Raw genomic sequence first — 71,327 nt, forward strand, 5'->3', positions numbered from 1 at the left:
TATTTGCTATTATATGATTTATTTAGTTTTTTACATTCATTGTACATTGTATAAGTAATTAAGCATATTTTCTGTGGTGCTTATTTCAATATCCCTTGGCTTCCTCTTATTTGTCGCAGCATCTATAAGTCGGGTCAGGACAGGTGCCGGGCTGACTGAAAGGCAAGAAGGAATAATGCCAATTAAATTATTAAACAATTTGTGCCAGTGATTGTCTTATTAGCGTCCCGTCATTTTTCGGTAGGAGATGAAGCTGGTACCAAAAAGATCTGTCCTAGAGAAAAATAAGTGCTTACCATTGTTCTTTATTCGACGGGCATGGATTGTCACTGCAATAACAGTTTCTGTTGCAATATCCTGATACCATGCCAACTAATACCATTAGTAGAGCAGTCACGATCAGTAGCTTAATCATTTTGATTTCTGTATATATTTCATGACGAAAAGGCCACGCTTTTATAGCACATTCAACAAGCGGAATCTTATCGAATTATGTTAATCACAGATTATTTTATCTGGTTTTCACATCCACTTCAATTCGTTTTTAGCGCATTTCCACAATAAAAAAAATGCGCTATTGTGGCTACTTTGTCCGTCCGTCCGCTCGTTTTGAGACGCTACTAGTTTTTTATATTTTATCTTAAGAGGTATTGTTCTACTTTTTTCGCTATTTGGTTCGTTATGGTGTCGAGGCTTGCACCAAGGAAGGAATATTTTCTGCGTTTATTGCTAAAAAAGTTATTGTAAAAAAACCAACAAACCGTTTTTTATATGTTCCATAATTTTACACTTTACACTGTCTGTCGTCTGTCTGTTGGTCTGTCCGTCTGTTCCTTTGTCTGTCTGTCCCTCTATCTGTCCATATGAACGATAACTTTGTTTAGAAATGTCCGATCGCTTTTACATCTCCGTTAGTTATGAACTGAATATGAAATTCAATATGGGCATTGCTTTAGTCATATAATACGAAATTCCAAAAGTTGAGCCGAATCGATTCAAAATTCACAGTGCCCTCTTCGCATCTCGCATTGCAAACTTTTTTATTTATGGAAGCATTTAAATGAAATTTGATACATAGGCGCTTGGAACAAAGGAAAATCTAACATTAGTTTCAAAATTTAGGTTTACGCATGCGCAGTTCCAACGTTCATATTTAGAAAACCATTGAAATGAATTTCTTCTTATAAACTGAAATTGAAGTAGCACGTCAAAAATGGATTGCCCATGTGCAACGCTATCTTTCATATTTGTGGCCGGATTTTTACGATTTTAAAAGAAGTTGCATCTTACAAATGGGAAATGAATGCAAGTAGAAATGCGCTTTATGTAAATCGTTTACGATTACTTTTTAGCGTAACACAACGAAGTTGAGGTAAAGCTTATGCGCTCGTGTTTCCGTCCGTCCGTTCCATCGAGATCTCGGCCCCTGGGCCACCTACAGACTTCGGGCTTTCGCTAATTGATAGCTGTTATGGTCTATATTTGCCCAATTCGATCAGTTTCATTTAACTCCACATTTTGCCCAGACTGCGCAATGCCAACTTTCTTATTTATGGAGATATTGCTTTGAAATTTTAACCACAGACGCTTCTAGTAAAGGCAAACATTTCGCACATAGTTTCTCGGACGTGCTTCAATATGCAGATTCGACATTTTGTGTGCTTTTGGTGACGATGCGTCGTTTCAATACTTTGTGTTACGCGGCAATACCCACGAGTGGGTTTTGGAACATTTTTAACTTGTTCTCGTTACTTTCCTAAGCATTACCCACATTCCTGTTGTCTGCAACTGCAGAAGTTTGAAATTAAGTTGTAAGGATAACAAGCCAACGTCGTCAATATGGTACACGAAGTATTTACTTTTACGGTTATGTAATTCAAAATAAGCTGCTATCACGATCATGGCAACAAAACACTTGAAACAAAAATAGTTATCTGTAATTGTTGTATAATTCCATTTAAGCACAAATCAACATGCTGCGTATATTTTTATATGTACCATTATACCGATTTTGTGCTTCAATGGTAGAGCGTTGGGCTATAAATCCGGAGGTACGTGTTTCAAATGGTGTTAACTGAAGATTTATAACCCCTCATGACCCCTTACATTAAAACGTAGTTCCTTTTATCTTAGTTGGTATTGTCATATCCAATGTTTAATTGTCAGCTCGTAATAACAAAATACACTCCAAAACGTGTAAAAATTTTAAACCAAACGAAAATATTAATCTCAAGGCAAGGCACTTGACTGATAGTGGGAGCGGCTCGTGATAAATATTGGTATTATTCGGCATTTCGGATTAAAATTGTGCCACTTGGAACACATGTTCCTTAGACCTATTGGAGTGATTTGAGTCGCAGAGCCCGAAGTTCCGTTCCTTAGGATTGAAAATGGCGCCAATTTTTAAAATTTCAGGAAATATATGTTTTTAGATCGATTTTTACGTTTGGGGTGACGTTTACGAGGTTTCCGACGGTGAATATGACAAAAATAATATCCAAAGCTAATTTCCGTGTGGGAAGCATGTTTCATTTATCATATATAGGCCAATTGTATGATATCTTTTACGTCCGACAAGATTCAAAGGTTTTGACCGATTTTCGTAGTTGAGGTGGCGTTTCTGAGATTCTTTTGGGTGAAGATTACCAAAAAAGACCCATTAAAGGCATTTTTTATGAAATTTTTTGTACTTTAAATAAACAGATCGAGGTTAACTAAGTGCAAAACTGAGACTTATTCATTGAATCCTGTTTTTAACTAAAAATAAGGTGCTCATGCTTACGAAACAGCCTTCCCTGCACCCTACAGTGTTCTAACTGTCAAGAACACTGCAAAAATCGGAGCCGAGTATACGAGTACATGCTTATTTTATAAACATGACTGTCAGAGTTTTATTTTTAATGATCTTAACTAAATTTTTTTTATATCTCGACTGCAACAGGAGATTTGAACGATGATGAGGCATTCCCCTTTGATGACTTATGACTTTTTACTTGTAAATACGTTTCAATAATCAACAATTTTTAGTTAAAAACCGAATTCAATGAATAAGTTTCACCTTTGCACTTAGTTTACCTCGACCTGTTTATTCAAAATACTTAAAAATTCATAAAAAATAACTATTTGTGTATTAAGAGCGCAAAATGATATATTGTCGATTGAAAGAGACATTTGCCGCCCTAATCTCTTGAAATCAACAATCAATTTGCGCTCGAATTACACACAAGATTTTTTTCTACAATCGAGCAGTTCACATATTTCCAAAAATTAAAATTTTTCACTCAAATATAGATTATTATTTTAATCTTATGCCCAAATGAAAGATATCATTTACTCGTTGTCATTGGATACTCTGAGCAATGCATTTTTGATTTATAGTTTATAATTTGGAGAGCGAGCGTTTTTTTTTATTTTGTCGCGACAAATTGACATTCTTTAATGGGTCTTTTTTGGTCATCTTCACCCAAAAGAATCTCAAAAACGCCACCTCAACCACGAAAATCGGTCAAACTTTCCAAGAAACTTTCGAATCCTGTCGGACGTTAAAGATATCATACAATCATGCTTCCCACACAGAAATTATCTTCGGATATTGTTTTTGTCGTTTTCACCCTCGGAAACCTCGTAAACGTCACCCTAAACGTAAAAATCGCTCTAAAAATAGATATTTCCTGAAATTCGCCTCAATTTTGAAAATTGGCGCCATTTTCAATCCTAAGGGACGGAACTTCCGGCTCTGCGACTCAAATCACTCCAATAGGTCTAGGGAACATGTGTTCCAAGTGGCACAATTTTAATACGAAATGCCGTTTGTTCTCACGGGCCGCTCCCACTATAATGTATTTAACACTTTACTGATTTATGTGTAAAATGCGCTGGTATCAACAAGCCATCGGCTGTCACGTTGTGAAACTTTTAATGATAAAGATGCGAAATGCGAACACATACATTTTTAGCGTTTTTCCACAAAAAAAAAGCGCTATTGTGGCCACTTTGTCCGTCCGTCCGTCCGCTCGTTCGTTGAGACGCTACTAGTTCGTTATCTTAAGAGGTATTGTTCTACTTTTTTCGCTATTTGGTTCGTTATGGTGTCGAGGCTTGCAACAAGGAAGGAATTTTTTCTGCGTTTATTGCTAAAAAAGTTATTGTAAAAAAACCAAAAAACCGTTTTTTACATGTTCCATAATTTTACACTTTTGCCGTTTATGAACGATCCTAGAGATCGTTTATAATTTTGTATTGCTGTCTGTCGTCTGTCCGTCTGTTCCTTTGTTTGTCTGTCCCTTTATCTGTCCGTGTGAACGATAACTTTGTTTAGAAATGTGAAATGTCCGATCGCTTTTACATCTCCGTTAGTTATTAACTGAATTGCATGAAATTTAATATGGGCATAGCTTTAGCCATATAATACGCAATGCCAAAAGTTCAGTTGAATCGTTTCAAAATTCACAGTGCCCCCTTCACATCTCGAATTGCAAACTTTTTTATTTATGGAAGCATTTAAATGAAATTTTATACATAGGCGCTTGTAACAAAGGAAAATCATATTTAGAAAAGCATTGAAATGAAATTCTTCTTATAAACTGAAATTGAAGTAGCACGTCAAAAATGGATTGCACATACTCAACGCTATCTTTCATATTTGTGGCCGTATTTTTTAGATTTTTACGATTTTAACAGAAGTTGCAACTTACAAATGGGAAATGAATGCAAGTGGAAATGCGCTTTTTTGTAAATCGTTTACGATTACTTTTTCACTTGTTTTACTTTACACAGAGCGCAACATGTGATTAGGTATCTAAACAAATAACTGATGGATTTTTAAAAGAAAACCAAAGGTCCTAAACACCTAAATAGTTATGTTCGATGAATAAAATAAAGAAAAACGCAAGTTTCGGAACTTTTGAAGAAGTACCTTTCACAATACATTTTGCAGTTATCCAGGGATGGACCGCTAGATCTGGTGATGCGAGCTTCGGCTTCAAGATCAATTCAAATACAAAAGTGATTGAGCGTTTACTTTCTGTTTTAAAATTCGTAGCAGACACAAATGGCCAAGATAGTAAAGAAGTAATTTAAAAATCTTTGCTGTTTTTCACTCTTAGAGTGACCACGAGACGGCGCCCGTTCCTGTGTTCCTTTTTGTGCCTTGAGAGGGTGATTCAATTTTCGTTTTCTTTTATATTTTGAAGTATGTACTTGAGTGACCTTTTAAGGTACCTACCTGGTATGGAATATTCACGGTAAAAAGGTATCTAAGTCTTCCTTCAGAAATGATGAGAGGAAAACGTAATGCAGGGCGAAGCAGAATGGAATATCCCCCAGTCAACGAAAATTCAATAGTACATGTTCTTTTGTGAAGTTCTCGTAAATTTGAGCACTTACTTTTCTTGCTGGGAGGGGGGGGGGGCTCCTGGCTCCTCATACCTTCAGGTGTTACAATCTTCTCAGAACATGCACAGCCCTCAGCACTTACATAATCATTTCTGAGGTAGCCTCCCATTGGTCTAAGGTAAAGCTTAGACCATATAGGGGTAAAGTTCAAGGTTAGTTGCTAGATGTTTGGAAAGTACCGCAAATTGTCCGTCATTTTGAGGCGAAAAGTGGTGAGAAATTTAAATTTACGAAAGATTTTTAGTAGGTCAGCTCACGGCCAACTCCTGGCCCGCCGTTAGGTCTTGGTGAAATGCAAAGTAAAGATTTAAATTCGGATTTGAAATTAAAAAAGTTTATGTTTGTAATACTGCACTCATAGCCACACCACGACTGCTTTTAACATCATTATTATTAATGCTCTTAGATTTTGCAGAATTAAAGGTTTATCTTCATCTATCTTTCGCTTTTTTGAAATAATCAAATCCGGGAAAGATTCCCTGATTTTAGTGGATTCCTCCCATCTTTTCTGGCCTTTTCGAACTGCGTTTTCGAAAAATGTTTCTACAAAATTCAATTAATTATTATTGTTTTCTTGAGATATAACGTACTCATAACATAACATACTTAGCAACACGTTTATTGGAAGATCGGGGGTGGTTAATGAGTTTTACCCTCTAATTTTTTCGTTCCACATTTGATACAGCACGTGGTATACGAAATAAAAGAGAATTTTTGTTATTACTACTACATCCGGTAACCGAACACCATGGGATTTTGTCTCTAAGTGAAACTAGTAACTATTATAGGGCACAACATTCATTTAGTTTTCTACAAAGTTTTCAATTTTAAATTGTTTTCGTCCATGGCCCATCGAATTGACGTAAATAATCTGTCAGTCAGCCATTTTGGGTCGCTTTTGTTGTTATCTCTTTCTAACACATTGGTACAATGGATTGCGGTACATTCGAACATCTAGTAACTTTATGTGCGGGTTTGCATGTGCATTATGTCAGTATCTTTATTAAAGTTAAATGTTGATTTATGGCTTATTGTGCTTTATATTGACAATCTTCCCAAAACGTGTACAGCCCTCAGTACTTAAATAATCGTTTCTGAAGTAAAAAATGTATTTCACTCAGCAAACAGATGGAGGAAGGTTGACCTTATGTGGGATCTTAAACTATACTATATTTAAATTTTTTGAATGGATAGGGTTCAATGCAAATCTTATGTACGAGTGATGTTTGTGGCATTTGGGTACATCACTCGAAGTCTTTGGCTTGGTTGGTTTCTTGTTCTGCATCAACTTATTGGTGTCATCTGTGTCTGTGTATTCACTTCCTTGATTTTATATCCTCCATAGGTTTCTTTTCAAGCCGCATCTGTTTCCATCTTCTCTTCTTGTTTCTAGGCTTTTTCGGTTGATTTTTGGAAATTTATGAGAATTGCAGCTTTCCTTGTCTCCTTCAATCATTCTGGATTCTTCGGCATCTTTGGAGCTTCTAGGAGTTCTTCGGCTTCTTCAGTTTCACTGATCACAGGTTCCATGAGCTTGGTCGGTATTTTCTACATCGTAAACGATATCATGCGTCGTGCATTCTAATCCACTCGTAATAACAAAATACATTTCAAAAGGTGTGAAGATTTTAAAAACAAACGAAAATACCAATCTCAAGGCAAGGCACTTTGTTAGCCATAGACAGATGAAGCTACCTCTATTTGTTATCTGATTCTCTTTTCTGGTAAACGGTTAGGGCGTCGCCATTTTTAGTTTTTCAGTCTTCTTGGTATCAGCCGTGAATGCAAGTCCAGCATGTTAGAACCTGGGAAAAGATTGTCATTGAGACTCACTCCATGGTTCTTTACGAGGTTCTTTATTTGTGGCCGCATCCAAAACCCTCTGATTTTATTTAGCTTTTTGGGCTTGAGGACTCCATGATCTGCTCCACACACTTATATTCTTTTCAATTTGGTCGGTTATCCTTGGCACTTACTCCAAATGCATTCCTTCTCAGCCATGAACAAGGGGATCTTATTTGTGCTTGTCTGGCTACGGTTTGGACCATCAACTGTCCTTTCTACCTTATTCTTATGTAGCCATTAATGGAATTTATAAATTCCAAAAATGACTCCTGTAGGCGAGGATAGCGATCGTGAGAAAATGCAACAATTAATTTATCTTTCTTTAACTCGAATTAATGATAGTAGCTTAATCTATCATAATACTATGCGATCAAAAATGAGTTGCGGTTGAGTCACCTTTGGAATTTTTGTTTACATGGGAAATACTTACTTAACTTGAACTTCAAAGGCGACTCAACAGCAACTCATTTTTGATCGCCCGTTATAAAACGACACACATACAATTAGAAACAACCAAACAGGAAAAAATGGACCAACACAACTGATTTTCATACAATAATTTAAAAAAGAAACCTGTACTAAATCCCACTAGATGGCACTTGCAACCTGAAAAATGTAATTTGTCACCCTGTATCTTTTTTAACCTGTGTGGCGCAGTAGTGTGGAAGTGCGACTGTGTCACTAAGGGTCCCTGGTTCAAATTCGTGGTCGGGCATGGATATTTGTAAATGTATAGTGGGTTGGGGTGGTAGAGCAGCCTTGGCTGAAACCCCGCCCATTTAAAAATAAACTCAAAAATAAATAAATATGAGAGACTTCATTTTTTCCAGATGAAGCTGGAACCGCACAGCTGCTAGGAATTGGATCTTTGGCAGAAATCGATGGCGATGCAGAGGATCACTTTTCGGAATCTGATGATTCTGACAAAGAAGATGATGAAATCAAACCTGATGACAATCTAATTCTAGCGGGGAGAGTAGAAGAGGATGCAAGTACATTAGAAATTTATGGTAAATAAATTACAGAAATGTACAAAATAGTTTCTAAACTCTTATCCCACAAATTTGGGAAAATCTTTTTTTGTGTATTTTTGTTTTTAACATGTTGGCCGCCATATATACAGCCGGCTGACATAGGAGATGTTATTTTTCCAAGCCAGCCGGCTACACGGCGTGTGACAGCGCAAGCGTGGCAGTCGACTGCCGTAGGAGACAGTATCTCACCCCGCCGGCGATCTGGCGGTTAACGTGTTAACGCATGTTGTCCAATCAGTCTCATTGTCAGACTGATTCTATAATGTTAAATGGGCAAGTTGACATTTTGGCTTCATTCTAGTATACAATCCGACAGAAGAATCCCTTTACGTTCATCACGACTTTAGTCTATCAGCATATCCCTTATGCTTGGAGTGGTTAGACTACGAACCAGGTCATTCTGCAGGGAACTACTGTGCTATAGGGTCCATGAATTCTATTATCGATATTTGGGATTTAGACATAATTAATTGCATAGAACCCGCTTACAAGCTGGGAAGGAAACCTAGTAGAAAAAAAGGTTTAAGTAGGATAGGCCACTCAGACGCGGTATTGAGCTTGGCTTGGAATAGTAATTTTCATCATGTGCTTGCTAGCGGCTCAGTTGACAGGAGTATTTTGCTGTGGGATTTGGATTCCGGAGAACCTGCAACCACTATCAACGCTTTTACGGATAAAGTGCAGTGTTTGGAATGGAAACCAGATGAATCACAAACATTACTCGCAGGCAAGGTTTTTTTTACAGTGACAGTGCAAAGTTTTATCTCTGTTTTTAGGCGGTTGTGATAACACGGTCAAATTATTTGATTGCAGCAATCCAGAAAATTACAAAACATGGCAAACTAGCGGTGAAGTTGAATCGCTTGCTTGGAATCCAATAGAGTCTTCCTCATTCTGTGTTGGAACAAATACTGGAGTAATTCATTGCTTTGATTATAGACAAGGTGGGCTATGAAAACTGAAAGGAACTATACGTGTAATTGAATTTTTGATAGAATCTCCTATTTGGACTATACCGGACGCGCACGAAAAGGAGGTTACCGGCTTGAATATTAGTGATCGATATGCAGGGTTTCTCGTAACCGCATCTGCTGATGGATTGGTAAAGGTGTGGGATTATACAGCAAGTAATCAACCCCGTATGATTTCCGACAAAGATTTTGGCATGAATTTGGTTCACTGTTTGGCATTGTGTCCAGATTGGCCATTTGTGATCGCTGCGGGTGGTGATAATAAAATGAATAATTTTTCGGTATACGATTTACAAAATTCTGACGCTGGTGAGTTTTTGTATGGTTTGGAATAAGGCTAATCTTCATTGACCCGAAAAAAATTACCTTTCCCTACAGAGGCTATTTTTCAGGTAGGGGGGTTGTATGGACGTGTAATTTACTGTGATTACTACTGATGGTAGGGTTGACCCTCGGGTTTAAAGCAAATGCGACTGCGACAAAAATGGACTCGATCCTGTAGCCAATAGCATTGAATAAGGAATCTTCGTTTTTTTACAAAAAAGCACGCGGCTTGCCTAAATTAACCAGAGACTCAAACTTTACTGGGTTCATAAACACGCGTGACAAAAAAAACCAGTTACAAAAACCTTAAATCTAAAATGAAACCCCTAACGTTTAATTGAGGGATTTATGCGTTGGGCATTCAGTCAGTAATGTATTGTATTGAATACAGAGTTTAAGTACGTAAATACAGGGGCTTTCAATGAATGATATGTTTGATTGCTATAATTTGGTAGTACTCAATAATATGATTTATATGGTGCATTACACACTGTAATGTACCTATTATTAATTGCCGTTTATATTTTAAGGTATTTTCTGGGGTTAACGAAGATAATACGGTTATTCTTTTTTATAAATTTATGTTAATTATTCAACTGAGTTATTATTCAACTGAGTTTAATAATTTTTTTTTTCAGTTCGAAACACATTTCAGTCTAGAGAGGTGACTCAAACGCCATGTGGAGCAACAGATGAACCAATGACATGAATTTGTGTATAAATAAGTACCTAATATATTTTGTTTATTGAAATGGTGGTCACAATTCATTTAGCAAATGTCCCCTACTCTCAATTTTAACTCTCGATCTGTGCAAAGTGTTTCCAAGTATAAATCTTTAATGAAGGGTTTAAATTATTTTTTCTATTTCGGTGTTACAATGAGAATTTTGTGCAACTGTTTTCGGCAAAAACAGTGTTTCAATGAGTTCCATTGTAACATTGTTTTTGGTAAAATTATGTACGTAAAATTTATGTGTTTTCCTTGATTTTTGGTACATGAAGAACTTAATACATTCCAAATCAGCAGTTCACACATCCACCATAAATAAATTTATCTACGAATAAAAAATTACCATTCACTGAATTTAAAGTTTCCAATTGTCAGTGTTGTGTTTATCTACGCTGCCAACTTAAAATTTGTCAACGTAAATGGTGTTGCCAACTTAAGACATATTAATTCTAAAGTTTCCTGTAGTTTTTGTAATACTTTTTAATTAAATTAAAGCTCCGAAATAGAAAAAATAGTATGAAAAACACGTGTTACAATGCTTTGTCGTATTACAATAGGTCACATTGTAACACTTGTCTTCCAATATACTATTATATTTGTTGCTTTTTTTGCAAGAGGTTGGTGACAAAGATCCCGACAGATGAATTCAGTTTTGCGAAACAAAACTGCCGGTACTGGACTGATGAGACACTTTGGGCGGGTTTACTAGCAGACCGAATTTTTTACAGAGGTAATGTAACTGGCGAGGTTTACATGGAGATACCTAAGAATTCGATAGAGCCATCAGTTGTCCATGAAATTGAAAATCAAAGGGATTTAGAATGAAATTTAAATGTTAATAAATCTTAAGTTACAAGATAGTAGACACTCCAAAGTTTTAAGGTCTACCAGCCCGACACTTCGTGTTCAAGTTATAATCTCAATGATATGAGGTCAAAAAAAGAGGATTGGGTAGAAATTTAAGTTCCTTTCATTCCAGTATCATTAGAGGATAAAACCAGTTTTTCCCCCGGCCCCCACCCGATTTTGATTAAGGGAGAAAGATGGTAGTTGGTGGAAAACAGTTACTTTGGTTGAGACCTTTAATTAGAATACCACCAAGATAAATCTAATTTCTAACACCTTCTCCTCCAACAGTTACTATAACTGATATCGAAAAATGAGCTGCAGTGGACACGTATAGTTTGTAGAATCCAATTCCTTTTAATGAAACCTTTCATTAGAATATAAGGGTTAGACGTGCTCCCCCCTTCCTCTCCAACTTTTTTCAGTTTTACTTGACATGGGGAGCAAAAAACGTTTTTCCCATGTTAATTCCCTATGTTAGGTTTTGGAATATTCACCCGCTATATTACTTTCTCATTACCGTATCCGCATCTTTAAAACATTATTTTTTGCGTGCCATTTTAAACAAACCAGTGGGCTCTGAAATACCAGTAGTTACCTACACAAGAAGTAATTGACATTTTACGGTTTTATCACACAATTCGAATGATTTCTACATGTAAACAATATAGAAAAATGCAAATTAGAGAATGCGCATAAAACAGAAAGGATGAAAGATTCCATAAAGAAATTTAAAATGGTATCGGCCCAGTGAAAACTGAAGAAGATATAAACCAGAAACTAAAATAAAATTATAGTATATTTAGCATCTAGTTGCACACTGTGTTGCCTATGTACATGCCGAAAAATTTTGAACATATAAATACCTTTTCTGAGTTTCATAGACTTCCGCTACGAGACTTTAGCCACAACCAAAAATATTTTGTGTTTCTAACCTAACCTCAAATTATCTTTTAGAAACAATCTCATTAGAGACCGAAGTGTGTTATTGAAACGAAAAAAACCTAATGTTTTAGGTGTCTTTTTCAGCTCGTGCAATTCAGTTCTTAACAGCACTAAACACATAACTTTAAAAGTGTCTAATATTACTTCTTGGTGACCTAATTTTAGTCATACAAACAAAATTATGACTACCATTAATAGCGCAACGGAATTGATTGAGTCGGATAGTGAGGATGATTTTAAATCCAAACAAGTAACTCCCCGGCCTCACAAAGAAGAGATCAAAAGTAAACTTACGAATTGTGAATTTGAGGAAGATGTTCCGTCAGATTTCTTTGACGACTTTTCGAATGATGACTTTATGGATGGCCTGGATATGGTCGAATCTTGTGACGATGACTGTCAGGACGATGAGGGTCTGAGAATTATAAAACAAAAGAAATTAGCGAGCAGGATCGGATTCCGAAAGGGAAGTCGGCCACATTTTAAGCGACACAGATCGCACAGTTTTTCATTATCATCAAGTGAAAGTTATGGAGAACGAAGTCGATCCTTAGAACGTTATTCGAGTGAACGCTGGTCTAGGGAAAGATATAGAGGGTATCCCGGGTTTAGAAGGGGAGGCTATATTGGACCTAGAAGGGGAGGTTTTATACCTAATTTCAGAGGGAGATATACATGGTATAAAAGAGGTTATGTGTTACCTTATGGTTATAGGGGCCCAAGAACAAGAGGATATACACGAGGGTATGCCTGGCCGAGACGAGGAGGTTATACAGGACCAAAATCAGAAGATTATATAGAACCAAGATCGGAGGATTACTCTGAGTCAGAATCAGAAGGTTACGGTGAACTAAATTTGGAGGGTTACACTGAGCCAAAATCAGAAGATTACGTAGAGTTGGTATCGGACGATTATGCTGGGTCAGAATCAGATGGCTACACTAGGCCCAAATCAGGAGATTACACTGAGTCCAGGTCAGAAGAGTACACAGAGCCAAAATCAGAAAGACATACGGAGTCAAAAACGGAACGCTACTCGAGGTCTAAATCGGGCGGTTACACTGGGTCAAAATCAAAAGAATATACAAAGTCAGATTCGGGGCATACTGCGTCAAAATCAGAAGATTACTCGGAACCAAAATCAGAAGGTTACACAAAGTCAAAATCAGATCACACTGGGTCAAAATCAAAAGGGTATACGGAATCGAAACCAGATGATTACTCGGGCCCAAAATCAGAAGGTTACACAAAGGTAAAATCAGGCCATACTGGCGCAAAATCGGAAGGGTATACTGGGTCAAAATCAAAAGGGCATACAGAATCAAAATCAGAACATTACCCGGAGCCAAAATCAGAGGGTTACACAAAGTCAAGATCAGGTTACACTGGGCCGAAATCCGAAGAGTACACTGGGCCCAAATCAGAAGGGCATACTAGGTCAAAATCAAAAGGGTCAAAATTAGAGGATTGCACTGAGACGAAATCAGCAAGTTACACAAAGTCATCAAGGTACACTGAGTCAAAAACAGAAGGGTACACTGGGCCAAAATCAAAAGAGTATACCATGTCAAAATCAGAAGGTTACCCAAAGTCAAAATCAGGGTACACTGGACCGAAATCCGAAGGGTACACTGGGCCGAAATCCGAAGGGTACACTGGGCCGAAATCAGAAGGGTACACTGGGCCAAAGCCAAAAGGGCATTCTAGGCCAAAATCAGACTACACTGGGTCAGAATCAGAAGATCGCAGGAGGCGTAAGTCAGAAAGTTACACTGAATCAAAATCGAAAGATTATACAAAATTGAATTTGGAAGGGTACACAAAGTCAAGGTCAGGTTACACTGGACCAAAGTCAGAAGGGTACCATGGACCAAAATCAAGAGGGTATTCAGGGCCAAAATCAGAAAGTTACACAAGGTCAAAATCAGGTTACACTGGGCCGAAGTCAGAAGGGTACACTGGGCCAAACTCAAAAGGATATACTGGCCCAAAATCAGAAGGTTACACAAGGTCTAAATCAGGAAGTCACACAGGGTCAAAAGTGGGTGGTTATAGTGGACCTAATACAGAAAAAAATATGTTTTTGAAAAATCTGTCTGATATTGACTCTGAAATCGATGACTTTGAAATAGACAAAAGTGAAAATGTAGAAAAGGTTGATTCATATACTTTCACAAGGCACGAATATAAAAAGTCATCTTCTTCGCCTAAACATCGCAATAGACATAGTCGAAGTCCAATTCATGTCAAGACAAGATCACCGCTTACTGTTAGGTACATGTCTTCTCCAGAATTGAAAAGAAGTCATAGTCCTGAGCGCAGGAAGCTGCATCGAAGCAGCAAGTACAGCCATGATTTAAAACGTAGAAAACGTTCTAGGAGTCGTAGCCTTAAGCTAAAGCCGGAATTGACTTCTAAGAGACATAGAGAGAGAGCTCGTGAGAAATCTTCCAAGGAGTCTTTGTCTCATCGCTTACAGAGTCAGTCGAGACGTGTTGACTTTTTAGAGGAATTGGCAACTAAGTTGGAAAAAATGGAGAAAAATAAATACTACAAAAAAGTGCTACAAATAATAGGAGAAGGAGAACCTTCTGCTGACTCGGACACTGCTAGTCATAGGAAGCCTTCCCCTCCAGCTCCCAAACATCAGCACTCAGTTCCTCCTGCACGCTCACACTCTAATTATAACCCAACTCCTCCAAACCATCCACACTCCTCTAATTATCATCCATCTCATTCCGGTTTCCCTCCCAACCAGTCACACGAACATTTTCGCCCCACACCTGATTTTGGTCCCAATCACTCACACTCGCATACTTATCACCACTCATTTCCTTCTGGACCTTCACCAAATGCAACCCAGATGCACATTCCTGTAGTGGAACCGGGCCCATATTTTCCTCAACGCAGGGAGCCTTCTCCTCAGTTTGATAATAATTTCTTCGAGAATCAGCAGTTTGCTACGAATTATCCTTCTGCACCATTCCCAGGCCCTACACATAATCAGCATAATCCTTATGACGATCACAGACGTGAAGCTCCACGTATGCAAACCGAACTACCAAGTACTTCAACCGGTCGGAGTCGTGCAAATGAGTTTAGTCGAGAATTTGGCAACACCAAAACGTCCAGTAATCTAAGATTTGATCTTCAAAAGGAAAAAGAAGAATTTTTCAAAGTAACGTTCCCCGTTCGATTGTCATTAAGTAACGTTTTTATTGTTTTAGATATTTGAAAATAAGAACGCCGGTGAGCAGGTCTATCAAAATGCTCCAGAAGAATATGCGGGTAAGTTTATTTAAATTTTTTATATAAATTTTTATATCTAAATTCTACAGAACACATGAATGTACCGAGAGAGAGAAGAGGTAAGTGTTTTACGTAGTAATCATGGCGTACGAATGGAGTAGCTATATATCTGCATTTGAATATAGTGGAGTTTTACATAGCATTTAAGGGCGTTCTATTTTAGTTAGTCGATGATAAAATTTGTATAGTGTGGGTAAAACCGGAAAGAAGGGATTGGTTGGAAATGTAATCCCAAAATTGACTGTAGAGTTAATATGGTGTGTTCCACTGCTACACTTTTTTATTATGAGCTAGAGCTTGGTTAAATTAACAAATGTAAATTTTGTTTGCAATAGTTGAATCAGAAAAACAATTGAGCATAGGGTTACTGAGATACTCAACAATATAACATTTTTTAATGCGACGAACTGGATATGCTGGACCACTACACTTTTCAAAGTCATTTTGCAAAAGGTTAATGAAAACAGCAACATTGCTTTCCCAATTGGTTTCCTTTCTGGATTTGAAGCGGGGGGTGAACATACGTCCGCGCGCACATAGGCCTCCTTTTTTGGGCTCGTTGTACTGCCATCATGATTATAGTTGCCCGCTCCAACATCACACGAGCTATCTCACAATTTGAGGACACATGTAGGAAAACGGCTCTAGTGTTGCGCCCATGCTTGGTCAGGATTCACTTCTTTAATTTGGACGAGTAGGTGACACTCGTAAAGAATGCGGGTACCGTTTCCTCGCCCGTATTGTATCTTAGTCAAGCTGGTGCGATGTCTCAGGGGCGACCCTAATACCAATGACCTTGACATTCAAATTCGAAGGACCACCCTAGAGTACGCTCAGGGCATGGAAGCAATGAGCACCTTTAGCTCTCATTACATATTCTAAAACGGTAACAATATAAATTGATTTGTATACTCATAATATACAGGGTAAGTAAAAAATCCACGGAACGTTATAGCTTAGTCTCGAGACCTCATATTGACTTCGGGTTTTCGCTATATGAAAGCTTAGGCGTTCCAGATGTGCAGCTATCAAAAATTAACTTTGATATCCTTCACCAAAATCGTTATTTATTTTTTAATTTTTTTGGCCTTTATTTTAAGTGGACGGGGTTTCAGTCAAGGCTGTTCTACCTACCCAACCCACTATACATTTACAAATATCCACGTCCGAACCTGGATTCGAACCAGGGATCCTTAGTACCGCAGTCGAGCTTCAATCTTAAGCATCCATTTTCTTGGGAAAAAGACTAAACTCAAGAAGTGATCCATGTGCAGTTTTAGCGCCGAAAATATTTTTATGCAGAAGATGTTAAAATCGTTATTTATGCACCCATTTTCTTAGAAAAAAGGCCATGTTTTATTGTTCGATGCGCAAGAAGTAATCCATGTGTATTTTTGGTCACCAGCACATTTTTGGTTAAAAAATATTAAAATAAAAATATCGACTTCAAAGGTAGTCTGTTCATCTGTCTATGTGAGTGGGTTGCACTGGCAATACCCACATGGTAGTCTTCTTTTTTCGACTTCCAATTTAGTCGGACGATGATACAATTTGTAGTGTTTCTTATTTTAATTTTTGTATCACTTTTCGCATAAAACAAAAACCTTAGTTACATTTCTTATGTAGTTCTTTATTCTGCGTCCGATAACAATGAAATATACAGGGTGTCGCATTTAAAAACAAAACTTCCTGGAAAATAGGAAATTTTTCCAATAGGTATTCTTGCATGATTATGCTGTTGTGCCATACATCATTTTATTCGGAATAACAAATGCTACTTGATACAGTATGAACTTTTTTACGGACCATATAAAAAAATAAAGTTCATGATTCCTTCAAAACGAAACGTTGTATTGAAAGTCTCTCAACGCTGTTTTGTAGTGGCAATGAGAAAGTGTTTTTTTTAATTTTTAACGCATTTTTAAGAATTAAAAAAATGTGCTATTGTTTGCGTTTTGTACGTCCATCCGTCCGGACCCACTTCTACCGTTTTGAACTACTTCTAGAGAAATGGTCCTTGAGTCCTGGAAATGGGGAGGGGGGGGGGGTAAACACATGTTCTGCCCTTCATGGTAGTCTAATGAAAGGTCTCATGGAAATAAATTGGTTTGTATAAACTATAACTTTCCCGTGCGACTATTTTTCGAGATCAGTGAGCGACGGGGCCTGAGGGGAGGGGGGGGGGCTTAAAAATTAATGTTTTCTCATTGTATTCTAATTAAAGGTCTCTTAAATTCATAAATCAATGATTTTATATTTAAAGAATTTATTTTATCTTTAAGTTACCCCAACTAATTTTTTTAAATACAAAAATTATTCTAAAATAAAATAAAAAATTAAACTCTATGGGGTCTTCTCGTCTTTTATTTACATTAATAATAATTTATGTTTTTTTTAACATGATTATATCAACTTTTCTATTTAATTTTACAAAGAAACCGTTTTCTACTAACTACTGCCCTTCTTTCTGTCCTCTTTATCTTTCATGGTACTCTAATGAAAGGTCTCAACGAAAGGAATTAATTTCTACCAACCATAGCCCTCCTCCTCGATCTCTTATCGTGATCGGGTATATTCCCTTATACCTCAAGAACGGATTGTCGGAAGAGAGTACTCACAAAGGGCGATTGAGACGTCTGCAAGAAATATATCTATTGGTAATGTCAAAACAAAAGCTATTTCAGTTAAAAAAAATGCACTTTATCTGCGCAAGAGTTGTGCACAATTTATACTTGTTTTGTATCTATTCAAATAACAGTAGGAAAAAATAAAAACAAAATCGGAAAATTTCGCTTTTCTGGCATATCTTCGGAAGTAATTGGAATTTTCTGTTTTTTTCTTTACAGCATGATAATGTCTCTTTAACTGCGCAACTTGTATGTAATTTGACCATCTTCGTATCTTCTATTGTTTCCGAGATCCCAATGATAGACATTCTTATCTTGGACCATTGAACTAGATACTCATAACTGGAATGGTATCGCCCGTAAACAGTTGTTGCAAGGGCGCCGTGCCGAAAGAGATGGGTAGAGGTAGGTATACCTCATTGTGTTTCACTCACATGGCGTTTATGCGTTTTACAAAACAACGTACCAGACAAGGATGATTATACAAACAATGTGCCAGAAAAAGATGAGGATACCTACCACAGCCTACGTTAGGCGGCACGAGTTTTGATTATCAATACCCTTCCAGTAACCTGTGACAGCGTATGTCTGGGACCAAGAAAAATCTTGTTGATATGCGCATGCGCATAGGCTTCAGGTATTTTTGAGAATCTTAGATAACCTATGCACAATAGAAGGTCTGAGAATTGTAGGAATCACATAAGCCTCACCTTCAATTTCAATGCTGGTTATTTTCTCAGCTGCATCAAAATAGCATTTCATTCTGTCTGTTTATTTAATGTTAGTTCGTTATTTATTATTTAGTGTTTGATAATTATTGTCATTAGAGTTGGCTTAATTAGTTTAGTAAAACTGGGATTACATCGTAGGCGAAAGAAAATGATAATCTATTTGTGCTGATTTGAAAATCGATGTGCGCATAGAAAAGAGAAGCTCAACCCGCCAATAAGAAAGTCAAGAATTTTTGATGAAGCATGCAAAATTGGAGTGGCTGAGTAATGTGCTGCATATCCTACACCAATTCCATAAGTGCAAAAATTAACCAATGTGTTAGTAAGTTACAAAATGCAAAAAAAATTAGGATTTTCCATATAGATACAAATTTTGCAAAAACGATGCCAGGATGCCCAGGATTAGTGATTAATGAAGAAACAATGGTAGAATATCTTAATTTTGTACAATAAAATTTGCTTTCATGAAGCACATCTTTTGTCAACTTTCACAAATGCGGGTTATGAGATTTACATATTTTAAGAAGATGGTTTTGGAAAATTTTTGGAGAACCAAGTGGATAAAATTGTAGTCATCCTCCTAATTGAAGAAAAACTGCAACAGTTTATGCTACACATTCCGCTGTGGTTGTTTAAGCTGATTGACACGGTGTAATAGAATGGCCAGAAAGTTTTGGACTGATTTTTCCTTTGCGACCTTTAAAAACAGTTGTGTACAAGATACAACCTGGAAATGTGTATGAATTAAGAGACACGAAGTTTTTTAATATCGCTTAAGGATTTGATGGAGCTCATTGTGGCTATTTAGTAAAATAGATTTGTAAACAATAAACGCAAATGGTAAAATTCATTCATTTTCTATTTTCTTGCAGTTTTATTAAAATATTTTTTGATCGGACAATACAGAGAATCGTATGGCTTGAATAAATTAAATGGTGGTATACTAAGTGTGCATCTTGTCATGTAAATCGATGTGTTTTTGCAATTCTTCTTGTTAAAATGTGATAAAACTTAGTTTTTTGACAGTGAATAACAATGTGTTAAAAATTCTTGTGAAAAATGTGTCATCATTAGACGCGACAGTCACTGGAGGTAAATGTGTTTCTTTAATTTTCTTGTCTGAGACGAAGATGGACATAAAAATAAAAGGAAACTTGTTAGGAGACAAGCTAGGATAATTGCTGGCTGGTTTTCATAGTTCACCTTAATCCACTTAAATTGAGAGATGAGATATTAAAAGGTTACACTCATACAGGAATCAATAATAAATGCTTAAATCTTACAGTTGGCAAAGAAACGTCTGCATGGATTCAACGGTTTTACATATTTTCCACAAATAGTGCATGTGACTACGTTCGTTGAGTGTACTAATAGATAATGAACAATTATTTGTTAGGTAGGAAATCTGTAAAAGTCCAAGTCTAGTCTATTTCGGATATTACCCACACTACCCTGTATGATGTTAATGTTTAGTTTGCGATTCTGCGAGAAAGTATGTATAATCACATTATATATCCATTATATATGTAAACTCCAAATAAGAGAAGAACAAGACTTCTTTTGGAAAATTAAATGACGTAATATACAGGGTGGGCCAATAGTGCATGGGTGAACGCACAAAAAATCATCAAAATTCATTGTCGGGGCTACAACTACAACCTAGAAATATTTTCAATGAAATTGCAATTGTTATACAGGATGATTCCATTTTTTAAATAAAACTGTATATTATTGCATAATTCGATTCCTTGGTCAATTTTAGTGTGACTTGATGTATTACACATGATATCTAAAATGAGCCGTTTAGCTTCAATCAGAGGTGACTTGATTTTTTTAAATAGAACTACGATTTTTTTTATTACGTCAAATGTAGGTTTTGATTACCTTTCTAACGATATAAGTATGTCGATATTTACCTTTTACATATTTTTAATTCAACATTTTCTGATAATTTACAGTGTTTTTCGATTTCCAAACCCCCTCAGAAATTAGTAGGCCCTTCAAAATTATAAAAACCAATTTATAGAACAATTACAACACACAAAACAAAATCTCAAAAACCGCAAAAACCAAAATTTAAAAAAACAATTATTTTAATAAGTTATGTCTCCCGCGCTGTACCAAACATTTGCTGATGCGTTTAGAAAAACATTTCTTCACACAACAAACTACAGTTGGCGTTACGAATGAGAAAACATTACAAATGCGCATTTGCATATTCTCTTGTGTTATTATGGTACTTCTTTGTATACAATTCCTTTCACATATCACCATAAGAAGAAGTCCAGTGGTGTAATATATATCGAGCACGCGCTGATCAATTTATAGCGCCTCCTGGACCTATCGACCTCCCGGGAAATTGTTGATTGAGTCATTCTTTAATGTTTAGAAAAATGAGGTGGGACACCATCGTGCTCAAACCACATTCCTTTTACAATGTGCACTGCAACATTTTGAAAGAGGAAAAAGTTCCTACTTAAAATACATAGTAAAGAGCACTGTCTCAGTTATTTTTTTCGAATTCCATTTTTCTGACAATCAACAACAGAATTGAAAATGCCAACGAACCAAACTGGCAGATATTTTTAATTTTATTTTGTTTTTCCAATATGGCTTTTTGTTCAAATTTATTAATTTAAGCTCACGCATTGATTTACATGCAAAATTCATTTTTATCTCTTAAAATGAGCTATGCACAACATGAATGAGATTTTGTTTTGTTAATAATAATAGATAATAATTTTTAACAGATTACTAATTACTGAGAGGATTCGAAAATCGGAAAACACTGAATTATTACAAATTGCCAAAAATGCGTAAAAAAACCTCGGGAAATACTGACATGCTTAGGTATATAATTAGAAAGGTAATCAAATCCTTAATTTTTTGATGCAATAAAAAAAACTTGCTAATTTCATTTAAAAAAGTTCTTATAACACAAAGAATGTTTAATTTCGCTCGTTTGGCGCATGTTAGTACATCGCATATGCAACAATATACAGCGGTTGCATTTAAAAAAATTAATTTCGGTATAAATCACCCTGTATAACAATTGCAATTTCTTTGATAACATTTTTAGGTTGTAGCCTAAGAGTCCCTCAACATGCCTTGACAATGAATTTTGTATATGTGCATTAATAAACCCACAATCTTCCACCCACGCACTAATGGTCTACCCTGTATACTTTTAAACGTTTCTGATCAGTGCCATTTTAAAATATCAGTGGCGTTGATGCAGGCAGGTTACAGAAAATTAGTTTATTCCAATTGTGACATATTAATAATCCCTTTTAAGAAATGTGTCAATTTAGATATTAATTAATTAGTCATCGCAAAGGAATTATTTAGCAGCTAGCAATGTGTGGTAAAGATGTAAGGTAGATTTCTATTTATATTGTGATCAATGTGGAACAGTCTGTTATTTATGAAAAATGTTGTGTTACTGCACTTTAACAAAGTTATGTCTAACTTCATACGCGTGCTTTTATTCCATTCAGAGCATTTCTCAATATACACTGTGTTCTAAGTGAAGTCGGGTGCAGTCAGAAGCAAATATTTATTATCGGTGACCAATTCGTCATTCTATACCATTGTAATGTTCCGTCATAATTTAATATTTACATAGACACCTGTTAAACTGAGTCCTATGTAAATTACAGCTTGACACGTTCATGGAGACCACATGAGCTTGATAGTCCTTGAAGATGAAGTACTGGTATCGTACTGTCAATCTTTTGAGTATGGTGATAGAGGGGATCAAGACTGGCACTTTTTCCATATAAACCGGGGGTCCAACGTGTTTCGTTTGGGAGCCACCACTAAAGAAGTGGTGAAATTTGGATTGCTTTTTTAATTTTTTTCTCAGCAACCATAGTCGATATTACGATACTTGCAATAATGCTTATTGATTGTAATGGAACTCTACTTAAAAAGCATTTTCCCACCACCCACGGAATTTTTGGAATCGAATTTGCAGACTTGAATACAAATAATTTGCGACATTTGTAATTAACTACATGCGAAATTAGATCACTCACTAGTAGGCGGGGGACACTTTGTAACCCGAAGGCTCAATCTTCAAATGAGTTTAACTTTTGTTTGAAAAAAACTGTTCGACAATTTTGTTCCTTAACTCATCAAGTATGTACACAACAAATTTCGTGGAATTCTCTCCCATTTTCGTTGTCCGGCTAAGAATTGCAGTTTTTTTCGCACCCCCAAGTAGGGGTGCGCTCTTTCGTGGTAGGAATTTTGAAAAAAAATTTTAAAAATCGGACAGAGCATACCCTAAAACCAATTCAAAGAAGTGCTACCCATCTTTGTAACTCTTATGGTGCTGAGATAAAAATTAAAGAAGAAATCCAAATTTCACCACTTCTTTGGGGGTGGCTCTCAAACGAAACACGTTGGAGTCTCGGTTTATTTGGAAAAAATACTTGTCTTGATCCCCTCTATCACCCAATTTTTTTTACATACGGTCATGTAACACCCTGTATACCTACAAGTATTTTTTAGATCCAGTTGTATCAAGATAGTTCAAGGTCAGTTCAGGCTAGCTAACCGAATGAAGAAATTCGATTGGTTAACTTTCACAAAATAATCCAATCACTCGACATCCGGCTATGTAGCCCAACGCTCTACCAATCTGAGCCGCAGTGTTGGTAGAAAACACGAAAAACGCAAATTTCGCACGTTACTATGACTCTTGTGTTTCCACGACCGTGCTTGGTTTGTAGTTTACCTAGGTCTCGGTTAAATGTATAATTTACAATGCATGTATTTTGTATATTACCATAGAGGTAATGTAGATAACAGGGTACACACTGTTGTTTAGAAAATCCGATTGCTTTTTTAATAAATATGACAAATTATTATTTTAACAGTGAAGGGTACGACTTAAGTACTTACAAAAATGTACTTGGTACTTAAATTTAGACGAACTCGTTTGAATAGAAGTTTTCCTTGATGTTCAGGATTTTATAATTAGATATAGATATAGACTCACAAAAGCTTAGCAATAGTAAAATATGGAATGTTAATAGTCATCAAGTACAATAGAATGTGTCTTACACAACCTGCACTTAATTATTAAAAAAGTAATCGAATTTTATTTTGATAGATTTTGGCGTGTTATTTTAGAATCTCGACGTAAAACTCTTTTTCTTCAAAACGTGGAATATTTGAACTATAAAATAATGAAACTTGATATTTCTAATAGAAAGGAGTGAACTGATCAGCACGTTGCCTATGGAAATTCAGAAAAAAAGAAAAATTGAATCGCAACGGAGACGTGAAAATACACGTCGCGTTCTCGTTGGTAAAACGAAGCAAGATGTTTTTCGTATGCCACGCAAGACGAACCCGGATCTCGTCCATGAAGGTCGCTCGTCTTATCGAATTCAGTTCGATGATGAAATGGATGAAATGGAAGAGAATTATTCTGTAAGTAAAAGTGGATCTTCTTTTTTGTAAAAAAAATCTTGGTCTCCTATACATGGAGCACTTTGACGCCGAACGCGAAGAATAAGACAGTCTTATGTATTCTCCTCGATTAAAAAAAATGCCATAAAGTGTAGTGTAGCTCTGGTTATGCGACCAAACAGAAACCACGGCAACCAATTTGTTTTTTATATAGATCATATGGTGTTTGGTTAAAAATGTACGGAGCATACATATTGAAATAACAAGCATATATTTTTGATGAAACATTTTTATGTTACATTTTAGTCTGTAATAAGTTATTATTTTACTCAACCACTCTAAATGAAGTCATCCATAATTTGTAATTATATGTTGTTCATATTTTATTCTTTTAATGTTCCACTTAGATGTACCTAAGTTGATCCCTGTATTATTCGCTTTTAGGAATTCTAAAGTGACAGCAAGATCAACTCTTGGGCTATCTCAAGTGAAAGTTGCCTAGACATTGTGTACACATATTTAGCTGTTAGTGTTCCTCAACTGAATTGGGAGCAGAAGATACAGTAATATTGTATATTGAATTAAATTTAGTATTGCACTAAGTTTAGTTAATATAGACAACTGTTACTGAATAGTACTAGGAACACTATACATGTTATCTGTGTAGAGCTAAGACGTGTGAGGTGGTTGAATCCACAACATCAATAACATTATTATAATGTAATGTAGTGTCTCTTATAAACTGTGTCATCATAGTGCCAACTTGCAGGTCAATCAAATATGTTAACTTCATTGCGTCATAAAGACGAACAATGTATTGAAATGATTATCAAACGATACTACTCAGAGCTGCACTTCACCACATACTCTTGTGACAAGTTTACTCTTACGAAGATATAATCGAGTTTCTTTACAGATGTCTGCACGGTACGAGGAGCCATGGTGAAATTCAGGATTTGTTGCATTATAATCAAGTTTGGTTTAATAGTAATTAGTAGAGTGTATAATAAAAGTAAATGTGCTTCAAATTTGTTTATATGCGAATTCATCCAGTCATGCGAGGCTGTTTCAAATGAAATGCGGATTGGGGCTGTATAATATCCAACTATCATTGTTTGTAATGGCTTTGCTTGGTATTACATCAATGAGGAAGTGCGCACATGACGTATGTTTTTTAACTGCTGAGGATGTAAATCACTTCGAAATACATAAAAAATAGTGTATGCGTATCTTCATACGGTGTTGCTGGTTCCAGTGTTTATAAGTGGGTTAATGTATTAAAAACGGCGATTGAAAGTGTGAATCATGTCTGAGGATAACTTTGCGGTAGTGCAAGAACTTATTTATCAAGATAGGCGAAATAAGCAACTGATTGATGAACTCAGGGTTCAAGCATGCGTTGCTCTACTTGAGCGATATGACAAAAACGGGGAAGCTTTTCTGGACAGTACGAAAGCTGAGAGCACCACTATCAATCTGGGAACCAGTCAAGTGGCATCGTTACCAAAACCAAAAAACTCAGTGTTGTCGTTTTTGACATTATCGAGCTCAAGGCTGTAGAGCTAATTACTAGAAGCTTATTAAAGGATGTTCTGAAATCAGGAATAAGGACGAAACGGTGTGGACTTTTTCACTAGCTGTTTTATTTCTAATATAGTGCGAATATAACAACAAATAATTAAGCCTCGGTTTTACAGTGATTGACCCACCGTACTCTCCCGATTTAGTGTCAAGTGATGACCACTTTAAAAAACAATTTGGATGGCAAATAAGTTGTTCTCGGATGGAATTGAAGCATCAGTTGACAAATGAAAGAAGCCAATTGAAAAGCAGCGAGAGAAATGAGTTGTTGATTAGTAAATTTATGGAACCAAAAGCCACCCTGGATTTTATTTTGAAACAGCCTTGTATAATCCACATCCACAATGATAAACACACTAAACTCTGATAAAAAGAGATTCACAGTGTGCAAACTGGACATAAATTATAACGGATGGTAGTAATAATGCGGTTGAGAGATAAACACACTAAAGAACAGTGTCCTATATAAATTGAGGTGAAAATTAAAAATTGCATCTAAGTCCCTGAAATACTAGAACATGGCGACGAAAATGAATTTATACCCAAAAAAAATTCGAACCCAATTCTATGTAATTGTAACGTATTTTCGTCACAGTTTTTCTGCGTCCCTAATATTACTCACATGGGGAAAAGTGTTCGTTAAAATTCATGTACCTAGTAATAACCAAAGTATAGTAGTAAATAGTTATATATAAGACATGCGAATAAAAATAGGTACAGATCTGTAACCTACCATGATTAGCTCAAAAGCTTTCACTGGGCACAAGAGCTAGGTAACAATACTGCTTCAGAGTATGGATCACACACGAACCTAAAGTTCGGCACGTTGCATAAGGCTCCAGCAGAGTTAGGTGACTTGAATGTGCTTGCTAGAGACTGGATTTCATGATTTTATGCATTACGTAAATATTGTATGCAGCTCAAAATAAAACAATAATTTTCACGAACTAATAAAAATGAATCACATTGGCGCAAAGAAAATAGTGCATATTTTGCATTTTTGGAGTTTTTGTATGCATATTTAAGAAAGATTAGCATTTTATTAAATTTTTAAACCATTTTTATTGCAAAACAAGTTTCCAGTGGTAGTAATTGGAACAATCAAACAAATCAAATAAAATAAAAATTATAAAATAGAAACAGAACAAAAGAAAACAATAAAAATAGAAAAAAAAAACAAATAGAAAAAGAAAAGAATAAAAAAATATATGAAATACAAAAAAAATTGGGCCCCAAGTTTGTGAAATTATAAAACGTCGGCGGTGTTCAATTCAGCATTAATTGATAATGCAAGCACATTTTCAAGTTCAACAAATGAGATGTCGATTGTTGGCTGGGGAAAATGTTGAATTAAAGAAATTTCAATGATTGTTTGTGCATATATATGTGCATTTCTGACGTATTTTCATGCATATAAGTCCGGTCCGTATAGTTATTACCTACAGTAAATGGAATGAAAATGGCTAAATGGATATACATGTACATGAGAGAAATGAAACGTCGCCATCTTACACACAAATAACTTCAGCATTTTTACTTGAAAATTTGCAGACATATGGTGGTATACCTACTTGAAAAATGAAAAAAAGGTTTTCGCCTTAAGGCAAGTAACTAGTGCATTTACCACAAACAGTACTTCCCGAAAGGACATGTAACAGACTATTTATGCGACAATGGAAAATAAGTTAAAAACTAAATATTCTTATAATAACAAACTTGGCATTGCTGTTTAAAATACACGATATGTCTGCCTTTACTAAAAGAATTTTTGATTACAACTTCAAAAAAATACCTCCATAAATAAGGATGGAATTGCGTTGCGCATGTGCAAATTAATTGTAAAGATTTTTCTTGATTCGGGTGACAGAACTAGCTACCGAATGCAAAAAGAATGAACTAAGTATTTTGAAAACTGTAGGAGTAATTAAGGCTTCGGACATACGGCATGGATTAGGTGACCATAATAGGGCTTTCCAACATGGTTTGAAAAATGCGCTAATTATACATTTGAACGATGCACACCACAACTCAAAATCTGACGTGATCTTGGGAGATGTGTAATTAAAGGATTAACAAACATTTGTCACTTGTATTTATATTGTTGATTTTCAATAAATAAATAAGACCTTAATTCCTAGTTCCACAACCCACAGCTATGGTTAGCATGAAAGTCAAGCAGTACAGCAGATATCGGATTGGTGGGAGGACATCAATAAAACACTTGAAAAGCACAAAACAAGTGTTTTATGCTACCAGAACAACTAATATGTAAAAATGAGATTCAAAAATTATCACTAAGAAATAATTTTTTTATCGTGCAGTACAAAACAGCAATCCTGTGTTCAGTAGTTTCAATGTTGTCTCAACTTGAATCCCCACCACGTCCATCTGGCGCACGCGCAAATAATTGTAGTTCATTTTTCGTTAGTGCTTCCACATCTTCATGTTGGGGATTAAATAGCTACCAAATTTTGCCTCAATATTTTTTATAGAGATATAAAGGTTTATTAACAACAAAGTGGCGTTATACGTCCAGGCTGCTTCGGGAGGTTACGTGTTTTGTGTTCTTACTGTCTGACTTCTTGTTTGGTTAAAACTGAAGTTTGCGATATAGACACATTTCGATATCTCAAAAACATACACATATTTAACAAAAATACCTTTTTATTATATCGTAATCAAAAATCGTTTCGTCTTCATTACTCATTTTAACGCAGTTTTTGTTTTGTTTACTTGATCACCGTAAAATGAAAAGTGTTCCAACAAAACTATTGCATAGACATATGGTATGTATGTATGTAGGAACCTTTGATTATATACTACTATTCCCGCGCGAAGTTTATACCGTAAGCATCAGGGGTTGGAACCGGAACCGTTATTTAAGGTATTATGATAACCGGACCGGTACCGTTATTAGTGCCAAGGATTCGGTATTTTTCGGTTCTGTCTCTCTTGTAGGAAGAGTAGACACGTTACATTTCAAGGTAGCAAAGGAAACGATCTAGAGAATTCGAGAGTCAGCATATCATACTTTCTGGAAAGTACACGTCATATCGGCTCTAATTCTTTATCGCCGATGACCGATTCCTTTATCGACTTGATGACCAAAAATAAAATCTTGCCTTCTGAACTACGTTAAAAGTTGTAGAAATTGCATTTTAAAGTGAGCGAAATTGAACCAAAAACCGTAGAGAGTTGAAGAGTGTATGAGGAAAGCAATAGTTGAAACTACAGCTACGTAGAAAATGACAGGCAGTTGACAGAGGTGAAACGAAATGCGTAAGCTAAACATAAGTTTCAATTATACCTAATGAATATATTTATGCAAAAGAATAATGTACACACTTTAATTTTGTGTATTATTTATTTTCTATAATTAATAATTTATATTTTTAAATAATCATTTTATTTATTTTTGTTGGAACTCTTAAAAACCGAAAAAAAAACTAACCGAAACCGGTACCGGAACCCTTAAAAATAATTCTACTAAAAAGTGCGGAACCGGAACCTATATTTCATATGGGTTCCAACCCCTGGTAAGCATCATGCGCATAATGATTTGGTACAAACATAAGTCTATCTCTTTTTTTGGAACATACATTTTAAGTGAATGCGTTATCCATCAGTAGTACCTATACATATAATCAAAGGTAGGAACCATTGAATTTATAACTATCTATAAATTCAATGGTAGGAACCAACTTCAAATATTCACTACATCTCCGGGAAGACTTGCGCATTCTCAGAAAAATTAATTTTTTACAAATGGTAGTTGGTGTTTGGATTTCGGTGTATCTATATCTAGTGACTTTAGCGATTCAGAGTAAGAGCGAGACCTCTGGTTGCAGCACATTGAAATTAATACAGGTGGGAGAAAACCGCCATTTTGTTTATTCACAATGGCCCTGTGATGTGTCACGTTATTTTACTTAGTTACCTACAATAGTACAATGAGATCAAAAATGAGTTGCTGTCGAGTCACCTTTGGAACTTTTGTTTACATGGGAAATCATACTTAAATTGAACTTCCAAAGGCGACTAGACAGCAACTCATTTTTGATCGCCCGATAGCATATGTGGCACCCGCTGGTGGCGAATTTAACGTAGGATACGGTAAAACAAGTACATTATTGCCCGTTGATTAATGTTTACAGGTTTACTCCTTCGAAAAACACTTCGTTCGTCCAGAGTTTCTTGTTGTGTTGTTAGATTCAGTAATTCATAGAGACATTAATACATATAATACGGACTCTTCTGTAAAATTCATTGGGTTGGTAACATTCTGCAGCTTTCCGAACAGACCATATAAGTCTCAAAGAAGAGAAAATTGGATGAAGAAAGTATAAGTACACTTACACATCTGTTTTCCTACTATTCTACATATTTTTCTTTTGTGTGCAATAATCCAATTTAAGGTTATTATTAAGGTGTTAAAACGACCCCTTGTCCGACTTGTTGCGTACATATGGTTTCTTGATATTTTTCACCCCAAAAGAAATATTAAAAATTGTGTTTCTGGGGACAATAATTCCTGTCAGAAATCGTGTTACGAAGTAATTTGCACGTTTATTATTAGAAACGAAACTGGAAAAACAGTATACTAATTTTTGAAAACACCTTGTACATCGAAACACAAAATAAATTTACATAACCCTATTTCGTTAAATGATATGAGGCTTGATTAAAGCTAGTAAAAAATGGAAAGTAAGTACTCGCTTCCCATCATTCTCATCGTGAGTAGCAGTAGTACAAAACCAAAATCGGTAATAAAACTTCTGACCGGTGCAACAGTAGTAACTGAAACCGAGAACGAAGTCTCCTGCACTTGGCAAATCGATACAAAGTACTATACAGCAGATGTCGATATTTATGGAATAACAGACACATACGATCGTACGAGTGAATTTAATAATAATGTAGATGCACTAATTATTCACATGGATAGTAATAAAGACACGGGATTGGAGGATTTGGTAAAGTGGCAGTCACTCGAAAACGATTGTGATCCTGAAATTAAGCTTCTAATATGCAATTATTGTAATGCTGAGACTAAGGTTAAAAAAGCAAATGCTATAGACTGGTGCTTGAAGCATGGGTACGAGTTGATCGAATTATATCCGAATGTTGTCAGATGCGAGGAGACAGAAGAGGACGAGATAATTAAGGAGAAGGTGGGAGTGGATCGTATTATTGAAGCGCTACAAGCACATGTATGGCCAAGTTTAGTATTGAAAAGCAAGCATGAGAATGTAAGTAGGCGCAACGAAGACATTGAGGAATCAAGTTCGGTAAATTCTAATCAGCTAAAAGAGGGAGGTTTCTTAACAAACGAGGCTACCGATGATTTTACTGAATTATTTTCTCAGTTACACATGATCCAACAGTCTATGAAATCATTACCAATAAGCCAACGAAAACAATGTGCAGAACAAATGGTGACAGCTTTTTGGCATGCAATTGGGGGCGACGAAGAGGAAATATCTGATATATAAAATAATCGTACAAATTTATTATAATTATATATGTTTATGATAATTATATATGTTTATGATAATATCACATATGCTTAAGAATAGGTAGATGTATTGTTTTTGCAGATTAAAGATAACGTCTAGTTTTTATAAATCAATATTGCTTAAATTTACATTGTAGGTTGTTCGGAAAGTTTAAAGGTTAATACTTGTATTTAATCTGTGTTATACGCGATCAAAGATCAGTTGTGGTTGAGTCCTTTAGAATTTTTCTTTACATAGGAAATCGTACTTAACATGAACTTCCAAAGGCGACTCAACAGCAACTCGTTACTAGAGTGTCCACACTCTAGATTATAGGCTATGAAAGAGTAGCAGTGGTGTATCTATCACGGGCAACAATTAGGGGAAAATCACAAGCACAAGTTAGATACCTACAAAGAAAATATAACGCACTCTTTGGTACCATACTTTGATTTAAATTCGCGCGTTCTTTCGTAAAACGTGATCCTACGAATCATGATCGCGAAGTAGCCGAAAGAAAGCGACTATGGCGAATTATGGTAAGTTGTCGCCACTGTCGTGGAGCAGGTCACCCGTCTGGAAACTGGAATCGTGTAAACACGCCTTTACAACTGTCGTTGATTTGTTCCACCCTATGAAAGTACGAATTGGCATCACTGGTGACTGATCTATTATAAATCTAAATAAAATTTTTGAGGTTACAATACAATTCTAAATATTTAAAAGTTAAAGGGTGAAAATATAATTTTAAAGTGCTTCAACATTTTTCCAAAGAGAAACAGACTAAAACAAACATTACGCGAGAGCCTTTTCTAAGATACGGTCACATTTCTAAATCTGTTAAAATGACCAAAGTGTTTCGTGCGGTTTGAAAACCAAAATACCTTATGGGAATGATAGGATTTTAATTTTATTTGCAATGGGTAATTTAAAATTGGAGATGGTAAACAAAAATCACCTGTTGATCAGCTGTAGATGGCATCGCATTTCCATGTTTGTTTTGGAGGGATCATTTACCGGCGTGTCGATGGCCGTTAAATCGCGGGAAATGTGGCCGTTAGCGCGCCCGGGAAAACGCACATTATTTACACGTACCCCATAGAGGTATCGCCATACTTCATCAATTGGACAATTTTCTATAACTCTAAGGAAATATGAAAAATGTTAACAAATCTCCAGTAAGTATATTTTGTTCTAATCAGAGGTTAAAAAAATAGCACATTATTTTTCAGCATTGAAATCAAGCCACAATGGAAGAGCCTGAAAATGAGCCTCCTTTTCGAGTTTTAAGAAGGGGGACACTCACTCCGGTCGTCACAAACATTCACGCACAAACACCAGAAAGTAAACTGTCAGCAAAATCACCAGACGAATTCATAATTCAACAGAGAGGCCGACGCTGTAAGCCGATTGTATGGTCTCCAGTGGAATATAACAAAAAAGATTTATTTGGACCGCCTCGTGATAAAACACCAGAAAGAGTCACACGTGGAGTGGAAATTAATCCAAAATTGAGAAGAAGATTGGTTATGAGTCCCGACCGGAATCTCACGTCATCTTTAGGAGACGCTATTGCGAAGAAATTGAAGGCATTATCATACAGTAACGATGAAATCACCCAGGAAGGTACATCCGATAATTTGTAAGCTGTTGTTTTGAAATATTAAGTAGTTAAGTATCCCACTATATTTTATTCTACCGACTACATTATCTAAAAACTAGTGTAAAATGTAATTTATAGAAATAAATCGGCGATGTATGTGGTAATAAAAATGACAAAAACTTCTTTTAATGGCTCATCCAATTGCAAACATTCGATTACTTAATTTACCTCTTCTAAGGAAACAACTATAGAATTATGTACTTGGTGTAAGTTATTTCTGGAAAATTTTTAAACATCACACTACATTGGCTATGCATTTACCAAAAGGGCCCAAAGTTGGGAGTGAACTTGTGTAGGGATGGATTAAATAAAGGCATTCATTGATACATTTAAGAGAAGGGTGTTCAATTCGAACATTTTATTAATGATGTTCTTTTACATTCCCTGAGACTATTCTGATAGTGATAGTGTAGATTTTCTATACGCACATTATTTAATTTTAATCACTTTGTAGTTGAAATTCAGTTTGATTCATTTCTACTTATAGTGTAAAAAGGTGGAACGTGTTTTAAATTGTGAGAGAATTTGTGATTATAGTAAGGGCATTGTTATTTAAACAATGGTAAGGGTATAAACGATATGTGAAAAAATCAAAATTAATTTATAGATTCTAATTTAATAACGACCATAAAAGAGACTAATCTGCCCCTTGAAGTTAAGGTAAAAGTTCCAACAACAGTGTCAAATTTCATGTTCGGCCACGTACGTGGGAAAGAGACAGCAAATAGGTGTAGTTTATCAATTGTCATACTTCTATATCTACTTGGAGTTTTCTTACCAAAATCACGACCCTCGGCGTTTTTATCAAAACGCAAGACAAAGTATAGTATGTGCGAGTTTATGAATAATGTGCGATTAGAGGTAATCGAACTCTAAAGGCCAAAATGAAGGGGATGAAATGCGAGTGTGGACTGTACTGCAGTCGCCGGAAAACTTATTCAATATAGGTACTCTTATTTGAATGTTTATTTTTCAAAAACATTTGAAGATAGACATATATACCTATATCCTATATGCTCCCACGGACTTGTTTTGTTTGTAGGAAATTTAGTCCTATATGTATATAACAATGCCTATACCTTTCATCGCATTTTCCAACGACGATGTGTGCGTAGTCACTATCACTGTTCGCAGTTCGCCCGCACGTCTGCCTGTCCGTCCGTCTGAGAGATTAACTACAGTTTTGAATATATAATATTTAGTGCATCCTTTTTGTATTCGGAAGCTTACAGCTCAGGCACCTGAGGCAAAAAATATTTTTTCTGCGAATGCCCAAACTACACATCATTAACTTTCCTATTTGTAAAGATATTTTTTTAATAGAGATGCTTCTATTCTAGTAATAGTAAGGTAAACACATCGCATATTGTAAAAATCAAATATGCGAATTAGCATACAGCTCAATTGAAACTTTTTTTTATTTATGAAGATATTTCGTTGAATTTTTAACCATATAGACACTTTTAATAAAAACAAACATATATACTACATAGGTACTTGTATAGTTAATCTGTGATAGTACTAATCAAATGTGCGATGGGTAGTGCGCCTCCGTCTTGATATAACATTAATATTGTGTACCATTGATTTTGTAAATTTAATTACGTGCTTTATTCATTACAACCAATTAACAATATATATACCAGTCTTGAAATGAATTGATTTTTAACAGTAATTATTATCACTTACAAGTTACACATTTTATAACATAACTCAAGCGCATCGAAGTTGGAACTGAATTCGAAACACAATTGCATGTTACGTCACATCCGCATTCGTTCTTTATCACCGATGACTAATCTTTCATGGCGCCTCGATGTCTATGGGGATTTCTGAAATATTCGCTACAATATCAAGTTATCGCATGGCGCAGTCAAAATAAATGGGGTAATAAAGACGAAAGAGAAATAATATAGGAGAAAAAGAGGTAAATTGAAAATAGAAATAAAAAGCAGAGTTATATGTACTTCTACAAATGTTTTAAACAATGCTTGTACATACTATTGGCACAGCTTACTTGGTGAAGACGCTCTACAGGTATTGGAGACCTTGAATGTATCCTTGAGGATAAGAAAAATAAAAGCAAAATTTTAGGCAGAAAATTAACTAAGAGAACTCAAGGAATAAATGCGAAGAGTTTGATACCTTTGTATCTCGTTTCGTTTCATGGCATACGACAATCGAGATTGTATATATACAATGGTATATATTACACCGAAAAAATGAAGATACAAACGTAAAACATATCACATTTTCGGTGGAATTTGTGCGAGATAAACTCACGCTAGCGATGTCTAAAAATGCCAAACATTTTTATCAACCTGTACGATGAGATAGATTAAAAAAGAGGTCATCGATATATTGGTGCTTTTTAGAGCCGAATCAAATTTCTTTTCGCTTTTTAGATTATTTCAACAACACAACTCAAGTACATTCTGACAACAATCAAGCAAAAAGAAAAAATATATAAAAATATAAAAAAATACCCCTAATCTAATTAGTCAAGAAGGTAAATCCAATAATTTTTAAGGTGATATTTTGAAATAAAATGTAGCTAAGTATCACAACATATTTTATTATATTTTATTCTCTAAAAACTATTACAAAATGTAATTTATAGAAATAAATCAGGTAAGCGATTTATGTAGTAATAAAATGATAATTCGAAAAATTCTTTTAGTGGCTAGCCCAGTCGCAAACATTCCATCACTTACAGTTGATTTACTTCAAAAATTTATATAAACGTCCACTCTCCAGATATCAATCAGAAACTAGAAAATTCACAATTGATATTTGCGAACGACAAATATTTACAAATATTTAGTTCAGACATTTACTACTCGATTGGAGTTTTTAAATTACATCAATGGTCCATACAATACAAATAAATAATACTTTTAACAGTACAGTTTTGAAAAATCAACAGCATTTAGGACTAGAACGTAGCAAAAGAAAAAAGAACAGTACATGAAGACAAATTGTTTACCTACTGGCTGTAGTACACCCTATAATATAATGTTTTGGATCGCCATAAGGAATAGGAATTATCAAATTTGAGAAAGTAAACTCCCTGCCCGGGATACTGGTGTGAACCTGCATAAACCTCAGTCTGGCAGTCTCGTCTATATACGGGAACGATTTCCATAATAACTGGTTTGGGTGATGTCTCATTGGCAATGGACCCCGCCTCGAAATCGGACGGATTTATTATTTCATCATCCTCTAAATCGTCCAAGTCTTGTATATCTTCATCGTCACTTTCAGAGACGTGTACTGAAACTTGGTCTGTTGTAGGGGTTCCGTATTCAAAGTACACCCCAAAACCTGCAACAAAGCAACATCAACTATAAAGGAAAGTAAAATAATGTGGCGGTTTTGATTTCCATTCTTGGCTTCAAAAACTACCTTTTTATCAAAACTTTTAGCAAAAGTATTCAAAAACTTCCTAAATATATTTAAATACTTTCCAAAAGTACACAAATAAAAAATACTTCTAAAAGTATTTATGCTTTCAAATACAAATACAATACTAATATAAGTATTTAAAAACTTCAAATACTTGGTACTTCCCAGTTCAGTCTATGTACCTATAATAATAATAATATAATAAAAAAAAGTAATTTCACAAAAATGTATTTAGCATGCCACAATCACACATACCAATATCGTAATGATCAGTAGCGAACTCCCAAAATATTCGAGCTCCATCTTTATGTGTTGGTACCCTTACTGTTACAGTTTCACCGTGACCGACTCTAACCACGCTGTCACCTTCTGCTTGAGAAATAGTCTGTTTGAATGCCTGAATATCGGCCCTGGTCCACATACTAGCGGGCACCAAAGTTTCTTCTAACGAATCCACACTATTGGCATTTACAAAATCATCCTTTACACAAGCATTCTGTAATAATCCAAATACTGATAGCCGACCAAGTAAGCACATACCAATTCCTCTGTAGCTTCCAATTGTTTCTTGCCATTTCGATTTTCGTTTGTTATGAGTTCTCCTCTTTGTGCTGCTTGTAGTTGCTGCATATATTGTATGTAATGCTGTTCTTGTAGCTGCTTAACAAGTAGTCCCTGTTTCTCAGGATCTCCTAAAATACTAACCAAGTCAATTTATTTGTCCCATTAAAAAGAATGTGAACCTGGATATTGTTGTTCGGCATAATTCCTAAACTGTTCGTAAGTTTGCTCGTTGAGGGCTTGTTGTATTTGCCTCTTAATCGCTTCTTCCCTTCGAATTTGTTCTTGTAAAACCTTTTCTTCCGCTTCCCTCTTAAGTTGTTGTTCGTGTTCGAGGACTCTGCGCTTAGTCTCTTCCTTCCTACATGAAACAATTAAATTTGCTTATAACAACAAATGTCGGAATGCATTACGCGATTCTTTCCTGTTCTTTTTTTTCCATGCGATGTGCCTCTAAAAATGCTGTGAACAAAGGGCACCTCCTACTCAGTAACTCTATAAAACCAGATCTCGCTTGATTGACATCTAACTTTCCCAGCTTTTGCCATGCAACCCGTCGATCACGACCGACCACATCTAAAGCACCCAACGGAGGTAATTTGGAAATTGCTTCTGATAGAGGACCATGCAAGACCTGTTGAGAAAAAGCTACCAACGATAGTTTATCTTCGTAACTAAGATGAATAGCTTTGCCTTCTTTTTCTATCAACAGACATTAGTGGGCTTAACCTAAAAGAAGAGCAACTTACCCTTGTAAAAACTTAACGCTAACTTATAGACTTCCTCAATAGATAAATCGAAGTTAGATATTTTTTCGCCATTTCTTTCGAGGGTTTCCGGTGGATCAGCATCTATATTAATTTGCAAACTATTAAATTTTTCTTCTACCTGTATGTTGCCACCTACGGTCGCCATTGTTGATATTGACGACAACATTTACAGCTGTCATTGCTGTCAAAGTACTCCCAAAACACCAAAATATTTAAATTTAGAATTTTTAGGAGTGACAAAATTTATTAGCACTAAACTTAAATTAATCAAAATACGAAAATTCCGTTGTCATTACGTAAATATTCTTAAAATAACTTTCTTTGTCAAAGCAATTGAATAATCAATAGTCAAAGATAACTTTTAAGATTCAGTGGAAATTTCTATTAACAGTCTGACACTAATCAGGTATAAAAAGGGATATATGAGGTACAGAATCCATATGGAAAAAAGACAGGTTGGTTTACTCATTGAAACTTTTTTCCGGCGCTATGGCATTGGGACGCAAGACCTTAGGACACGAACAGTACACCGCCAGGGGAATTGACCGCAGACATTAGGACGCAGACATATTGGGACGCGCGTAGATGTTGGAATGCTGACATCAGAACGCGAGCATCATGTATGTCACCTTACAAAGTAGAGATTATGTCGCAGAGGTAGGACAATCAAAGGTATAATTAAATTAAACCGATGTTATTTTACTTATCTCATCTGTATATGCCTTTATTCATTGGTAGTCTATGTGTCCTAATGTCCGCCTCCCAGTGTCTGCATCCCAATGTCTGCGTTCTAATGATCGCGTCCTACTGTCCCCGTCCCAATGTCTGCATCCTAATGTCCGCGTCCAAATGTCTACGTCCTAATGTCTGCGGGTTTGCGGTTTATTGTCTTGCGACCCAATGGCGACGTCCTATTGTCTGCGTCCTAATGTATGGCAGCCTAATACCCGGTCACTATTGAAACTATCCTCTCTGACTAGCCGAAACCGGAAGAAAGAATAGATAATTTTCACAGGAAACATTCCCGCTAAATACAAACATATTGAACTTTTTCTGTTTTCTTTTGCCTTCCACTTTGTATGTACAATCAGCAGAGATACAGTTATTTTAAAAAGCTGCAGCACGACTTTTTTTTAAATAAAAGAGAATAGTTTTCGTTATAATGATAATAGTAAAATCTTGTAGTTGTTCCCCTAGTAGGACTATAAATTTTATAGTCCATTAAGATCTTTTAGATTATTAAACTTACATTGGTTAAAAAATTAAAAAATATTATTTCAAATACGTATTCCAAACTCTCAAGAAACCCAAAACCCCCCAACTCCTAAAATCTCACATTGAAACTTTTGGTACCTACTTGGAATTTCGGAATTTTGACATTTTTGTTAATATTGTAATTTTTGAAATAACAGTTGTCTAAAATATAAGATCTCTTTTTTGGGTATAACTTAAGGATAGGATGGTATATAATATTATCTAGCCTCCTTTGGTATGATTGTAGTAGAATTTGAGTTTACGATTTTAGAAATTTGATTTACTAGGATCTTTTTTAGATTTCTGGAATCTTTGGTTTAACGGGCGACGCTAAATAAAATGTTGTTGCGTTTTATGCTATAAATATTTACAACATATACAAAATGCGGGGATTTCATTGGTTGGCCGTTTTGACCAATGAGGGTGTAGTCCGTTTTAGTTTGCTGCCCGATGTGCATGCGGCCCATTGTTAGGAATTTGGAATTTTTCGATTCTTGAAATCATGAAAATTTCAGTTTTTTTTAAAATTTTGAGATGTGATTTTTAGACTTTGGAGTTTTTAATGTTAAATTTCGAGATTTTTGAAACTTTATGATTTACAAAATTTCGGTAACTTGAGATTTTGAAATTTTTGTAATGTTGGAGTTTAGGGTATAAAACCCAAAATTACAGAAACCCCAAAATTTCAAATTCCAATGTCAAATCCCTAAAATCACAAATCCCTAAATAATCTCGAATTCCGAAGAATTCAAATTCCAAAAAAGATACATTCTTAAAATTTTAAAGATACCAACATTTCGAATTTCCCGACATTCAAAAATCCTAAACTCTCAAAATTTCAACAGTTCCAAACCAAATTCAAATTTCAAAAAAATGTAAAATCTTAATTTCTTAAAATTATAAATTTTAAATACGTTCTGTATTCACGATTGCTGCTTTCACCTTATGCCAATGAACTGTAGGTGGCCATGTTTTGGGTGCACAAGGTTTCACTTTATGATCATTATTATCCATTCAACTAAATTAGTCCGGGAAATAGAGACTGAAAATTGACCATTTCCTGTAAAACGAGAAGTGGTTCCAATTTTTTTTGCATGTCATGCAAGAATCCAAGTTTTCGACCTCCCACCCCTTGTGCTTCCCCCGTACCACCCTTAAAACCAAAGAAATTTGGTTGGTTTTTTTAGTTTTTCAATCATATCTTTTTATAGGTTTATTTTACAAAAAATATTGTCATCAGTTTGATATACACTACTTTTTTGTGAAATGTTTATTAAAAACGATATAGAGCTTCAGGGTTGCTTATATTTTTAAGAATTCTAAGATTTGTATGTAGATGTTTTAACCAAATTTTATACTTTATCTCTATAATTAAGAGTTTTATGTGAAAATATCTTGAACTTATCGTGATATACATTCCTCTACGCTGCACCCCTGCCAAAGGGGATGCATAATAATTCAACTTTCAACCCTTGCTAGTGGAGATATTTGAATCACTGTGAGATTGTAGGGCTTTCTAATATGTTTGAAACAAAAAAATTATCTCTTAATTATAGAGATAACGTATGAAATTTGGTTAAAACATGTACATAGAAATTTCAGAATTCTTAAAAATATAACCAACTCTCAAGTTCTATATCTATTAATAAACATTTCACAGAAAAGTAGTGTATATCAAAGTTGTGTAGAATTTTATGGTCTACAATTTCTGATAACAATATTTTTTTCTAAAGTGAACCATTAAAAAGATATGATTGAAAAACTAAGAAACCAACCAAATTTCAGGGGTTTTGGGGGTGGTACGGGGGAAGCACAAGGGGTGGGAGGTCGAAAACTTAGATTCTTAACCACCAGATGACTGTCTATGACATGCAAAAGAAATCGGAACTACTTCTCATTTTGCAAGTTAAAACCCTCTATCCCCTGGACTAAATACTCCGTATCTGGAACGGCATCGCCCGTAAACAATTTATTGTTGTAAGGGTGCCGTGACGAGAGAGATGGGTAGAGGTAGGTACCTTGAAGGCACAAGAACAAGCACAGCATTTTAGGCTATTGCAGAATTTCGAGGTCAAAAAGGGAACTATGATCCTTTAATCAAAGAGTAACCATAATTTACTCTTTGCTTTAATACCGGTGTCTGCTGTTCAAGAAGTGTGGATAGTACATTCCCCCTGTATATAGTATTTCCACATAATAAATATGTATACTTGGGAGCTGGGACACGCTGTAAGTAAATACTAACCTCACTTTTCTATTTCTATTTCATGTTATTTATGTAAACATTTGTTGTTTGTTCTTCGTTTCTAATGGGTAAGCACAAAGAAAAAAAGTCCAAAAAGCACAAAAAAGAGAAGAAACACAAAAAAAGGGAACGTAAACATTCATCATCATCATCGTCAGAATCGTCTTCTGATGAGTGGGTCGAAAAACATCCGAAACCGTCCACCAGTTCATCAGACATGGTTAAACCATCGATACAAACCAGGGATGAGTGGTTGTCTTTACCATCGAGTTTTACCTCAAGTTCAAATTTGGAGAGAAGGCTGGAGCGACAGTTGAACAAGCGATTGGAAAAAGAAAGAGATACTTACAATCCTAGGGAAAACGTTAGAGAATTAAATCCTTATTGGAAAGACGGAGGTGATGGGTTACCACAATTTCAAAAACCATCCGATGATTTGCCATTTAATTACAAACCGACTAATATCAGAATACACACTTCTAATTGGCGCAAGGAAATGCCAGAGCAACCGGTAGTACATTCTACAATTGCCAGTGAAACTGAAGAACAGTTCACAGATAGCGACTTAAATGCAATAGCCGCTAAATTAGTAAAAGCCGAAATTATGGGAAACACAAGTTTAATTGCCGAGCTAAATGCGAAACTGGAACGCATGAGAAATTTCAAAACAGATAGTTCACAAAAGGATGAAATTTTACTAACGGAGACCGATTCCAAAGGCTACTCTAGGCCGTTAAGGAAATCTGTCGATCATGGAGAGTATTCGGGAGGAAAACGGAAGAAACAGAAGGTAGAAACACACAGTGATAATCAGCGGCTGCGTTACTTTCCAGATGATGATAAGTATTCACTTAAGCAAATGTTTGAGAACGAAAGGTTTTTGTCAGGGGATGACAATGACAAAAGTTTTATGGAAATGATTGGGAAAGTTAGTAAAAATGACGATTTAGATGATTTGTTTACTGACAGTATTAGAAGGGAATCGCCGAGCAAGATCGATAAATACAAACGAGACAAGGCAATAAGTGACCATCGAGAAATGAATGAAGCTTTAGATAACTGTGTCAGTTGTTTACAATCGGAGAAAATGTTGAAGCATCTTATGGTTTCAATGTCTGATACGGTTTATCTTAGTCTTCCTCATCACGAACCGTTAACTGAAGGCCACTGTTTGCTTGTTCCCGTAAGGCATGCCTCATGTTCAACGCAACTGGATGAAAATGAATGGTCCGAAATACTTAGTTTTCGTAATGCTCTTACGAAAATGTTTATGGCGAAAAATGAAGACGTTATTTTCTTTGAGACCGCTATGTTTCTACATCGCCATCCTCATATGGTAATGCATTGTATTCCAATAGCGAAAGAACAGGGTGATTTGGCACCGATCTACTTCAAAAAGGCTATAGACGAGTCGGAAATGGAATGGGCCTCAAATAAAAAGCTGGTGTCGTTAGCCGGACGAGACATCCGCCGTGCCATTCCCAAGGGATTACCGTACTTCTCCGTCTCATTTGGTATGGACGAAGGATTTGCCCATGTAATTGAAGATCAAAGATTATTTCCGACTAATTTTGCTCAGGAAATAATTGGCGGAATTTTAGATTTACATCACAGTAAATGGCGGAAACCAAAACCACAGAAGTTTGAAGAACAAAAACTGAGAGTGCTAGAATTTACAAAGCAATGGACTAATTATGATTGTACAGTAAATTAAGTTTTCATTTAATAATTTTGAAAAAAATGCACAGTAGGTATGTATAAAATAAATAGCTAAGAGTTTAAATGATTTATTCCTAATAAAACGTTAGGGAATGGCTCAGAATTTAATTCCCTTAGCAAACTCTGTATGAAGACCTTGCACATCCAGTAGTGTTCTTCCCTAAATTACCTCAGAGGAACCAGGTAGAAACCTCAGTGATGAAGAAATGGCCGAGATTGGCCTGTCATATCCATAAAGTTCTGAAGGAGAAGGAATGCTAACCAATAGCAAGTCAACAGATCCAGCTCAAGGGGCTCTCACACTAGCGAAAATACCTTACAGATGACCAGGCGCATACACTGGCACAACCTTGGCATACATTTTCAGTGGAGATTTTGAGGATGTGCCAGTTGCACAAAAAAAATCCAGGATTATTGTTTAATCCGATATTAAGACATTTGATTGGCTTTATATTGCAGTAGGCAGCCAATCAAATGTCAAAATTCTTGTTTAAACCTGTTTAAACTCAGATTTGGCAAATAATGTAGGATTTTGATTATAATTCGCTTTCCTGCAACCGGCCGTGAGTTTATTTCATTTTGCTGAAGAAATGCAACATACAAAGGCATGCAAATGAGTAACTTATATATTTAATAAATCTTTTGTGTACACACATTAAACTAAATCTGGTAAAACAATTAATACTACCTCATTTAACATATGGTGATGTGTGTTATCAGGGACTCAAAAAACAATTGTCTTATAAAATACAAAAAATTCAAAATCACTGCATACGTTTTGCGTGTAATCTTAAACGTAGTGTGATCATATACAACCTATACTGAAACATCATAATGACATAATATGCTAAATATGAGAACTAATCGAATATACCACATGCTAAGACTTTTGCATAAAATCATTCTTAATCGAATACCGCTTTATCTCTACACAAACTTTCGGGCACTCAGTAGTTTCCATTGTTACGGTACTAGGACTTCAAATATTTATATTCCTAAGGCTCAGACAAGCATTGGAGCATCGTCCTTTTATATACAAGCGGCCAAATTGTGGAACAAGCTGCCAGAAGATGTTAGACACACCAGGTCCTGTAATGGTTTCGATCGCAAGTGTTTTTGTTTGTTGCAGAACTCTGAACATGTTTTTTTTTATGTTTAATGTGTAAATTTATACGTAGAGAGCTATTACGTTTTTCGTTTTTCTTGTTATACTGTTTTACTCACTTTTTACTTTGTTTTTACTTTTTTTTTGTTATATTTACTTTGTATTTCATAATATTGTTAACTTGTTTTGTTATATCTGATGCGACCAAGTTTGTAGAGGGGGGATACTAATGGCCCTATGGCTTCTCCTATCCCTTAATAAATTTATATTATTATTATTATTATGTATCAAATGACACAAGCTACAAGAAAATTACTTTTGCTACAGTCGTCTAAGAGCCTATATATAGCATTTTTGCACAAGGTAATTTTTTCGCACCTTAAACCCTACCACATCTATATTTGTGAAGTTGATCAGCTTTGCCGAACACCCGGTATCTAGAAGAGTTTTTAGTTGGGCGCTTAGTTACTAAGTAGTTTCTGAATTTACTTACTTGCACTAGGAGGTGAGGAGTGAGCTTTGCGTGTTTTCATTTTGTTTAATTGCTTGTCTTATCGACGATAACACACTTATGCTAAGAAGTGAATTTATCAGTTTTTCAACCGTTCCTATAGCAATATTTTACAGCCGCCGAAAGCTCGCTAGAGAAGAAAAGAGCAAATTAATATTTTAGAATTTCAGATATGATAAGCCGTTATATTAGCAGGTTTTGTTTTTTTTATGGTAAATTTAATGCGAGCATTAGAACTGATGCAAGGTCATGCAAGTTTAGAAAATATCTGCAACAGACATTTTTTTACCTTTTTTCTATCTTACAATGGATAGTGTAAAGATATGATAAAAGCGTCCTAAAAAGTGAAACTTTTCGATTTTCACCCTGTATCTCAAGAAAAAACGTAGCTAGATTGATTCTGTTTGTAATATTAAAAGTTTCACAAACTAGTGGCACAGGGCGCGAAAACCGCAAGTCTTTTTATCTTTAAATACACTGAGATACACTGCAGTCTCAACCAAAATAGGACACACGGTATATGTTGCTGTGTTCCCCACGTTAGGCGCCAAATAATAATGCTGTGTGCACATGGTCCTTAGGCCAGAAAGCTCTTTACTTTTGTTATTTAGCACGGGACAAGACTTCTCCCCAGCACAGAGGAAAGATTCGACTCGCTGCTCTCAGTTAACATGTCTTCTAACAGATAGTGGATCAAACCAAATACCTACCTACCTTAAAATCCGAACAGAACTGCAAAATTTTGAATAATTATTTAAAATGGACCTTGGGCAAGCATCCAATCCAAACACAGGTAAATTACAAGTGAAGTCGTTAGAATGAAACACACAGAAATTAATATGAAATTTACAAAAGTTCGATTTCATTCTAACACACTCAGGAAAATGATACAAAAAAACGCAAAAACGAATTATTACAAAAAGACTAAAATTAAAACTTAATTACTTACATTACATGTCCGTGACTTGTAATCCAAATAACAGATATCTATACATAAAAGACAAAATTACAAATTTCAATTCAACAATTACACTTTGAACACACTTAATTGAAAACACACTCGTGGGGGCGCCGACAACCCCTTTTCTTTGAAGCACTGGTAGTAGATGGTCGAAACTTTACGACAATCCTCCAGCACGTATAAACGTGTCATGTAGAATAATAATTAGCCGTGAGCTCGGCTTCCGGCTTTACAAACGGAACTTCTTCGATTTTCAAATTTCAAAAAAACGTAATACTGCCCTGACTCTTGGCTTAAAGCTGATTTCAATTTCAATGACGTAGTTCTGATCACAAATTTGCATAAAGCGAATTAAATCTTCTGCTTCACCAAGACATATATAACTGCGTACAGCGAATTTTAAATTGACCGCACTTGGGCCTTGAAATTGACTTAAAAGCTGATTTCAAACTTCCAACAAACGTAGTTCTTCGATGACTGTTGCTAAAAGCGACGCTATACTTGTGCAAATCCTATTTAAGGCGAAACCCTTCTTCCGAAAATCAAAATTATAACAACCAATTATTACACAGTTGACAACAAAATCTATCCCTGCTACGTACGAAAATAGACCGAAAAATAGGCCGAATAATTTTACTAAACAAATTCTTATCAGACATTAATACATCATACTAGGAAAAATAAAAATCATCTCTTTTAATTAAACACAGAAAAGGCAACAAATGACATCCAGCTGTCAATTAAATTAAGCATTATACAATTCATATAATGGATAACAGATAAAAGCAAACAAAATGCCCGGAAATTCTACGTTAAATAAAATAAAAAGGTAAACAAAAACAACCTTTTGCAAAAATGCGCTAAAAAGTAGGTGGGAGTAGTAAGAGTTTGATAATTTAATGATTGGGAAGCCTTTAAGTTTGTTTTATCTAAATTGCCCCCGAGTTTGGGTAAACTTACCACCTCAATTCTCAATATTTTGCAGAAAATAAAATCTTCTGCGAAGCGATGCGATGACCGATGATGCATTTTATATCATCCTCAGGATCTCAAGTGTTGGGTTAAGAAACAGAAGTTTGAAGTCTTTATTTATTTATCTTCAAAAAAAAGCATAGTACAAAATAAATAGCTTAGACTTTAAACGATCATTTCTAATTCACGTGCATAGGTTATTGCTTGCTCTGCTAACTCTCGTGACGGAATCGGCTCATCGCTTTTCTTAATTTCGGGAACAAAATGGAAGAAATTATCTACGCCCAGTTTCCACTTGCGCTAATTTAGGAGCATTAGTATCACATCGAAAAACATTTTTAATTCACCTTCGTTGTAAATTCTTGCACAGCTTCCGGTGTTTGTAGATTTAACATTCGGGCCGCATCCTTAAGGGAGATTTTCTCATAAGCTTTCTCCATACAAACGGCAATTTCCCCTCGAATTGTATCCAGTAAAATATCCATGAAGAAGTTGTAACTGTCAGCGGGAACGTTGCCTTTAGCTAGGAATATCTATAAGACAATGTTAAATAATCACCTCCAAAGGAATTTCATTTTTTACCTTATTATAACTACCTTCCATCAAGTACTGCTCGATAGATAATGGATGCCTGATATAAATGTCACTTTGTATATGATCCCCAGGTAACAATTCAAGTTCCGTGTGAAATTCGGCTACTCTATTTTGAGATAACAAAAATAATAAATTTAAACCGAGAAGTTGATATTTAAAGGCGGAATCAGGAAGTTGGTTTTTGTAGTCAAAATAGTAACACTTCAGTTGGGCCATGTATCTTTCAAACGAAGGAATATCGTGAGCGGCTATACTCCATTGGACGCCAATTTCTAATACATCTCGAGCAACGATTAATTCTTGTTTTGTAGCGCTCGCATTTGAAGTAGGTAAAAATACAAAATGAGTTAATTCCAACTGAAAAGGGTCCTATGTACTCGCTGTGCAGGATCAAAAGCAATTACTTACCTTTAATTCTTGGAGAAGTTTCTCACAGGTGCTTAAATTCGGATTTGAATTGTTCCATTCTGTTTTTAATTGCTCATATAAGGTAATAATTTCATTTATTCCGGGCATTTTCAATTCACAATTTTTGTATTATAATTCAGTGACAATTTATTTTAGTGAAATTGAAATTTGACAGTACGATTGTCAAATGTCAACTACCAGCACTGCACTGCATGTTCGTCTCAATAGTCTCTGGTTTGCCTACACGACGCCTGCACTAATCACAGAGTTGTATACAGGGTCATTTTTGACGAGCGTCAGTTAGAAATATATGGATTACCTTTGAAAATGAAACTAAACTGGATCAGGTTTTGGTACATGATGAATTGAACTAAAATATTTTCAAGATGGCTCCACTTCCGCAAATGCCGGAAGTAGCCATCAACTTTGCTATTTTAACTAGGTACCCCCCTATTTTTTCTACATTTTCGAATTCTACGTCGGATTTGGAGTACAACGATATCCCATAGTTAACCCTTTGCTCCAAGGGCTTCTTCGATATTCAAGTTTTTATGTCAATAATTGAATTTGCAGGGGTAATTTTAAAAATTTATTATTTGAAAACGGGGAGATATATTGCAAAACAGTTTTCACTGCTTTACGAATTTTCTTGTGGTATGCGTAACCGTCTAAAAAAGTGCAACTACGTCACTTTTTCAAAGCTCTCAACTTTAAAATTTTTAAATATCCATAACCCCATTTTTTCAAATGGCACCCCCAATTTTTCTTCACTGTTGTTTTCTAGGGACTTTAGTACTATATAAAGTCCCTAGGGACTTTAGTACTATAAATTGTGAAGTGCCATCTGTCGACGATTCTCTCTTTAGAGTAACAGAACAGATAAGAAGTCAAATTGAAATTGAAGTGTCATGTGTAAACTAAAGAAAATTTTAAAACGTGTTTAATGATATTAAAAAAATTAAATAAATACATAATCTAAGAGTATGACTCACATACCTCCAAAACTTTGGTAAGATATAAATAACCTTTATGGGCAATTTTAACGCTTGACTAATAAATGAAACTTAAGAAATGCGTTGTTTGTTTGCTCGTCAAGTGCTTACGATTGTATTTACATTAACCTTGTTTATATTTTTATACGTGTTGTTGATCTCACACATATTTTCTTTGTTAAACATTAAAATTCCTCTTTAACCTAAAAATATACTTGGAGCTTTTCTGGAATGTTCCTGCAATAAATAATTACACTTTCACCATATTGGACTTGCTTTATCACTTTGTTTCATTGCAGTGACTCATATCAAGGAGCGTCGTTGTGGGTGCCTCGATGATGGATAGTACAATGTACCAAAAAACTCAAAAAACTTTTCGCTCTACCAACCCATGCATTATGGACTCGATCGATCCGACGGCAGTGTTGGAAAACGCATCTGGTGACAATTTAGTTTTCTCGACCAAGTCTGATAATCCGGTGACATTGGAAACAAAGCTGGAATCTTTAAATATACATGCGGAGAGTTTAAATGAGTCGGTTTCGTTGAGCACAAAATTGCTGGACGAAAATGAGAATTTAAGAATTTCAAGTGCGGAACGATTTCTTACATATCTAAGGATACCTCAGTCAGTTAAGAAGGTGAAAGTTGTGTCCATTTTCGGAAAAACGGGCGATGGTAAATCGTACACTTTGAATAAAAGTTTTTTTGATGGATTGGAAGTGTTTAATACGTCGGCGGAGCAGTCTTCGTGTACTTTAGGCGTGTGGGCTGCTTTTGATCCAAGGCTAAACGTTATTTGCCTCGATACTGAGGGGTTATTGGGAGTTTCGAAGAAGGAAGATCAGAGAACTCGTTTATTACTAAAGGTTCTAGCTGTATCAGATATTGTCATATATAGAATAAAAGCGGAACGTCTACAAAGTGATATGTATACATTTTTGGGGGGCGCCTCTAAAGCATACAAGGATCATTTTCAATCCGCCTTACAGCAAGTATGGGAGAAAGCGGAAGTGGATGCTCCGATGTCCGCGTTAGGACCTAGTATTATTATCTTCCACGAGACAGTGCACACGAACACGTTACACTGTAGTGCTAGTGTTTCCGAATCCCCCGAGGACATTTTACGGGCGACCTTTGCGGATTTACAACTCAAAATTGACTCGTTCAGTTCGTTAAAGTATATTGGAGTTCGAACACAGAATTCCCTTACGTCTTTTAAAGAATTAAAAAATGCTATACAGTTGGAATTAGAAGACACCAAAGTGCGGTCAGCTAGACATCCGAAGATTGTTTATCACACATTAAAGGTAATTACAAACTTTATTTCGCGTTTGTAGTTCATTATGAGTATTAATAAGGTTAAGCTAACATTCTGCCATAGATCAAGTGGTTTATCTGCACACGCTATCTCATTGACAGCTTTAATCTCAAAATAAATATATCGGAAATAATACCAGTAGTCATTGAACTTGATATGTGTTTTTTCCACGAGATAGGCCATGGAAAAAAAATAATTGTAGCATGACTCATGTCGATTACTTCACATTTTAATACTCCAGCATAATACATCTAAGACAATATATTTTGGTGCTCAAAAGTGGTTGGCACTAACCTTGTTATTATTATTCTAGCTACGAAGTTGGTTAAATTCGAGGTTAAATTAGGAAATGTGAAAAAAATTTTGTCACAATGATGGTCGAATCAGAAAAACAATTGCAATTGACTGTTGTGATATAGTAGTTAGGCTTGTTTTAAGTGTTGCAATATTCTAAAAAACGAGAATAAATTTGATTCGGCTCAAAAAAGGTCCAATATATAGGCCCTTTTTCAGTAAATCTCATCATAATTATAGATTGGTAAAAATGATTGGCATTTTAAGACTCCGCTAGAGTGGGTTTATTTCGCACAAATACAGCCGAAAACAGGGTATTTTCATGCTATGGATTGCATATGACAACTCTGTTTTAATTTTACACAAATTCGTCATCGTTTACTTTATTATATTTTCACGAGTATTTTCATGTCAAATAATTCAAAGCGTAGAAAATAAACATTATTAAAAACTCATTGGGTATAAGTGGCGCCCAGCTATAGTGCCTTCACACAGAAAACTAATCTGAAGTGTGTACGGAATCTCAAAAGTACCAATAAAAAAGCTGAAAAACCAAAACAACGCCAAAATGCGCATGGCCATAAGTACAGTGTGTCCTATTTTATTTGAGACTGTGGTGTGTCTCAGCTGGTTTCAAAGATATAGACTTGCGGTTTTCGCGTGCCATTTGTTTCTGAAACTTTTAATACCACAAACTGAAACAGAATCAATCTAGCTACGTTTGCGAGTACGTTTGTTTCTGAGATACAGTGTGAAAATGAAAAGTTTGACTTTTTGGGATGTTATCATATCGTACCCATGTAAGTTAGAAAAAAGGTAAAAATTGCTGATTTTAGATATTTTTACGTAGAATCCAGTGACGTGGTAAACATTTTTTTAGAACACCATTTCTGAGATTTGAATCAAAGTTGGTATTTTTTAAATGCAACACCCTGTATATCTTAACGTTATTTTTTGCATTCTTTTTCCTGATTACGTTGATGTATCACAACCTATATTTTTTTCAATTTTAGCCATGACTTAAATATTAAAACCGTACCTATTACGGTTTTTAAAAGATTTTAAAAGTAGGCCATGGATATATGGTGATTTTTTTTGTATTCGTGACAGCCGATATCAATCAATAAAAATGCCTGAGGGTAGAAACATGTCATTTGTATAAACAAATATTTATTTATTTTTAAGAACAATGTATAATTATAACACACAATTAATTAATTTACACTTTTTCGACCTCTTAGGGCGAGATTGCAAACCGGCTTGCCGATATCTTGTCCCTTTTAAATAGAGTATTGTATTTTAGTGATTATTTTAGTTGGGAAGCTCTCCTTTTTGTTTTATATTCTACTTAATAAATCTCTATTATTATTATTATTATTATTATTATTATTATTTCAAAATTAAAAAAAAATGATACACTATATTACACATATAACAAATATAGGTTGTGATAGATTAGCGTAGTTCGGAAAACGAATGCAAACCATTGACGTTAAGATATATATTTAGGGTGTTGCATTTAAAAAATACCTTGAAAAATACCAACATTGAGTTAAATCTCAGAAACAGTGGTCCAAAAAAATTTGTTGACTACGCCACTGGATTCTATGTAAAAATATCTAGAATCGGCAGTTTGTACCTTTTTTCTATCTTACATGGGTAGTATGGTACAATAACATCCCAAAAAGTCAAACTTTTCGTTTTCACCCTGTATCTCAGAAACAAATGTAGCTATAGATTGATTCTGTTTATGGTATCAAAAGTTTGACAAAAAAGTCAAATTCCGATTGCATCAGTCACCACGCTCTGTCTTCCGAAGACAGTGGCATAACACGGGCGCTTGTTTGTGTTGTATAACTTGCGGAACCGCAATTCAATTCGTTCGCCAAGAAAGTACGCAGATGGCGACTTCGATCCAAACTCAAATCCGCCGCCGCAATGGATGGAGCCAACCACCATCGCAATGAAAAATGCGAGGAAAAGTGAGCAACTGTCGCTTCTTATAACAATTATTTTAAATATGAATGGGGAAACTTTCTTGCCGACAACCGTTGCAGTAACAGCAATTTCTCAAAATGCTCGTCACAATTTTCGAGCAAAAAGGACGACTGGGACGTGACGCGACAAAGAATGTTTAAAAATTAACAACTTAAGGGTCTATCAACGATCCTTGGCAGTCAAACCGCCACATGGTGGTACGGTATTAAGCCAATGGTGTCAACGTGGGAAGAAGCGGTTAAATTTCGCCGCCAAGCTTTCAGATAATTTCCAAAGATCCAGAATGGCAGGAGACATAAGCTGAACATGATCTACTGTCATCCTAATCTCCACATTAGGGTTCGTCTACTACGCGAACAAGTAGAAAATTTCGCGATGCTTATTAATAAGGCTCGTTTCATTGAAGAAAATTTTCTCCTCAAACCCGAATCTTCTGCTACTCCCACTCGGAAAACGACACCTACCGACAAACCAGCAAAGATTCGACCAGAATGCGAATGGTCATCATTTTGGCCATACGAAAGCCGACTATCGGAAATTGGCTAATAGGAAAATACTGCACGACCTCAGACGGCGAAATAAAGAACTAAAGTAATAAGAAATCTATAAATCTCACAGGCAAGTTTGTCGACGAATGCTCACAAACTGAGCTGCTTTGGGTGTGATAATCCCTCTATACTCGGAGCAACTGCCCCACATGGAATATTAGCGACCAAACGTCATCTTCATTGTCTATGATGACTTAATATGGTGAACTTTTCTTCCATGTTTTGTGGATCGGCCTGTCTTGACACAGGTTTAAAAACCAACATCGACGACGCCCAGTTATACACACTTTTATTAACGCTGATACATTGTCCCGCCCTCCGCGTGAAGAAAATTCAGTTATCGATATTTTTTTGTACTACGCTAGTGGATCTTCCAGTGGCAGATGTTAGTAGGGTTAGGGAATTACAATTAGAAGCTCCAATTTTGGCAAAAATTGCAAAGGCTTTAGAGGCTCCTGATGACCTTGCCAATGCCGCTAATTGGCCAGAACACAGATATGTGATGGTTAATGGCATTTTGTTGCGGCACTCTCCCGATAGTGAAGACGAAGAGGTTCAACAGGTCCTTCCGAAGTCGCAAAATATCATGGCCAAATGTATAAGATACAATCGAAAAAGCGAGAACGAAAATGGTGCTGATTAAAATCCATGGAAAGAAATTAGGTAATCCGTGCATTTGCCACCATATGTGTAAGCAAAAGTTTGAGACACAATTTACGATATGTATTTACATCAAGAAGTGGTCACCTATGCAAATTTTCATTATGATTGGCCTACTTTGATAAAATCCAGTATTGCTCAATATTGCATACATTTTTTTTGTTGTGATCATTGGTCCATCTCAATTGCAGATTTGTTTCGTTAAAGTCAAGCTGACATAAAGTTGGCACAGAACGAATTTGAAAATGAAGCTGACACAAAAGGAAACTAATACTGGATTTTATCAAAGTAGGCGAATCATTCTGAAAATTTGCATAACGCATAACTTTTCATTCTAAACAACTTTTCTTTTTTGATACTTTAGAAATGTTACTGTACTGCATTCGCAGAGGCATTTGCACCTCCAGATGCAGTATGGGTCTTATGGACTAAATACCTCTTTTACTAATTTGCGTCATTCTTCGATAACGCTATCCTTGTTCTGACCTCCTTTCATACCAAACTGACATATTGTCCAGTGTTTAAATAAATAAATATAGATAAATTCGTTTAACATTTATTTTGAAGTTTAACATTATAATACCTTCAAGCGAGCCTTCAAGGATGTGAGATTCGAACTCTTTGTTGATTTAATTTCGTCATTTTGCTATTTGATCATGTGTAGTATTTGTTTGCAACATTATGAGCTTAAAAAAAGCAAAGGCCATTCCAAATGTAAAATTATTATGCAAGGTTACATTTGGCAATTTTATGCAAATTATTGTTTTGTATTCCTTGTTCAATGTAAATAATTTAAATTCGTACGCCTCTTTACAATACATATCAATTTCAAAGGCTAACAGTATGTGTAATCGTTGTCTTACTTTATTTTTTTAGAGGAGGGGCGCCTTATATCTATCTTTCTGTAATATATTGTAAAACAACATTTTGTGGTTTTTAGGGCCTTAATGAAAAATACAGTAGCGAGTTAAAAAATTCCCCGTCAGAATTGCATTTGGAGCAGTATTTCACATGTCAAGAAAGATGCCAATCTTGCGACGTACGGTGCGCATTATCTATGGGTCATAAGGAGGCAAGGGAAGCACATTATAGTCCTGGAAGATGTAGATATCAACATCAATACCAAAATTGTGTATATCTTTGTAAAGTCAGTTAGAATTGCTCTCTTACATTGCACAACCTTCATTATGTCTATTTTTAGAAATGTAACATAAATGGTCAAAGAGTGCTTGTTAAACCTAGTTACCAGTCAATTTCGCAAAATTCTTGGTCTAGTTTTATCAATTATGTATGGTCTGGGTATGTGATAGAATGCAAAAATTGTGGCGAGATATATCGTAGCCGTCAACATTGGTATGGTAATAAGGATCCAGAAGATCAGGCTGTTATTACAGAAATTGTCCACATGTGGCCCGGGGTATGTATAAATTATTTTTGAGGCTTACGAGTACCCTATTGTTTTATTAGATAGAGTACTCTTAAGCCTTTAATATTGTGTGGTAGGGACATACGTAAATTTTTAAAGTAGGGCGAATATTTTTTCCAGGAGCGAAATGGTATTACATCACAGAATTCAGCCCAAAGAGTGTTGGATGGAGTAAATATGATATCTGATGCGGTTCGTAGCGTCAGTTCACAGCCAACCAAAGTGGTGACGGCTTGGGTTACCGATAAAATAGCGCCAGCGTATTGGAGACCGAATCATGAAATAATGGTACATTTGCTTTGTTTTTTTCTTGTCACAATGTCACCTACAGGTTTAGATTGCATGAGGAACTTCGGTATCATCAAAAATGGCAATTAGGCTAAATGAATTGCATTATTTTGTGTACTGATTAGGGACACTTTAGAAGTCATTAAAAAAAAACTGAAAACACGATTTAAAAAAAATGAATATCCCTTAGCTATGAGAAGTATACAGTAAATTCTTGATAATTCGAAGTAATTGGGACTGGTGGTACCTCGTATTTCGAAAAACTCAGATTACACCGAAACATTGAAACTCGATCTGTACACAGTAGCAGACAATGCACTGATCTATTTGTAGAACTAGGTCTGCGAGAGTCAAAGGGGCATTGACCTTAAACGCGTTATCTGCTGGCTTGGAGCAGGGATAGGAACCAGAACCGATTGCATAACCCCCTCACTTGAAACAGGAACCATTAGTTATTATTAGTGCCAAAGAACCCGTATTTTTCGGTTCTCTCCCTCTCTTGTGGGTACTCTAAACACGCTGCGCTTTGTAAGAGCGCCCTTTTATACAGGGTGTAGCACCTAAGATCCCTCTGATCATAACTCCTTTACCATAAAAGATACCGAAAAAAGTCTTAGAACAAAATTATACACAATTACCGCCGACATATCTTTAAAATATCACCAGGGGCGTGTTGTACTCCAGTGGTGTATCAAACTTGCATTTTTTAAATGGAACACCATTTCTACCAAAGTACTGTGGAACCAAAACCTATAATTCTAACCCCTGGCTTGGAGTTAGTAGCACAGAACATTGCACACACACTGCGATTACATCAAAATAAAGTAAGGTTTTGAGTTTTCAAGTTTTTTTTTTGTACAAGTGAAGCAACAATAACATGCCTTATCTAGCTATAAACTCCATTTTCCACATGATGCCAACCCACTCCTTTTATTTTTTTTTGCTCCTATTTTTTTAAGTGGGCGGGGTTTCAGCCAAGATGTATTTTTTATGTTCTTTTGTTAAAAAAAATGAGTTCGTATGTCTAATGGTTAATGAAATATTGTCAAAAATCGGCCGCCATTTTCCAAGATGGTGGCCGTAGCACAGCATGCACGAATGTTGAGTTTTGATATGTTGTTACTGGCTCCTAGTACTACGCATATGCAAAGTTTCACCTTTTCGGGAATTATTTCCAGGTACAGGTGTATTTTTACTGAATATGACTGGCCTAATAGAGGATTTACTCGAGCGTTGTAGGGCCTTATTGAACTTAGATCAGATGGGCCAGTCTGCAGGATTTTACGAATGTACAAAAAAAGTCATACGAAAATACTCGAGCGTATCAGATATTGATAGGGTATATGTCCCACGTGTCTCTTATTTTGGAGAATATGCTGGCTTGCATGATGCATGGTGGTGGCTGTACGGAAGAGCAGAAAACGGGCTCTATTCCAGCGCGTCAGATATTTAGAGTACCAAAAGAAGCTACCATTCAAAGTGAAAATCACTGAATATCAAAAATAAAATGCACGGAAAATAGCATGCAACAAAATTATTTCTTTTAATTGTAATGTACAGGGTGGTCCATTTATCTTGAGACAGTATATTATTGCAGAAACTATATCAAAATATGATGTCAAAAAATGATTTATTTTAAACTTTCACAACAATTTATTATAATTAATTTTTACTATTTACTTGCGTAACTAGGCATATCGTCAACTAGCTAGCTATTATACGAGGTGTCACTGTTAAAACTTGCAGTCGGCCATATTTTTCAAAGTAAAGAAGATATTGAAAATTGCGCAAAACCGTTTCGGGGGTATCGAGGGGGAACCAGAATGACGTTATGAGTGATAACCCCCACCCCCCCCTACCCCCCCCCCCTCTTTAAAAATCCTAAATGGCAACCCCATACTTGTGACACATCGTTGGAAAGCTACTGAAAAATGCTTTCCAGTCGTGCCAATAAAGTCAATATTCATTAAAGACAATTTAACAAAAACTTAATAATTAACAAAAAAACTAAATGTTGACATTGAGGAATTTATGGCAAATTGGCCAAGAACTTCAACCTGAGCTGCTTCATTATGCAATCTTGGTTGCTTTCTTTTTTTATTGATAATAGATCCCGTTTCTTCGAATTTAGCGACCAAATCTTGAATATAGGCATGGCTTAATTTTTATTTCTTTTTGTTAAATTGTCTTAATGAATATTGACTTTATTGGTACCACTGGAAAACATTTTTCAGTAACTTTCCAACGATGTGTCACAAGGATGGGGTTGCCATTTAGGATTTTTGAAGAGAGGTGGCTAGAGGGTTAAGGGGGGTGAGGGGTTGTCACTCATAACGTCATTCTGGTTCCTCCTCGATACACCCGAAACGGTTTTGGGCGATTTTGAATATCTTCTTTAGTTTGGAAAATATGGCCGACTGCAAGTTTTAAAATTGACACCCTGTATATTATTGCAAATGTCATATCAATGCCATTATAATAATTTTTTTATAAGTTACTGATCTAAAGTTGTGTGCACCGAAAACGTCACACACAGCGCGTTATTAAGCTCCATCCATTAGCTATAAAAATGAGTAAAGAGAATATTATAAAATTTTTTCCCATTGCTACCATATGTAATTGTGACATTCTATATTTAAAGCAAAATGTATCAGTCACATTTCGATGCTAGCTTTGACAAAAATTGAATAGGTCTTGTGCTTAATATTGACCTAATTCTTATTGAAGAAAGTGCATTAGAATGATTAGATAGGATCTAATTTTCTCTAAAAGTGTTGATTTAGATATTATAGTTTGAGACGCGCAATGAACATGAATTCAAAATCGTTATAGTACGGCTTAAAAGCAAGTATAGTACATTTAACCATTTATTTTTACAGCACTGTCACAAATGCAAAACACCATTTCCTCCGGCATCAGCAAAACATCATTGTAGATCATGCGGTGAAGGTTTCTGTGAAGCGTGCTCCTCTAAGAAACAGCCGGTACCGATGCGAGGCTGGTATACAGACGTTCGCGTTTGTGACGATTGCTACCTGGAAATTCCCCCCAGTCTTTCATTGACTACAGACGATGTGGAGGTACGATTTAGAAAATACGGAGAAGCAGTTGTTAGCTCCATTACTGCGGTCGCTTCAGTTTTGGAAATTCCGAAAGGTCTAATTAAAGATACAGTGCGTCCCGCTTATTGGATGCCTGACAATGAATGCAAAAATTGTATTTGTTGCGGTAATCCTTTTGGTCCTGTGATACCGTTACATCACTGTCGCGATTGCGGGAGAGGAGTTTGTGACGATTGTTCGAACACCCGCAAACCAGTTCCTTACAGAGGATGGGATACTGCTGTAAGAGTTTGTGATATTTGTCTGAAAGAAAATTGATTTTGTATGCATTGAAAATCATCATTTAGGACTGTATAATAATCAGAACGACAAACAATAAAATCTGTATGCTGAATAGTAATTGCATCAAGTTAGGGGCGAATTTAATGAAAGAATGAAGAGCTACAAACAGAAGGCGATATATGAATTTTCTAATACTTTTTATTATTGAAATATTTTGAAAATATTTATACCGCCTCTGCGTACAAATTGTTGATTTGTTTGTTTCATATTAACCACAAGTTTGGAAGATGTTGAAATGTTTGCCACAATGTAATGATCCTTTTTATAACGTTAACTAACATTTTAATACTTTTATAAATACATTTGATTAATTATTTGATATTGTTGAATGAATGATTTTTATCGATGAATGTTAACATATTTCGACATTCCGTTTAGTCAGATATAATGCAATGATTATTGGTACATAGAAATTGTTTGGGATATTTTTTTGTTATTGTGATATCTACACCTGTAAAATACAATTGGACATAGTCTCATGTGGAATAAAAGCATTCTAGTTTTAATTTAACCATTACCATACCTTGGCTCAAGTTATACCATAAAATTAGTGACATCCCCTGATTGCTTCTGATCGCCACTTTTAGGTTTGGTAGAATCTAATACAGAACAGACACCAAATGAACAATCCAGTATTTTTTGCAATTTTTAACAATTTTTTTCTGCTTTTCTCTAAAGAATTTAAGAAGTATATTGGAGCAATAATACGCAGATAGCGCAAACAAACAATAGGGATGGTGAATAATACGGCACCAAATATTGCGATATAGCAATGTCTAATGTCTCACATTAGGTAAATCGAATACTAAAACCGTGACTATTACTTTATATGAAGCAATAATTTGAATGACTATACTAGCAAAAGCAAAATTTTATTCCACAACGAATTGAACGTGATGTTAACTTCAAGAAAACTACGATGCACAAATAACTACATTTCTATACAACAGCAATGTAATCTAATTAATTCAAAATGTAAATAAGATAGTATGAACAAATTTCTTTGGAGTGACACAACCTAACTAAAAATCGTACATATTTCACAATGGATGTTGTGAGGTAGTCTTAGCCAGGTGGAAAATACCGAAAAAATAATCCGGAAGAGAAAACGATAAGAACTTTTGAGGGAGGATGAAGCCCTAAAAAATACGTATTAAGAATGTCGAGCCATAACCCGTACATACATGCCACTTGCCAGCCTTGCACTAATTACGTGCAAATAAATCAACCAAGCGTGAGTCAATGGAGCAGCTACAGCACCTCGGAAATAGAGAGAAACGCCTCAAAGAAATATAGTGAGGGATAGAATTTAAATACAGTGACTGTAGGTAAGTATATATAAAGTCATTGTTAGGGCTGGGCGATTACGGATTTGAATAATCGATTATGAAAAATAATCGATTACACTGATTAATCGATTAATCAAATAATCGATTAATCAAATAATCGTTTAATCAAATAATCGTTTACTCAAATAATCGATTAATCAAATCATCGATTAATCAAATAATCGATTAATCACCTAATCGTTTAATCAAAAGTCGATTGTCACATACAAAGAGTGATAAATATCTGTATGCATTAATACGTTAATTATTTAATAATAAAAATAAAAAATAATTCCATTACTCTTTTCATCAAATCGTTCATTATTAGGCAGATCGATTAATCAATAATCAACAAAGTGTCCCTGGTTCGAATCCGGGTTCGGGCATGGATATTTACAAATGCATAGTGGGTTGGTTGGTAGAACAGCCTTGGCTGAAACCCTGCCCATTTGAAAATGAAGGTCAAAAATAAAAATAAATAAATAAAAATAAATGATTAGGCAGCTTACTCTCAGATGCGGTGTGCTTTAGTTTTGATGATACCTACAATCTTAATTCATTTTAGCTGCTTAAAGTGACGTTTTAACATCTGCTATAAAATAAAATAATACTTGTGAGCTGTGAGTGCTCCATTTTGCGTAAACTGATGATCCAGCTAATAATAATAAATTAAAATTTACTTAATAATTGATTAATCAAACAATCGATTAATCAAATAACCGATTAATCAAACAATCGATTAATCAAATAATCGATTAATTTAATAGAATAATCAAACCCGATTATCGATTATCGTTTGATTATAATCGATTAATCGATTTTTTTGCCCAACGCTAGTCACTGTACATTAAAAATATAACGGATGAGCTCTAGCGGCAAAAATAAAGAACTAAGGTAATAACAAATCTACTACAAAACTAAGTTACATGTTAACACAACGCGTTTACAAAGGAAATACCTAGATGGCGTCAGAATTCAAATGAGTACAGTGGCTGTTGTAAATGAGAATGTTGTGATTCTGTACAAGACAGAGGCGACAATTGAATCCGTCCGCCATGTGGCAAATTCAAACAGAAACCTTGATTATATGATGTGTATAATTATAATGATAAAAGGTGAGAGGTTCCACCCTGTATATACAACTTACGACGATACATGGTAAAAACTAGTCAAAATTGAGCTACGACATCTAATTCCGTGATTGTCTTCGACATTCAACTGTAGGCTCGAAACTCCGAACGAGGGGCGACGCTACCTATCTTGGGGGGCGAGATTACACTAATCAAACCTCTTCAGTTTAGAATGTATGTGCGATAAATGAGTGGCGATTCAATAATTTCTACATTCATGGGTATGTGAAACTCAGGGTAAACTAAAGTCGTGCAAACACCACTCGGAGCGCGTAAAGAGCAGCTTCTATAACAACCACGTAGTACGGGAACCTTTAAATACTCTTCATTATATTCTATATACGTCCACAAATAAGAGTCGGTTTGCTATTTCGGCATTTCTAAGCGACTAATTAAATGACGATTGTTAAATTAAAGGTTGACAGTCACAAATCGTGTCTCATCCGACAGACTCATTTACTCTGAAACCCACAGGCGACGTCCTTGATCATATTTTAGTTGTAGCAATTATAGCAGTCCATGTACTGTAATGGTCTATGATGACATGTCATAAGTTTGCCACAAAATGGCTACCGCGTACCACGTGATTCAGCAACCAATGAAAAATGAGACACCATATTGTTGACCTTTGATTATATACTACTGGTACTAGATAGCGCATTCTTTATGATAGAAGAGTACAACCAGTGTTCCAATTCGTGCAACCCAGATAGCTATAATTTTTCAGTGAAAAGAAATGAGATAAAAGAAAAAGTTGTACCAATTCGAATTGCGCATGCCAGGCGTTAATAAACCGGAAACTAATGGCGCTGTCCGTATAACAACAGCTGATTCTTTGCTTTGCTTCTTTATTTGCTTTATACGTTATTTGGGCTCTACCTTTAATTATTAATCGTGGTAATTCTGCGTAGTTTTTATGTTTGTAAAGAGAATAGTTCATAATATGCAATTAACATGAAGGTAAATGTTCACTCCGAAAATAGATGTAACGATTTCAACAGTCCGACTATTCCCGCGCGAAGTTTATCCCTTAAGCATGCGCATAATGATTTGGTACAAACATAAGTCTATCTCTTTTTTTGGAACATACATTTTAAGTGAATGCGCTGTCCAGTACTTACTATATAATCAAAGTTGTCGACATTGTCTTGTATAGCGTCACTGTAAATGAGAGTATATTTAAATTGTGAGGGAAAAAAGCGCAAAGACTGTATGACACTATGCATTTTCTTGCATCCTTTGTAATGATCCTAGAGACTAGAGAGGTCTCTCAAGCAGACACTGAAAATGTCTCCTTCTCTAAGGAAAATGTTAACTTACAGTTGGCAACTCTGATAAAATCTACAAGCAGAGTCACCTACCTTTCAGCCGACACGACGGACGTTTCGCGATACTTTTGAATCTCGGTAGCATGCGGCCCAATAGGTACAGAGGGTACGAATGAACTCCTACGTTGTGTAATCGGGAAGGGAATTAAATAAAAGACAGGATTTTTGTCCTACCCACTTCCGACGTCCTATTCCCCCTGCGTTTGAAGTTTTAACACCACCAGTAAGATCTTATCGGGAGAAACCACATTCCCTTTGTCGGTACACGCTTCCAACGTCCCGTTCACCCGCAATTTGCATTTGATATTTTGACTTCACCATCAGGAAGATATTGTCGGGGGTAACCATACGTTCCCTTTATCGGTATCCGCTTCTGACGTCCCGTCTATTTCGCTCGCAGAAAACCCTCCACAAAATATAGTACTCAATTTTTGGGGCATTTCTCATAGCTCGAGAGACACGAGGAAAAGAGGCCGCGATTCAATCCTTAAGAAACTTTAAACCGCGTGACAAAATTCGCAGCGGAAGATACCTTTTGGGCGCCCGAAGTTGACTGCCCCTCAAAGACGCGCGCTTTGCAAAAGGTGGCTAAGCAAAAAAAACGAAATTCTGTCACACACATGATAGCTTCCCACAGGCCACATACAGTCTAAATCACAGGTCACGGTACTGTTGATAGCTACCGTTTTCAATAATGATCCATGGGCTTCAATGACATCACAGGCCACTAAAATTCAATGCCACTAATCCAAGTAAAAATGTCTACATAGGCAACACACTATACATTTAAATTATGTGTTGTAAAGTGTTACTCCTCGCTTAGCCGTAAATTTACCGCGTTTCACCTAAAAGATGCAATAGTATTGTTTTTTGAAACGTAAACAAATGATTTTCTTATAGAATAAAACAACTAGAGAAACGATGGACCAAGGGCCGGTTGCACAAACGTTTTGATCTGGCTTTCAAACTTTGACACAAAGCTAAGCTATTGAATAAAAAATTATATTCAATGGAAGCGTAATAGTATTTTACATTATTAGCCAGGTAAGTGAGTTTTTACTGGCGATAGGAGAAATTGACTGGCGAGCCGTCAGGCGAGCCTGTCATCTCCTAGAGCCAGTAAAAACTATTACCTGGCGTATAATGTACAATATTTTATTTGTTACTCATTTGCAAACGTAAATAATTAGTTCTTAAATTAATCTTGAAGAAATGTCTAAAATATCATGTTATCCATGTAACAGAGACTTCGCATTAATTCTGGCCAATGAAATTACTAGATTACTAACTTGTAAAATTTTTACAGGTTGCTGTCAGTTTTACAGGTCTGCTGTCAGTTTTACAAGTCAGTAGCGTTTAAACATGACGTTTACCCGTTTGCGTTTTGTCTTGTTAATCAACGTTTACAACTGAGTAACAAATAAATACTTTAACACTTGCATCAAAACTAATCCCGTGATAACACGTGATTATTTTTTTTGCAGCTGGACCTAAAAGTATTAGCGGTGATGGTATTTCTAGCTGCGTGGACAAATAAAATTTTTTGAAGCTCTGTAAAACGCGACTTCAGTTGAGTAGAAAATTTAAAAAATGACGCCCTAATAGATTAACTTTGTTATTGATGTATTTTTCTTAATTTTAGGATTATAATTACGTGCGTAATCCTGTGTAAAAACCGTTTAAATAGGTATAATGACTTTGATTAGAGGTAATAAAAGATAATGGTTATACAACAGTCTCGTTAGGCAACCCAAAAGGCACAACAAGTCAATAACCATTGTTTAAATTTCCGCGCGTTCCACTGAAGGATAACAGGGATTTTTAAGTCTGTCGCGAGATTGCAACTAATAACAAGAAGAATCCCTAGTTCAAAACAATTTATGTATCACATCATATGTTTGAGTGGCATAAAATGGTGTATATTTGAGAAGCCTTAAGTTCTGTTCCTTTTTTTTTTCAAAACACGACACAAAGGTAAAGTGCTTTGTTATTATCATTTAAAAGCCGAATTACTTAACGCATTACCTATCAATTAAAATAAAGTTTCTATTCCATTAACGTTTTTGTTTAACGTAAATAGCAAAATGCTTGATCACCATGCTCGTTTTGGACGGTTTGCAATGGCCGAAATTTGACCTATATATTTGAAACTTGTTTATTTACCTCATTAGCAGTGCGTTTTTGAATAATTCGGCAGGGAAACGGAGGCTTTCCGCTCTCTATTACGAGAGCAATTTCGAACGATTATTTGTTGTTATCATATTTCAAGGACTGCACCATATTTTAGCGATCCACGTATTGCAATTAAATACCTGCTAAAATCGGTACACGTGCTCGGATTTTCTTTCAATAACTTTCTTTGAGATCGCGGCGGATTAGGGTAACGTTTCCGTACTCTAAATTTGTTGTTTCTTTTGAAATGCTGCGGTGTCGAAAGTTGTTTATTGTAAACATTTTTTTATTCGCAATAGATCGGTGCCCGTCTTCTATTGGGCGACTAATAAAGAATGAACAACAAACAAATGTTTTTCAACCTACTTTGTGTAGAACCTTCGACATCGACAGTGTTTTGTAATGTGGTGGTGCAGAACGCGGACGAAAAAGTGGATTTCGCTTTCTGTTGCATTTTTGTGATTATAAGTAAAACCACTTTATTTGATAAGTTTATCGTGGAATATGAGCATAATTGTTGATAATTGGTTAGATTCCAACGTTTAACGGTTTCGTTTTTATTGTAAGTATTTTCTTTGAATATCACTCTTACGTCAAAGTCTCACGCGTTGCTATAGTAACGGTGACGCTACCGGCTTACGTTGCCGTCTGCGACGTACGTCATTGTGTTGTTGTGTGTTCTCGCGAGTTTACAATGCGGATCTGACATCGGCACTTGTACGAATTGCGCTTGCACTATTGGAAGTAGGTAACTAATAGTAACCTTGGGATTTTAAAAATAGGTTAATTTATTAAAAATATCCCCACGACTAAACGTGCGTACTATTATTTAACGTTCCCTTTTGAAAATGTGAATTGCGCGTGGATCTGTTATCTTTTATTGTATCCTTTGCGTCTTATTACGTTGTACTTACACTGATAAAAATTGATAATACAATTTAAATTATAATTAAAAGTCGGGGAGTTGTACGACACGCTCGAAATTCGTTTTTTAAAGCTAATTTTAGTATTAGGGCGTATATGTGGGGAAATGGGATTTGCAAATCCCACTTTAGACATTTGTGAATAGCAACGCTTATGACGACGCTCATTGCGCCCGTTGCTACGCGACACATCCCGCACGTGACGCCTCGAAATTGTCCAGACGTCGCTAGTCTTTACGAAAGAACGAAACTTAACACTTGACACAGTCTTGTATTTTATTAGTTTTCTTTATAAGATTATTCGGGGAGAAAATTAATTAAATGCATTTCCACGTGCTGTTGATGTTTACGATTATTAGTTAATTAAACCATTGAATGAACATTAAAAATCATGAAGTTCATAAATCTTTTAGTAAGTACCAGTCCCCGCTCTTCCGTATTGTACTGAGTGCATGATGTGTAGAAGAATAAAGTGAGGGTTTTTTCTTATTGCGTAAGTAATTCCGGGTAACATCCGTATTTTCCCAGCCAGATTGCGTTATTTGGTGTAACCGAAACGTAGACAAATGAATGAATGTTGTGTATACGAACAAAGCGCAAATTTTCGTATTTTCCCACTTGGCAAGTTATGGATCGATGTTCAATGTTTTTGGCAGTAATAAGTGACTCCCACTTTAAAAATAACATATTTCTTAAGATTATGTAAAAATGCGATTTTTTGCCAATTATTACACTGTAAAATTCACATATTTTGTCACTTTTTACCAGGTAATTGACCATTTTACCAATAATACCCTCACCACAAACAATTTTGGTACCTTAACGAACTGTCACAAAAGAAAAGTCCTAGGCATACCGCATAATAAACGATGGAACTGCCCGAGGTGTTGGAACGAATCTGAATGTTACATAGATGTGGGCGATGGTGACCAAACTATTGCTTTGTAGGAATTACAAAATGTTTTATTGAAAACCTTGAATGAATATGATACAGAATACCGTAAGTAAGCGATTCAAAAAAAATCAGCGTCATAGTTGGCGGTGAATCGGTGATAAGGTATTTATCGCGAACGAATCTCGATACACTTGTCAGATGAACCTGTCAATTTATTTCCGTTTTATTCATTGAAATACAGGGTGACAATTTGAAAACTTACCACCCCCCATATCTTAGTAAATAAACGAGATATTTAAAAAAATCAAAATCCGTTTCGGTAATTCGGAGGGGGAATCACAATGACATAGTTGGCGACGCACCCCTCACACCCCCTGCGCCCTAGCCACCCCAACTTTTAAATCTTAAATAGTGACTCCCCATGTGTGATACGTCATTGGAAAGCTCTGAAAAAATGCTTTCCAACCATACCAATAGCATTACATTTAGGTTAGTAATTATCGTGCAAATCAAAAAATAAACATGGAAAATCGTATTTAACTTGAACTTCCAAAGCCGACTCGACAGCAACTGATTTTTGATCGCCAGTTATAATCTATTCTCAAACTCTTGTCGAACCTTTCCAATGTTGGTTTTGCAATATTTCGACATTCTTGAATTATTCTCTGTCTTAGTTCGTCTATGTTCGCCGGTTGCGTTTTAAATACGGCAGATTTCAAATGTATCATATTAGTTTATTTTTTGATTTGCACGATAATTACTAACCTAAATGTAATGCTATTTGGTATGGTTGAAAAGCATTTTTTCAGAGCTTTCCAACGACGTATCACACATATCCATCGATTTGAAAGAGAACGGATGGATCGATTACGATGAAATTTTGCAGGTGGATTCTTTATCAAATTTGGAGATCGAGTGTCGTGAATTGGCAATGTAGACCGAAAAATAAGTAAGCTCCTTTCCTTTTGACGTCTCCGTTAGTTATGAATCGAATTGCATGAAATGTTGTATGTAGGCACCTCGTATAAAGTAAAAGTAATGCCGAATCAAAAAAGTTATTTTGCGCATGCGCAATCCGATTCTTTATTTCTCAAGATATTTAAATGACATTTTGTATGTAGACATCTCTAGTGTTCACATATTCAAATGATGTGTTCATCTAAGAACAAGAGGCATCCATTAAACCTAATGTGACGTTCGGTTCTGAAGATGTGTGTAATGAAAGAGATCTGTAATGAGAGAGATCGGCTTCCAGGATTTTTTCTCAGCAACTATAGGAGTTACAACGACGGATGGCACGGCTTTGAATTGGTTTTGGTGTATGTCCTTTCCGATTTTGCAAAATTTTTTTCAAAATTTCTACCACGAGAGGGCATACCGCTAATTGGGGGTGGGAAAAAAATGTGGGCATCTGGGGGTTTTTGAACATGAAAATCAGGAATCTGAAATTAGTTTTTGAAAATTGGAACAAAAAAATTCCACTGCAATTCTTGGGTGGACAATGAAAATGGAGAGAATTCCAGGAAATTCAGTTTTTTAAAATCACTTTTCAAATACAAGTTCTAGTAAAAGTTATACTCATTTGAAGATTGGTTCTTCGGGTCAGAAACTGTCTCCCTCCTACTAGCTGTTTGACATTTTACTCCGATGTAAGCCAACAATTTATGAACTCTGTACCTTCTTTCAATAAATTTATAAGTTTTTAAAATTGTATAGTCGTTTTTGAATCACTCTGTATATTGACTTAAAAATGGATGGTTTTAATACTTTGTTAAACTCTTCATGCGTAATAGTTTTCCTTACAGTGAACCTCGCGGTGTGAGACTGCTTATGGTCTGTCCCTAAGCAATATATAGACCACTTCATTTAATGTGATATAATATTTTACGCGCTCTAGTTTACTCTGAATTACTTTGTGTTTCACCTATGTTTGGGTTCTGTAAGTTTGTTAATATTTGGATTATGCTTAATTTTCACAGATAGTAGCAATTGTTTCTTGATAGTTTTCTTAAATAATTAAAGACGTTACATAGTTTTCGTTTCGTTCATTTTAGATCCTAGGATTTATCTTATTTTCTAGCGTAGAATCCAATGTTGACGATCAGTACTTCCCAAAAGGCCCTGCGCTATGTTTTTCATTACTATTAGAAGCGTGTCAATAAATAAGAAAGTTGACATTGCACAGTCTGCGCATGCGCATACTAATGGTCAAGTTTTTTTCTTTGCTCAGATGCCAGAGTTATAAACCACCGAATGCAAAAAAGAACGAATTAAAGATCTTGAAAACTAGGAGTAGTTACGGCCTCTGACAAAGAAAGTGGGTGCAATAGCGCACCCAACATCGTCGGAAAATGCGCTAACAGGGAGGTTTTCATTAAAAAAATGTATTGTGAAATTTCCGAAATTTGAAATGAAGTCCTTACGGGTTATATGAGATCCTATTTACTTACACCACTGGTCAAATATATCGCAAATGACTTCTCACCTGTCCATGTATTCAGCTACTTTGAAGTGAAGGGGTTTATGTGCAATATAATGGATCATGGTAGTTAACGGGACACATGAAAGTTGCCACAATGAAGCATCGGTTACGGATTTTTTTTTGTGAAGCAGAGGTCGAGTTGAGGGTACGACTGAAGGTTATTCCAAGGTAGAAAATATCTGAAATGGTGAGTAAGTTTGATGTGGTGCCCCCTCTACTCGCTGGAGTGTCAGATATAGGATTGGAGCAAGCCAGGAATTCTGGGATATGACAGCTTGATCTTGTAGATTATATTGAAGAATTACTGCGAGGGTACATTTTCCTAGGATAAAGGCTTTGGTGTGGATTTTCCAAACGAGGTCGTGAGTGGAACGAGTTGGACAAAAACCGCACTGATTAGAAGTAGTGATGCAACGGAAGTGCTATAACTTAAGCAGAAGCGGAAACAGAAGACAAAATAAGTTCTTTTGTGGAAGCGGAAGTGAAAATACTAGTATAAATTTGATAAAAACTAGAACAAGTAAAAAGGTTTTCGCCCTAAGGCTATGGCTATGTTCTTCTTTACTAGAAGCATCTATGGTTAAAATTTCAAAGAAATATCTTCATAAATGAGGAAGTTGGCACTGCGCATGCGCATATCTACCGTTTACAATATGAGACATGTTTGCCTTTAACAAAAGCATCTGTGATTAAAATTGCAAAAAGATAATACCGATATATAAGGCAGTTGATATTGCGCGTCCTGCGCATGCGCACATTAATCTGATGTCTGCAATATGTGATACCTTTACTTTTACTAAAAGCATCTTTGGTTCAAATTTCTAAGAAATATCTCCATTCTCCACAAATCAGAAAGTTGGCATTGCAAAGTCTGCGCACATGCGATATGTTTGCCTTCACTAGAAGTATCAGTGGTTAAAATTTCAAAGAAATATCTCCATAAATAAGAAAGTTGACATTGCGCAGCCTGCGCATGCGCACATTAATCATCAAAATTTTTCTTGCCTCAGGAGCTAGAGCTATAAGCTACCGGATTACAAAAGAATGAACTAACTATATTGAAAACTGTAGGAGTAGTTAAGGTCTCGGACGGAGAAAGGACTGCAATAGCGCGCCCGACTTCGTTGGAAAATGCGCTAATAATAATTAGTCTAAAAATGTAGTGTATTAAACTATGCGATAAAACGCACGAATTGTTGCGACGAACTAATGAGATGAAAGAAAGTAAACAAAGACACGTCGGACGACCGACTCGGCTGACAACCGCTGCTTACGTCACGCGACGCCCCATTCTGCCAATCAAAGCGCATAGCGCAACCTGCCACATTTGAAAAATTCCGGTACCCATCCGTTATTAAATAACGCGGAAGTGAAAAAGTAAACAGAACTTCTGCATTTGCGGAAGTAGAGGTCTGTTGCATCACTAGTTAGAAGGGACTACTAGGATAGCGATTCCTCGTGCTGATAGTTGGAAGTGCACTTAGACTCTGACTCCCAGTTGCACCAACATATTATTAAGCCTTGCTTAAAGTTAAGTCGAACTTAAAATCTATGGTAACGATTATTAAGACAATCGTTGTTATGGTATGGTATGTTTAACTTTAAGGGATACTTAATTTTGGCAGTGCAATTGGCCCTTGACTCTTTCCTTCTCTAAGGAAGTGAAGGGGTAACCCCGAGAGAAGTAAGGAGGTCTTTTCGGAGAAATTCGCGATTGTTTATCATACCCGTGGTACCATAAGACAAGGTGTGCCTTTTTAAAGGAACGCAATTTCGTTCCAATAACGTCGCATGAATCACCGACAAGTTTGAGAATGTCATACGCTTCGTACAATGCCTATATTGTTTTCACTTGCTTTTGTTTCGTAATTAATTAATTAAAAAAAATTAATTCTATTGCATTTTGTAAATTTACTGTGAGAACCTTGATATAGGTTGAAGAAATTTTATTATATCCGTAAAGGCCATTACTTCTATTAAGTGGTAGGACTACACAAACCCCATTACTTTAGTGAGTGGTAGAACCTGAGGGGTTTGTCACGACCTATTGTAGGGAACATAGATTTCCTTCACTTTCTAAAAATTTCCACAATTTGCTTTAATTTCCCCAACATTTCTACCATTGTCTTAAATTTCCCCAAATTTACACAAAATTACTCCGAATTAACGGGAAATGTGTAACGTATAGAAAGTTAGAAACCTTTTATTTTCTTAAAATTTCCTCTTTATTTCTTCAAAATATCCTAATATTTCCCTACAATTTCCTCGCCCATTAAAAGTTCTTTCATTTCCTACATATTTCCCTGTTATTTCCTCGGAATTTCTTCTAGATTTCCTCAAAATGTCCTCGGAATTTCCTCCTATTTCTTCAAAATTTTCTAATATTCCCTAGAATTTCCTCATTTCAGTGACATTTTTTTCTATTTCTCCACAATTTTCTAATATTTCCGCAGAATGTCCTCTATTGTCGTCCCATTTCGTACATATTTCGCAGCTGTTTTTTTGAAACTATATGTAATATGATGGACAATTTTCCTCATGATCCACGGCTTATTTTAGGGGACAAAGATTTCCTTCATTGCCTAAAAATTGCTACCATTTCCTTTAATTTACACAACATTTCTCCCTATTAACGTGAAATGAGTAACGTTACTTCGGTATAGACACCTTTTATTTCCTCAAAATTTCTTCTAGATTTCCTAAAATTTCCTGTAGAT

At 35.7% G+C, this 71,327-nt stretch overlaps 7 protein-coding genes and 1 long non-coding RNA gene across 11 annotated transcripts; 5 read left to right on the forward strand and 3 right to left on the reverse strand.

Annotated features, from left to right (window-relative positions):
- Positions 1-2: 2 nt before the first annotated feature.
- Positions 3-478, reverse strand: LOC116173094. The gene is made up of 2 exons (XR_004145863.1): positions 297-478; positions 3-155 (listed from the first exon to the last, which is right to left on the reverse strand). It is a non-coding gene; the product is annotated as an uncharacterized LOC116173094 (long non-coding RNA).
- A 7,023-nt stretch (positions 479-7,501) lies between these two features.
- Positions 7,502-10,320, forward strand: LOC116174597 (periodic tryptophan protein 1 homolog). Its single transcript, XM_031492537.1, has 6 exons — positions 7,502-7,529; positions 8,052-8,249; positions 8,575-9,000; positions 9,050-9,217; positions 9,269-9,553; positions 10,207-10,320. Exons 1-6 carry the CDS (start codon positions 7,502-7,504, stop codon positions 10,275-10,277), a joined length of 1,176 nt encoding a protein of 391 aa, XP_031348397.1. The 3' UTR covers positions 10,278-10,320.
- A 1,458-nt stretch (positions 10,321-11,778) lies between these two features.
- On the forward strand, positions 11,779-26,862 carry LOC116173104 (serine/arginine repetitive matrix protein 2-like). Of its 2 annotated transcripts, none has more exons than XM_031490390.1 (5): positions 11,779-15,267; positions 15,317-15,377; positions 15,428-15,457; positions 23,975-24,198; positions 24,622-25,083. In XM_031490390.1, the coding sequence occupies exons 1-5, from the start codon at positions 12,271-12,273 to the stop codon at positions 24,628-24,630; spliced, it is 3,321 nt and encodes a 1,106-aa protein (XP_031346250.1). In that variant the 5' UTR covers positions 11,779-12,270; the 3' UTR covers positions 24,631-25,083. The 2 variants fall into 2 exon arrangements, with proteins under 2 accessions (XP_031346250.1, XP_031346249.1); XM_031490389.1 differs by lacking the exon at positions 24,622-25,083 and adding an exon at positions 25,094-26,862 and having other exon boundaries at positions 11,781-15,267.
- A 3,517-nt stretch (positions 26,863-30,379) lies between these two features.
- LOC116173105 (alpha- and gamma-adaptin-binding protein p34-like) lies at positions 30,380-31,387 on the forward strand. Its single transcript, XM_031490391.1, has one exon. It carries the CDS (start codon positions 30,456-30,458, stop codon positions 31,248-31,250), a length of 795 nt encoding a protein of 264 aa, XP_031346251.1. The 5' UTR covers positions 30,380-30,455; the 3' UTR covers positions 31,251-31,387.
- Positions 31,388-35,471: 4,084 nt separating this feature from the next.
- Positions 35,472-37,822, reverse strand: LOC116174186 (Golgi resident protein GCP60). Of its 2 annotated transcripts, none has more exons than XM_031492060.1 (6): positions 37,632-37,822; positions 37,296-37,584; positions 37,065-37,243; positions 36,862-37,013; positions 36,577-36,802; positions 35,472-36,240 (listed from the first exon to the last, which is right to left on the reverse strand). In XM_031492060.1, exons 1-6 carry the CDS (start codon positions 37,816-37,818, stop codon positions 35,903-35,905), a joined length of 1,371 nt encoding a protein of 456 aa, XP_031347920.1. In that variant the 5' UTR covers positions 37,819-37,822; the 3' UTR covers positions 35,472-35,902. The 2 variants fall into 2 exon arrangements, with proteins under 2 accessions (XP_031347920.1, XP_031347919.1); XM_031492059.1 differs by having other exon boundaries at positions 36,577-36,817.
- A 3,297-nt stretch (positions 37,823-41,119) lies between these two features.
- LOC116174293 (CWF19-like protein 2 homolog) lies at positions 41,120-43,205 on the forward strand. Its single transcript, XM_031492185.1, has 2 exons — positions 41,120-42,902; positions 42,960-43,205. The coding sequence occupies exon 1, from the start codon at positions 41,216-41,218 to the stop codon at positions 42,863-42,865; it is 1,650 nt and encodes a 549-aa protein (XP_031348045.1). The 5' UTR covers positions 41,120-41,215; the 3' UTR covers positions 42,866-42,902; positions 42,960-43,205.
- A 3,303-nt stretch (positions 43,206-46,508) lies between these two features.
- LOC116173697 (26S proteasome non-ATPase regulatory subunit 8) lies at positions 46,509-47,619 on the reverse strand. The gene is made up of 4 exons (XM_031491347.1): positions 47,422-47,619; positions 47,002-47,370; positions 46,767-46,952; positions 46,509-46,719 (listed from the first exon to the last, which is right to left on the reverse strand). Exons 1-4 carry the CDS (start codon positions 47,527-47,529, stop codon positions 46,585-46,587), a joined length of 798 nt encoding a protein of 265 aa, XP_031347207.1. The 5' UTR covers positions 47,530-47,619; the 3' UTR covers positions 46,509-46,584.
- Positions 47,620-48,268: 649 nt separating this feature from the next.
- LOC116173354 (zinc finger FYVE domain-containing protein 1-like) lies at positions 48,269-58,404 on the forward strand. Of its 2 annotated transcripts, none has more exons than XM_031490759.1 (6): positions 48,269-48,430; positions 48,713-49,723; positions 54,175-54,381; positions 54,436-54,651; positions 54,763-54,948; positions 57,828-58,404. In XM_031490759.1, exons 2-6 carry the CDS (start codon positions 48,749-48,751, stop codon positions 58,326-58,328), a joined length of 2,085 nt encoding a protein of 694 aa, XP_031346619.1. In that variant the 5' UTR covers positions 48,269-48,430; positions 48,713-48,748; the 3' UTR covers positions 58,329-58,404. The 2 variants fall into 2 exon arrangements, with proteins under 2 accessions (XP_031346619.1, XP_031346620.1); XM_031490760.1 differs by having other exon boundaries at positions 48,270-48,430; positions 54,781-54,948.
- Positions 58,405-71,327: the final 12,923 nt, after the last annotated feature.

Source organism: Photinus pyralis, unplaced genomic scaffold (genome assembly GCF_008802855.1).
Source record: "Photinus pyralis isolate 1611_PpyrPB1 unplaced genomic scaffold, Ppyr1.3 Ppyr1.4_LG6, whole genome shotgun sequence".
In the NCBI taxonomy this organism is placed as follows: Eukaryota; Metazoa; Arthropoda; class Insecta; order Coleoptera; family Lampyridae; genus Photinus; species Photinus pyralis.

Coding starts and splice junctions, on each gene's coding strand:
- LOC116174597 (XM_031492537.1), top strand. CDS start 7,502: ATGACTCCTGTAGGCGAGGATAGCGATC. Junction 8,250..8,574: donor AAGTACATTAGAAATTTATG/GTAAATAAATTA, acceptor GCTTCATTCTAG/TATACAATCCGACAGAAGAA. Junction 9,554..10,206: donor TTTACAAAATTCTGACGCTG/GTGAGTTTTTGT, acceptor TTTTTTTTTCAG/TTCGAAACACATTTCAGTCT.
- LOC116173104 (XM_031490389.1), top strand. CDS start 12,271: ATGACTACCATTAATAGCGCAACGGAATTGATTGAGTCGGATAGTGAG. Junction 15,458..23,974: donor TGTACCGAGAGAGAGAAGAG/GTAAGTGTTTTA, acceptor TATTTCTAATAG/AAAGGAGTGAACTGATCAGC. Junction 24,199..25,093: donor AAATGGAAGAGAATTATTCT/GTAAGTAAAAGT, acceptor GTTTCTTTACAG/ATGTCTGCACGGTACGAGGA.
- LOC116173105 (XM_031490391.1), top strand. CDS start 30,456: ATGGAAAGTAAGTACTCGCTTCCCATCATTCTCATCGTGAGTAGCAGT.
- LOC116174186 (XM_031492059.1), bottom strand. CDS start 37,818: ATGTTGTCGTCAATATCAACAATGGCGACCGTAGGTGGCAACATACAG. Junction 37,585..37,631: donor AGCGTTAAGTTTTTACAAGG/GTAAGTTGCTCT, acceptor GTCTGTTGATAG/AAAAAGAAGGCAAAGCTATT. Junction 37,244..37,295: donor AAAGAACAGGAAAGAATCGC/GTAATGCATTCC, acceptor TGTTTCATGTAG/GAAGGAAGAGACTAAGCGCA.
- LOC116174293 (XM_031492185.1), top strand. CDS start 41,216: ATGGGTAAGCACAAAGAAAAAAAGTCCAAAAAGCACAAAAAAGAGAAG.
- LOC116173697 (XM_031491347.1), bottom strand. CDS start 47,529: ATGCCCGGAATAAATGAAATTATTACCTTATATGAGCAATTAAAAACA. Junction 47,371..47,421: donor AACTTCTCCAAGAATTAAAG/GTAAGTAATTGC, acceptor GACCCTTTTCAG/TTGGAATTAACTCATTTTGT. Junction 46,953..47,001: donor TGGAAGGTAGTTATAATAAG/GTAAAAAATGAA, acceptor ATTGTCTTATAG/ATATTCCTAGCTAAAGGCAA.
- LOC116173354 (XM_031490759.1), top strand. CDS start 48,749: ATGATGGATAGTACAATGTACCAAAAAACTCAAAAAACTTTTCGCTCT. Junction 49,724..54,174: donor TTGTTTATCACACATTAAAG/GTAATTACAAAC, acceptor TGTGGTTTTTAG/GGCCTTAATGAAAAATACAG. Junction 54,382..54,435: donor ATTGTGTATATCTTTGTAAA/GTCAGTTAGAAT, acceptor GTCTATTTTTAG/AAATGTAACATAAATGGTCA.